General features: G+C 35.6%; 2 protein-coding genes across 3 annotated transcripts; one reads left to right on the top strand and one right to left on the bottom strand.

Moving 5' to 3' along the window:
- The first annotated feature begins 31,640 nt into the window (after positions 1–31,640).
- LOC141683522 (lipase-like) lies at positions 31,641–38,467 on the top strand. The gene is made up of 11 exons (XM_074488258.1): positions 31,641–31,795; positions 31,934–32,004; positions 32,475–32,554; positions 33,237–33,302; positions 33,443–33,490; positions 33,590–33,657; positions 34,728–34,800; positions 34,883–35,044; positions 36,576–36,770; positions 37,581–37,669; positions 37,924–38,467. The coding sequence occupies exons 2-11, from the start codon at positions 31,938–31,940 to the stop codon at positions 38,135–38,137; spliced, it is 1,062 nt and encodes a 353-aa protein (XP_074344359.1). The 5' UTR covers positions 31,641–31,795; positions 31,934–31,937; the 3' UTR covers positions 38,138–38,467.
- An 80-nt stretch (positions 38,468–38,547) lies between these two features.
- LOC141683521 (uncharacterized) lies at positions 38,548–40,299 on the bottom strand. 2 transcript variants are annotated; one of them, XM_074488256.1, is made up of 2 exons: positions 39,697–40,299; positions 38,548–39,458 (listed from the first exon to the last, which is right to left on the bottom strand). In XM_074488256.1, exons 1-2 carry the CDS (start codon positions 40,265–40,267, stop codon positions 38,704–38,706), a joined length of 1,326 nt encoding a protein of 441 aa, XP_074344357.1. In that variant the 5' UTR covers positions 40,268–40,299; the 3' UTR covers positions 38,548–38,703. The 2 variants fall into 2 exon arrangements, with proteins under 2 accessions (XP_074344357.1, XP_074344358.1); XM_074488257.1 differs by having other exon boundaries at positions 38,548–39,455.
- Between the last annotated feature and the right edge of the window lie 31,790 nt (positions 40,300–72,089).

Here is a 72,089-nt window from a genome sequence, read left to right as displayed (position 1 = left end):
CTCGTAGCACTAAATGTTTTTAGATAATCCATGCTGACATTAGTGGACCGTACTCTACAGGTATACGTGATCATAAATATTTTATTACTTTTATTGATGACTACTCACGTTACGGCTATATTTACCTTTTGCAGGAAAAATCTAAAGCACTTGATATGTTTAAAATTTATAAAGCATAAGTTGAAAAACAACTTAATTTAGTTATTAAGGTTGTTAGGCCTGATAGAGGAGGAGAGTATTATGGAAACTTCCCTGAATTTGGAGATCATCTAGGTCCTTTTGCCTTATTTTTGCGAACATCATTCCTCGGTGCACAATGGCGGGTACACCCCAACAGAATGATGTTGGTGAGAGGTGAAATTGAACACCCGTGGATATGGTACGAAGAATGATATGTCACAATACTTTACCATAATTTGTGTTTGTGTTGAAACTTTTAAAACAACTATGCATATTCTTAATCGGTTTCCAAGTAAGTTTGTGCTTAAAACACCTGATGAAATATGGACTAAGAGGGAACTTTTAATATCCCGGATTTTTAGAAATTATTATTAGTATTATTTGAATGATTTTATGTGATTATTTCAAATTGAAGGAATAAAATTATGGAAATTTATTCCTGGTTGATGAGTTCATGTCGTTAAATGACTCTATGTGCTAATTGTTAGCTCAGTACTAATCCCTGTTGGTATTGTGAGAGTATTTGACTACTTTTACTATTATCAAAATTTTATTTAAAAGCCAATCGTTTTATCAATATCGTCCAGTTGAGTTCGTTTTAAAAATTTTGGGGATCGAGTGATGATTTTATCCACGTTTAAAAGTATATTTGGTATTTTATGAGGTTTCACCTTGATCGTGGATGAGTTGTGGAAATATTCAAAAATAGTATTTAACGACTATTTTGTTACGTGTTAAATGAATAATTATGTGTTTTTTATTATTTAAAATGATGCTAGCCATACCCGTAAGGGTTGGCTCGGTTGGTTAAAGAGGGGATAAATATCCTCTTAGTCACATGTTCGAATCCCACTGGAGGGAAAATTTATAATTATGCCTCCTGAGCCAGAGTCTGTCGCTTATTTCAGGCTAGCTATTTAAAATTACATGAACGAAAGCATCGATTTACGATTTATTAGGTATCATTTTTCTATAAGTATAAATAGCCAAAATTTGACTTTTCTTTTTACAAAAATCCTAAAATTTTAAATAATTACAAAGTTTTAGCAGATAAGATTTTGTTGGTGATGATCCGTTCTTGACCTTCATCGATTGATTTGGAAGCTAAAGACCTCCGTTTTTGACATTTTAATAACCGATTTGAAGCTTTTGAAGAGCCCAATCTTTTGAAATCAATATCTTCCTCTGAGGTTGGTTGCTTTGTGATTTTTTTCCCGTTTAAAGCTCGATTTGGGTTCTGTGTTTCTCAGTTTTTTGTTATTGTTAATGGTATGAATAATGAATAGTTGTGTTATGTTCTTTACAGTCGAATTATGATATCAATATATTCGTTGTGTTGCTAAAATGATAATGTCGATTTCAAAGTTTTACCGTTCTTATTTTTGTTTTTTTTTCGGTTTATAGATGTTATGGTTGTGGGTTTTGATTATATAGTTCTATTTTATGTAACCCAATCTTGGAATTGGTATATATATCGATAATTCTGGTTTAGAAATTAGCGATTGGTGTCTTCGCTTGAAAAACTCGAAGCTTTCGCCGATTTTTGTGGAGAATTGACTGAGATTTCTTACCAGGGAGTTGGTTGTTGATATTGTTATTGATAATGAAATGTTGGGATGTTGTTTGTGTAATTGGGTCTGAAAACCCGATAAACGGGGTGTTGTTGGCCGGGGAAGTAAACTCGCTAGAGTCCTTCAGAACCAACCGGATTCTGGGTTCAATCCAGTTTTCGGCCGGCTTCGACCCGACCTAGCCAAGGTTCTTAAAGACCCATTTTATCACAAGTCTGACCCAAGTTTGATGTGTCAAACCCTAATCCCGCAAATCCAATTCTATTTGTGAGATTTATTTATAAAAATAAATCAAAATTCATTTCTATATTCCAAAATTCATTTTTTTAATTTAAAATAATTTGGTTAATTATTTTTAAATAATTAACTAAATTAATTAAATTATAGAAAATTATTCTCTTTTATTATTTTTAAAAACCATAATTTGATTTAATTATTTATAATTTATTTTCATTAATTATTTGTGATTTAATTAATTATTTAATAATTTCATTTAATTAATTAATTTTATTTATAATTAGTTAAATAAAATGTAATTGTTTAGAATTAAGCCAAATAATATTTTAGAATTAGTTTGATATTTTAAAAATATATAAAGGTTTTGAATAATTAATTAATATTATTATTAATTGAATTATTCTTATTTTATTCATATTGAATAAAACGTTCATCAGTTTAATACGAAACGAACGCGTCTAGACTTAGAAAAATATTACGCTTCTATTAAAATACTTTTGAGATATAAATCCTTTTGTATCGAAAGGTCACTTATTTTGTAAACATTTATGAGTCGCGTATTAATCGAAAAGTCATATTTCGACTCGATTTCATATTTAAACATAATGAACTGAATATTTTGACGATCTGAATTAGTTATTACATGAATATGTGAGTACATGTTATGTGAGTTATGTGCCTACGTGTTTTATGATTGGTGTGTGATTGTTATGTGTATGCGTGGGTTGTCGTTTGGGTAGCCGATCAGACTGTGGTCAAGCATTTTGACGAGTAATTATCGCTTAAAAGATTAAAGTGTTATCTTTTAATTATAGATGCGAGTCATTCAAGACGATCAAGACAAGACTTTCGTATCAAGAGTAAAGTTGAATAGTGCAGCATATCCGGATAACAACCGCATGAGCGACATATCAGAGAATTAGCGAAATAAAAGATGGTGATGTAATGAGAATTCAGAATGTGATAGTTGTATCTTTACGAGTGTGCATGAATGCTAGAAACCCAAAGGCAAGGTTTCCTACACTATTCTAATTCCAAAATAGTTAAATGTTTTACATATCAAAATGATTAATTCTTATTATGCAAGTACCCTCTTTTATTCTAAACTAAGAATAGATAAATATTTACATACTCGAAAATTAAATTATTGTATAAAGGTTTTGTGAGACATTTTATACGAATAATCATTGAACTATTGAAATCAGGTTATTCTGGTAATTATTATGCTAGAATATAATTTCCTTTCCCGGTAGATAGTGAATAACTATATTATCCAAATCTACATTGTACAGTGAATCGTTATTATGTAATTAGCGAATAACTGATTGTTAGGAATATGTTGTAGGGTTCATGATAACTTTACAAAATACTCCAAGTAGATAAGCTAAATGATTTTGTAAGCATCAAAGTGATGGAGTAGCTTATGTTTAAATAAGTCTGTAGCACTTTCTAGTACATTATAATGTCTTAGAAGTTTTAGAGGTTGTTATAAATTCCAAGTCATGTTGACTAATAGCAAGATATGCAGAATAGGCTTGCTAATTGTAAATAGATGATGCATTATAATTCTGCATAAGTGAAAGAGTATCAAGTGCTAAGGAAGCTCTATCAACGGATAATCTGCAAAGCCCCAAGGGATGACTCAAGCCACTTTCAACAGATGATTCATAACAGACTTAACGGATAATGCTGAAGTCTAAAAGAACAATCAAATATGAATAGCATTTGAATGCGACTTCACAGTAACATGGGTTGATTGTACACAAATGGAATGTGGCAGCCTCTAATCAGTATTATGAAGATCAAGAAGTATTTCCATTTTCATATAAAATAGGGACGTTCAAAGATGTTATATCTTTATGGATTAAATGGGAAAGAGAAATGGGACAACACGTGATTAGACCTAGATAATAGATGTACGTTTTATCTTATCACGTATGTAACTTGGTGAGATATAAACCAAGAGTAGCAAGAGTTAAATAATTAATCAATTGACACAGTAAAAAATAAGCAAGAACAAGAGAGCATTTGTAAGCCGTATCTTTAGCACTCTCAAGTTAAGTTTGTAAGAACTCTTGTAAGCAGCTGTGTGCGTTTGCATCACAGAGATCTTCTACATTTATATATATCTATGGTTGAAAAATCAATCCACCGGAAAGTTTTTAAATATTCGTGTTTACTTACTTTGTGTTTGTAAGACTGGAAACCTATGACTATTTTTCTTAGAAACTCTCAAGATTATAAGGAGTTTACTTTGGAAAGACTTTATGGCATTCTGAAAACTTATGAGCTTGAGTTGGAACAAGATGAACAGTTAGATAAAGGAAGGAAGAAGGGAGGATCTATTACATTGGTAGTTGAATAAGAGAGAGTGAAAGAGATAAAGGTTGAAGTTGTGGAATCTGCATCAAACTCAAGGGTTTGTGAAGGCCAGGGAAATGGGCTAATGGCTGAGGATGAAGACCATCTTACTGAGGATGAAATGGAGGGCATGGATGAATATCTGGCTTTTCTATCAAGGAGATTTGCCAAGCTCAAATTCAAAAAGAATTTTGGAGTAACCAAGCTAAATAGAAACATGATGGATAAATCAAAATTTAAGTGTTTCAAATATGGCTTGAGTGGTCACTTTGCCAATGAATGCAGAAAACCCAATTCTGAGAAAAAGAAGTTTGAGCCAGTTGACTATAAGAAGAAATACTTTGAATTGCTCAAACAGAAGGAAAGGGCTTTCCTTACTCAAGAAAATGACTGGGTAGCAGATGGAGAAGATGAAGATGAAGAACCAAACTATGTCAACCTAGCCCTAATGGCCAAATCAGATGAAGCAGAAGTCAGTTCTTCAAGTAATCAAGTAATCACTACTAATCTAGCACATCTTTCTAAAGATGAGTGTAATGAAGCTATAAATGACATGTCTACTGAATTATATCATTTACGTGTTACAATTAAATCACTCACTAAAGAAAACATAAGAATTAAAGATAACAATCTATTCTTAAGTGAGATAAATATTGTGTTAGAAACTCAATTTGTTGGGTTTGAGAAACTGGAGATATAGTGTAAGATTGCAAAAGATGAATTGACTAAATCTTTAAAGAAAAATGATATTTTAAGAAAACAGCTTAAACGAGAGCAAGAGGTAATCAAGACTTGGAAATCATCAAGAGATGTACATGCCCAAATTTCTAAGGTTCAAGGAATAGAGTCATTCTGTGAAGAATCCCGGAAAAAGAGCAAGGAAAAACTGGATCTTGAGTTAGTAGAAGGTGTATCAACGGATGAGGAGTCAACGGATGATGAAGTTTATCCGTCGACAACCAAAAAGGATATATGTCGAAAGACAGGGAACCACATTTGTCGATAGAAAAGAAGCCTATTAGCAAAGCCAAGCTAGATAAACTTAATGAAAAATATGGATCAGTTTCCAAAAACTTTGTTACAGGAGAATCAAATCAAGCCAAACAGAATAAAAGAGTAAATGTGGGGCATCTGTCAATGAAGCAATTAAGTGACAGATTGGAGAAAATTGAGGTCAAGGCAGATTCTAAAAAAAAACAGGAATGGGAAAGTAGGAATTAACAAATATAACAACTACACACCTGATAAATATGTACCTAGAAAAATCTGTGTTAAGTATGGTAGTGTTAATCATTTGTCTGTTAAATGCAAATCTGCTATGCCTGCATCCATGTCTGGCCCTCCCTAATTTCCCAACATGCCCACAATGCCTATGAATGTTATGCCTGCACAAAATTTGAATGCATAATTTGCTAACATGCCATTTGCACAAAATCCTTACTATGTTGCATTCAATATGCATCAAATGCCATTTAGCATGCCATACTGGAATAATATGTTTGCAAATAATATGTCATTTTATGTTAACCAACATGCGCATGATAATTCTGCAATTAAAAATGGTTTTCAAAGCCCTAATCTAATGGCCAAGGTTGAATCTCAATCACCTAAGCCAAATGAGTACAAGCCTAAGAAACCTAAAAATAAGGCTAACAAGGCAGGGCCCAAGGAAACTTGGGTACCAAATTCAATAAGAAGGAATTTATTTTTATGAGACTTTTGCTCATGTAGCAAGACTTGAAGCCATCAGAATCTTTCTAGCTTATGCAGCCCATGCCAATTTTAAAGTCTATCAAATGGATGTCAAAAGTGCATTTCTGAATGAAGATTTGGAGGAGGAAGTCTATGTAAGTCAGCCCCTGGTTTTGAAGACCCCAACTTTCCAGATTATGTCTACTATCTTTTGAAAACACTTTATGAATCAAAGCAAGCACCTATAGCCTGGTATGATATTTTGTCAAAGTTTCTTTTATAAAATCATTTCATAAAATGCACTGTTGACAAAACTCTTTTCTTTAGAAATGTTAATGGCTCTAGTATAGTTGTTCAGATTTATGTAGATGATATTATATTTGGCTCTACATATGAGAAATTTTGTAAAAAGTTTGCCAAACTGATGCAAAGTAAGTATGAAATGAGCATGATGGGAAAACTAACTTACTTTCTTGGTTTACAAGTTAAGCAAGTTAGTGATGGAATATTCATTAGTCAAACCAAATATATTCATGATCTTTTAAAGAAGTTTGACTCTATGGATTGTACATCTGCAAAAACTCACATGGCCACTGCTACTAAGCTTGAATTGAACACTACCGAAAAGTCTGTGGACATTTCAAGTTATAGAGGCATTGTTGGCTCACTGTTGTATTCAACAGCCAGTAGGACATATATAATATTTGCTACTTGTCTTTGTGCTAGATTTCAGGCTGATCCTAGAGTATCTCATTTAATAGCTATTAAGAGAATTTTCAGATATCTCAAGGAAACATCAAAAGTTGGCATTTGGTATCCTAGAGATTCTAGTTTTGATCTAATTGTTTATTCAGATGCAGATTATGCAGGTTGTAAAATAGACAGAAAAATTACAACAGGATCCTGTCAATTTATAGGAAACAAGCTTGTGTCCTGGTTCAGTAAGAAACAAAACTCAGTTTCCACTTCTACAGCTGAAGCAGAATATATTGTTGCTGGTAGCTGTTATGCACAGATCTTGTGGATGAAAAATCAACTGTTGTATTATGGTCCACATGTGGACAAGATTCGAATTTTTTGAGACAACACAAATGTCATTGCCATCACTGAAAATCCTGTGCAACACTCAAGGACAAAACACATAGACATCAAGTACCACTTCATCTGAGAACATGCCATGAATGGTATAGTGGAACTTCATTTTGATCAAAGTGAGCAGCAACTTGCAAACATCTTTACCAGGCCACTTGATGAGTGTAATATCAGGGATATATCATGTAATTATTTTTGCTAATAAATAATTATTATGTATGTTCGGTATTTATTCTGTGAATTATTTGTTAAGTATTAAATGTGTTTGGATGTTGAAAATAATATTAATTGAGTATTTTAATTTTCATATGTCCAAAATAAAAATATAGATAATTGTCATATCTTCCTATTTATTTTTATGTTGATTTATGATTTTATAGGAAATATATGGATTTTATAAAATCTTTTTTTCCGAGTATTTAAAAACTATTTTCTACAATCGGGAACCAACCGATGTCATCCGTTTTTATGTTTTTATAACCCGAAACTCTTTCGAGAACTCCTACCTAACCTAATTACAATATTCCAAGTATTTTCCATGTTTCGACTTTTTCGATCCGGCGTACGGTTTGTCCTGCGCGGGTCCCGGCGCAACATTTTCGATACATTATTCATTTCGGTAAATCAATAAAACTCGTATTTTCGATAAACGGGATCTTTTTATTAAACTATCACAATTATCGCCTCGTAATACGTGTAACCATGCGCTGAGACCAAGGCCGCAGTACAAATTGTACTAGTTTGGATAATTATCCCGAAAACCGGTACCGTTTGGATCAGTTTTTATAATTAAATGTACCATTTTATATCTGGAATGATCCAACGAGATACTAATTTTCCGTAATCATAAATAACCTTTACCGTATTTTATTTCTTACCGAAAATCATTTGCAAACAGTAATTATATAAATTTCCAGAGAAAATTCATATATTCATAAATCTTTCTGAGAATCAAACCAACAAATCAAGGTGTTAGTGATTTCTTTTTGGAAAGCTCAAGTAACAAAATCGAAGGTCTCGGAGTGCTCTATCAGTTTCTTCAAGTTTCAGAACGGTAGAAATCAAGGTTTATTTTCTATATTTTTATTTATTTTCGAATTAATTTGATTAAAAATATGAATTTTTGTTCGGATGATTGTTTGAATGATTTGATGATTGCATGTTATAGAGCTTGTTTTCCTGATGATTTTGATATATTATATGATTGATTTGGAGTTCAATAACATGTTCAAAATTGAGTTTAATTTTCGAATTTTGAAATTAGGGTTTATGACCCGTATGAATGTTCTTAATTGAAATTTAGGGCTTTTTGATCTAGGGGTTATTAGCTGTTGTATTATAGTGGGTTGTGTTCCTTATAAAATTTGCAATCGATTGGTATATAGCTCGTCAACAGAGGATGTCTGAATCGAAGGGAGTTGTGTTTTGAAGTTTACGTCGAGTTCGCCGGAAACCGGCGAACTTCTCGGCCGAATTCCGGCCAACTCAGGGATGGGTTGAGTGATTTGATGGCATGGTTGTGTTCCAGGTATTGTGTAGATGTGATCTGGAGGTGGTGTTGGCCTGAGCATCCCTGGATCGATTTCTCCGGCGAAATAGAGTGTTTTCCGGCGACCCCCATGTAAAATTACAGTTTAGTACCTGGACTTTTGGGGACGATGCAGTTTGGTCCCTGAAGTTTCCAGAATTTGCAAAAATAGGATTCCTGTTTTAAAAATGTTTAAAAATCATATTTTCTATTTATTTTAATTATAAAAATCCGTTTTTAATTTCTGAAAATTCCAAAAATTATTATTTTAATTCTAAAAATTATTTTTAATTCAAAAATAAATCTGAATTAATTAGTTAATTAATTAATTTCAGTTAATATTTAATTGATTAATTGGTCAATTAATTCGAAAATTAATTGATTAATTGATTTAATTAATTATTAATTAATTATTAATTAATTATTTAATTAGATTTAATTATTTAAAAATGATTTAAAAATTTTGAAAAATAATTTCGAGCTATAAAATATTATTTTAAATTGTTTTCAAGGCTCGATAATTATTATAAAAGTGTTTTGAAGCCAGATTTGGCCAACCGAACCCTGTTTATTACTCTGAAATTGATCCAACGACCCGTTTTAATTCCGAAAAATGTTTTAAAAATCATTTTAAATACCCGGAAGTCTGTTTTTGACCCGAGACTTCTTTATAAATGATATATCATTGATTGTTTGATGTGTTATGTGCTATATGTGACTTGTTGGTTGACTGTCGGTCTATATTGATGTGGATCTCTCCACAAATAAAGAAAGAAGAAGAAGAAAAGGGATAAGAGAAGAAGAGGATATTTCAAAAGAACACGATCAATCCAGAAACGTGAACTTTGAATCTCAAATCTCAAAACAAAAGTTTTATATCATCCATTGTCTCCAAAAGATTACATGAGAGGAGTATTTATAGGCTTAGACAATAATCCAAACCCTATAGGATTCCAAGAGAAATCCAATATCAGCTTGAATTAGCCAATATATGAATCCTTCCAGGAAACAAATTTAAAAATCAAACCCGAATAGAAAAAAAGACAAAAACCAAATCCAAATAGGAAAATAAAATCCTAAGTGCTTAAAACAAGAAAAACCCTTTCAAGTGAAAGGTAAAAACTTGCAAGCAAAATTCTAATTAATAATTATATAATAATCAGCTACTTGTCCAACTTCATGCATCGCTCCTTTATTCCTTGTTGTCCAAGTAAGCTTCATAACCAATGTTTGCATCCTCTCCAATTGAACATCACCACAAGTACGCATAACCAAATCCAAATTAACATATTCATTCCTTGATCCTCATCATATATGTTCAGTGTTACTTGTTTATAGCGTAACATTCAATCCGTTAATCGGATTTGGGTGAAACGAAGGGTAGATAGAAGTATGTTTCGAATAGAATCGTATAAGTTGAGTATTGATAGATGCTTATGATATATGAGTAGAAGAGGCAAGGCGTAGGAAAGGGAAACAGATAGTCGAGGAGTCGATGGTTGTGATTGGAAGTTAGTGCAGTATAGCAAGCTAGTACCAGGCAAGTGTTCTGAACTTTCTCGAGATATATTGTAGTTGATTGATAGTCCTGTTTTATATTGCAAGTGCTTTGAAGCACTGAACCTTAAACCTTGATTCTAGTTATTGATCTTGAGTCGTAAACCTTATTCTTTCTAAACCATTGATTTTTGTACACCCAGATACGAACCACAAATATACGAGACTACTCCACAAATATATACAAACTAAATACCAAACACTGAATCGAATTACTTACATACTCAAACCATTGTACCTTATGATTTGAAAGACCAAATCCTGGTAACCCTGAAACATTGATTCCTTGGTTATCCAATTCTTTCATTACCTAATAGCCAAGCTTTGAAATTGCCATATTGACCCTTTGTGAAGGTTGAAACCATTTCATTATCGAATATCCAATATTGTTTATGATTTTGTTTATTGCTTTACATTGTTTATTCTGTTATTATGTTAGAATTGGATTATTTTATAAAATTGTGGACCAGATTCATGGTCAGACCATATAAATGGTCAAGTTAGTCCAATGTGTGCCTTGGATCCAGTAGTTAGAGCAGTGCTGTTTGCTTTGCTCGGGGTTAGTGCGTGACTGATCAACAACCTAACCTTGGTTTTTAAAATGAAAATATAATATCCAATTCTAAATCATAATTCATTGTTCATTTGATATCATAACCCTTTTCACTTGATGATCATTATTCTCAGTCTTGTCATTGAGACTTGCTGAGCTAGTTAGCTCATTTGTGCGATGTTGTTTATGTTCATTTCCAGTTAAGAAGGAACTAGTTGGTAGCGAGGATCCCCAGTCCAGCGTGAGAGCTAGGGGTTCAGGTTGATCGAGTTAAGCTAGTAGGCATCTTTTGGAATAATTTAAGTTTGTAAAAGTTTGTAATAATGCTTAATACTCAGTTCTGAGTTTGAATAATTGGGATTTGGACGGTTTATAATATAAGTGTGTGTGTGGATTGTGTGCATACTTTAACCTGTTACGGTCCGTGGTAGTTGGTAAATAGGGTCACTGCATATTAATATTATCCTTATTATTGTTATAAGCAGGTTATAAATAAGGTGTATGTGTGTGGACCCCAAACTTCTGAACCGGGTTTGGAGGGCGCCACAATGAGTCCACCTTTACAAGGTTGGTAAGTGAGGTAGGCATGCTCAATTATTTCTAAAGTTATTTTGATGTCTAAGCAATTTGGAGCGCAACCAGAAATAAGTTTGACTTTATTCAAGATACAAATCAGGATTTACAAGTTATCAAATCCTGACATTGGCATCAGGACTTGCCATCTTTCAGATCCTGACACCGAAATCGGGATTTTCTAAAGGTCAATCCTGATAGCATTCAACAGACAAGGATCATCCTTTGAAAGTCAAAATATTTCTGGGTACCTTATTATCCAACGGATAATAATACTTCATGTATCCGTAGAGCTGGTTCAATCTTAACCGTTAATTCCAAACCCTAGCCGTCGACTTTACTTACAGCGTGTATATATTTGTCGATGGATTAACTTTGAAATTTTTACAGTATGCTTTATTTTTAAACGGTTATTTTTGGCAAATTTCATTGGATACTTTATTTTATTTTTAATTATTTATTCCTCCTTTTCAGAGTTAGTATAAAAGCCCAATTCATTTCTATATTTCACTTTTATCTCTCTCTGAATTTCTTAGCAACTTTTACTCCCCTCATCTCTAAAAACTCCTTTTTCCCTGTAACTGCTCTCTACTCACAACAATGGCACCCGTAATCAATATTATGTCTCAGCCTGGGTTTGTTTATGTAAAGAACAACTTCGTGGCATTGGTGGACAAGAAGATTACTGCCTCTGAAGACTATCACAAGATGATGGACTTCATTCGTAATTGTAAACTAAGTTATGCTATGCTTGAGTCTCCAGTAATCTATTGTGAAGTTGTGGAGCAAATCTGGATCACGCGGTATACAACTCGAAAGACAAAATCATTGTTTTTTCTCTGAAAGGTAATGATTACTGTATTAATTGTGATGGAATACAAGCACACTTTCACTTGCCTGAAAACAACACTATTGTTCCACACATAGACACGGATGTGAGCACCATTCTTAAGTCTATGGGTTATTCTCTCAGTTCCACTAAGTTAGGTGAGGTTAGGAGAACGGGCCTTATAAAAGAATGGAGCTTTCTTAATTATTCTTTTATCAAAGTATTTTATGGCAAAATTAGCAATTTTAATGCAATTACTTATTCCATGGTTAACGTGCTATACATGCTTTTGAATGACAAGTACTTTAACTTAAGTAACTCTGTCATGATGGAATTAGGGTATAAATTATGAGATATTAAGAAAAGGTCAAAGACCACATATTATGCTAGATTCTTTATGATGCTTGCTAACTTTATTTCTGAGAACCTTGTAATTGAGAACTCAAACAACAAGCTTGAATGTTGGGTTCAAGAAAAGAGAGTACTTGCAGATCTGAGCAGGAATAACCTCAACAATGGAGTGCCCCTCAACTATCTTCCAATCTTTGAGGCACAACAGGTAAATAAGGTAACTACTTCTGCTCCAATCTCTTCTCAGCCCATTACTTCTTTGACTTAAACTGTGGCAAAGGGCATCTATGATAGTGACGAAACAGATGCCTACTCAAGCTACAAAAACTAAATTTAAATCCAAGTCTAAGAAGCCAACCTCTATTATCTCCCAAAAAATAACAATTGTAACAACTACTACCTCACTTGAGGGGAGTGCTCGGGGTAGTCAGATGGGTGAAGGAAGGGGTGAACATCAAAGAAACCCCATGGATAAGGAGGGTGAGATATGTGTAACCCAAACCAACCACACTACAGTCTCCCAAAAGACTGCAGTGCTTAATAAGGAAATTAGCTTATTGCTAGTTGCATCCTCCCAAAAAGATGTGACTATTGAAACAAGCTTTCAACCAAAAGCACATGCCAAAAGGGGAAGGGACACAGACAAAACCCAAACTTATACCAGAAAAAAGAAATCTAAACCAATGGGGGAGTCATAGGATACACACATAGTGCCAACTGAAGTCCAAAACTCAGTTACGGCACCATCTCAAGTTCAAATTGATGTGTCTCCAACAAATATGGAGTCAGAGCCAAAATCTCTCATTATCGAAACACCTCATACATAAAACTCTCCAATTATCTCTCTGGATGTGGACATGATAAACACATCAGTTCTTGATTCTCCGTCTCTTACTTTCATGGAGGAGCCAAAATCTAGTGCAACTGAGCATCATCCTATTGATGATTTGTTGGCTCGGTTGCCCATTCTTTCTCAAACTGTTGAAGAATCTGTGCACCTAAAGTTAAAATCAATCTCCATAGATTCAACAATAGTTTCAACTCCTATCTCTATTATTTCTACATCTTCGACGGATATTCCTCATCCGTTGATCAATGATTGTCCTTCAACGGATAAGCTCGACAACAGTCATTCGTTGATACTATTAGCTGCTACTTCGACGGATATCATTCATCCGTTGATAGTCTCTGCAGCTCCTTATATATCTAAAATTGTTACTAGTGCAGATGATTTAGTAGTTGTTCAATCACTCTTAGGCTTGAGGGAAAAGAGTGATATGAGTGAGATGTTGGCTTGCTCCCAGGAAAAATTAAATGAAAGAGTGAACATATGCATGCTATTTCCTCCAGCATGGCAAAAGTGAGTGAGAGGAGTCCCACCTTAGATGGTAAAGGTGAGGGTGTGAGGGTGGTGAGCCAAGAGGAGCCCTTGATGCAAGAAAATAAAGATAATGAGAGAAAAACAGGTACAAAATAATGGGAATATCCCATTGTTAGTGAGTTCAGGGATGTCAATGATGCAGAAAAGAAGCAATTATTTTAGCAAGAATATCAAGTTGTTTTAGATTCTATCTCCTTTGATACCAAGGTATTTACTCATCTTGTTTAGCATATCAAATTATAGTTGAACAAGGCAATGAGGATGCTGAGAAGACATTAAACTTGGTGCACACAACAACTTATATGCTAAGAGCCAAAGATGCAATCAACTCTCTTACACCTATAATTGGTGATGATCTTGAGTTAGATTCTAGTGACTTTCTTGGAGATGCTTCTAATGAGGAAGATGATGGCATGAATATAGGGGGAGATGCAAAACCTGGTTCAACCACAAGCACTCCAGTCTGAATGTTTACCAAGGGCTGCACTGATCATCATTTTAAATTTAATCTATTCAAGCTCATCCATCAAACTCAATCAACTCTTCAAGCAACCACATCTGCCAATACCAAATGGCTTCTCCAAGGCCAACTTAAATCTCTACAACTGCACAAGATTCAATCTCTCAAACAGAGTCAAGATGTGGATGACATCAAGACCAACATTGAGCAAGTCAAGAAGGATATCAATGACAGAATGAAGTATAAAATTCCTGAATCAACAATGAAAGACATTCACCAGAAAATCAGGAAGGACTATGACTTGAGTAGCAAAATTGATTCTTTGGACTCTAGGCTGACAGCAATGGAGAATTCTATTACCAAGGTGCTTGTCAACCAAGTCCATCAGACACTCCTTCTTAAAAATTGGTGGCTGCTCAAACTCCAACCCATGCATTACTTGATGATAACAAAAAGGGGGAGAATGATGCAATTGTCCAAGTTATTGAGGGGGAGAATGATGTGCACATTCAAGTCAGCAAAGTAACTGTTCCAGCCATTACTTTCTCTAAGCCACCAATATTGGACAATATTGACTTGATCAACATTGCAGCAGCTGAACTCAAGCTGAAATAAAAAATGAAGAAACTTGATGAGAAAATTGAAAAGGTATTTGGTTTAATTGAAAATCAAGACAAATCAGTGAAACATTTCACTCAGTTGAAACCAATCACCATAAAAGACATGCAACTAGGAGGAGGAGAAAATGGTGAAGCCTTTATGAAGAATGAGTTCAACAACTTTGTGGTGCTGAAACCCAAACAAGCAAATGCCATTATATCAGCAAAGCATCCGATTTTGGTTGATTATTCTCCTCCTAGGGCAGATGAAGAAAAATTGATGGGTACTTCAACTAAAAGCTTCGAGACCACCAAAGATTGTTAGGTCACACACACACTGTAGAGGGGGTGAATACGGTGTATAGTACACTCAAATCGAACTTTAAGATCTTAAGTAACAGAAAACAAACTTTATTGAAACAATAAACTCTGTTACAGTATGGAACTGTTACCTCTCAGTGATGAACAAATATCACGAGAGCTGCTAGGGTTATAAAGAATAATAACTTCGATAATGATAACACTTATAGTGTTAACCCTATGCCTGTGTTTATATACTACACAGTTACAAGATAATCGCTAATTGATATGGAATATAATTCTGCTTCCTAAAATATATCAATCAGATATCTTTTCTTCCAAGTATTCCATTCTTCACGGAATTCCTTCTTCATGCATATCTCTTATTATGTTTATCTCGATCTTCTTTCCTTTAATCAGCTACTGTCCTTATCTGATTGTCCTTCAGCACTTAAGTTCTGATATCTATCTTCTGATGATTATCTCCTGATAATATAAGTACTGATATCCTTAAGTCCTGACTTCCAGTATAAGTACTGATCAACAGTTAAGTACTGATTTATCCTGTTCACGTAAGATCTGAAAGCTAAACATAAAACATATTAGCCATGACATTATCAAATATATCTAACAATCTCCCCCAACTTGTAAATTAACAAAATATACAAGTTTAACAGATATTTGATGATGTCAAAAACATTAAGTACAAATGCATGAGAAATAAACTAGATAACTATAACTTACAGTCCTTAAAGTTTTTACCAATTTCAACTTCTGATAACAACTTCAATCTGTATAAATATCATAATTTAAGCAGTTGTAGATCTTCGACTTGGCTTCTTCATTTTCTGATCTCTCTGATGTCGGGAGTTGTTCTGAGATAGTTCTTCAACAAACATTTCTCAGCATATCTTAGTTCATCAATCATTCTCCTTTTAACACATTTAAACTCTGCAGTATCTTTACCAGTTTGAAAGATTGCAGCTCTGAGATCATTAATCTTTGCTTTTCTTAACTCCTGATCTAGTCTTATGATATAAGCTTTGTCAGATTCAAGATTGAATTCAAGTTCCTTAATACCAAGATACGTTCTGATCTGTGCAGTATTAGGCTTCATATCAACAATATCACCATTGTGATCTCTGTACTTTGGAACATATATGCTGTCAGACTTAACAGAATAAAGCCTTTTCTGTCTCTGAATCTGTTCTTTTAAGTAGTTTGCAGCAGTCTCTGTTATTCTGTCATCCACTTGAAGTAAGAAAAGTACATGCTCCAATTCTTCAAAATACTTCAAAGGAATGGCATTTTGTCTTATATGATAAACCCTACCATCTGTCATGAAATACAACATGATGTATTCTTTCAAGTAGGTATGGTAAACCATCTGTACAGATTCCAGTTGATTCAATCTCTCAGGAGTTGCTCCAATACCTGGTTCACTCAAGGAAGTTGGATCATTGGTAGTGTTGTGTACTCTTCTTTCATCAGCACTTCCCAATCCAGTTTTATCTCTAGCTTCCTTTCCAGTAACTACTCTTGCTTCAAAACCACTTGCAGTAGTCTTCAAAGATTGAGTCTGTTTTGCTTTAGTGAATCCTGGTAGGAGTGTTTGAGTTCTATTTTCTGATATCAAGTTAACTTGAGCACTGTCAGAGGTTACTTGCTTCTTCTGAATATCAGAACTTACAATTTCTTGACTCTGAACAACTTGAGCCATGTCAGAGGTTGTTTTAAGAACTTTTCTTGTAGTCAGAGCAAGATCATCTTTTCCATCAGTAATTTCTTCTTCCTCAGGAGGTACATAAGGCTTGATAGGTTCACCAACCTTTTCTTTACCCTTGGATCTTGGATCTATCTGTGGTTGTGATCTAGCCAAAGTTGCTTCAGTATGTATCCTTTCTTTGATCACAATGTCTTTAGGTTTTGGAAGTAACTTTTTACCAGAAGCTTCAGATTTAGATGTGACTTTCTCTTATTTAAGTCTGGCTTCTTCTTCCTTTAAACTTTCCAAGTCCATCCCTGTATTTTCTTGAAGAAATAACTGTCTTGACATTTCCTCATCAAGATCTAGAAGTTCATCAGAACTTATCCTTTTACCAGCAGCAGAACTTATTCTTTTCCCAGTATCAGAACTTGTTCTGTGACTAACTTGTCTTGATGTAAACCTTCTACCTTGACTATGACCACTAGCCATTCCAGAGGTTCCTTGGTCATCTTTTCCATCATCCTTTCCTTGCAGTGTCTTGTTGGTTTTGCATTTGGACTTAATTACCTTCTCCCCCTTTTTGGCATCAGCAGGTAATAAGAGAGAGATAAGTAGTTCCACTGAGGTCTGGATTTCAGTAAGTTGCGATTGCTGAGAAGCTTGATTTTTCAGAATTTGATCAATCTGAGCTTGTTGCTTCTCTTGAGTTTTCTCAATATAAGCAACCCTGTCAATGGTAGGTTGGAAGAACTTTTTCTTATCAATTTTCCAAACTTGTTCCTGTTTGATAAAGTTCTCCTGAATCTTGTGTAGCTCTGCATGAGTATTGGAATGAAGACCTTGTAGATGTTTAGTACTCAATGCAGTGACTCTAAGCTGGGTTTTAAAATCATCAGAATTTAACATTTCATCAGCTTTAGTCTAGTGCTCAACAAGATGTAAAGCATTTGGAACACATGAAACTGAGTTCCATTCCTTAGTCCACTCCTGACCTGCAGGAGTTTCACTCCAAGGTACTGGTGCATCCCTGATAACAAACTCCTTTACCAGTTCAGACTTAGGAAGAGTCGGTGGAGGAGTATGTCCTGAAGGACCTGCTTCATCAGCATCTACAGTTGTAGCAGCTTCACCAGTATCTCCAACATTTGCAGCATCAGAACTTAAAGAATCAGTATCTTCTGATAAGACAACAGTGTGAGTAGCAATGGAGGCTTCAGCATCCTCTAATTGCTGATCTGATACTAAGTTCTGATCAACAGCCATATCCTGATGCTCACCTAAAATCTGATCATCAGCATCTTGATGCAGAGAAGGTGTTGTTGATAACTCTGGAGTTTGAACATCATCAATAATAGGTGTTGTAGAAGTATTATTTGCTGTTGGAGCTTCTAAGAAAAGTATTTCAGGCACAACCAGGTTCTGAATATCAATTTCAGCACTTGTGCCTGGATCAACAAGAGACACAGATGGTGAGTTAGCCTTGTCAGATACAGCTTCCTGAGATGGAGTTGATGGAGAAGAAGTGACTGAAGCAAATTCCTTGTCTTGTGAGAACAGAGATTCCTGATCCCCTTCCTTAGCTGCTTCCTCCTCATCATCTGAAACTGGCCTTTGTGCCCTCTGTTTCTTGTACTTCCTTGTTGATTTGGATTCCTTGGGAGTTTCAGGAACTATCATGCGTCTAAGCCTTTTGAGAAGCCTAGAACCCCCAATTGCAGAATCCTTCTGAGAAGTTGCGTTCTCAGCTTCAACCACAACAGGTTCTGAAGAAGGAATCTGTTCCTCAGAATCTGATTCATCTCTCAAAGTAAATCTCCTCCTCTTTTGAGGTGTTTGAGGAACAGACTTTGTTCTCTTTGGCTTAGAGGATGTAGGCTTCACAGTAGGTGCTGAAGAAGAAGGTTGAGCAGTCTGTGAAGTGGAGAGATAGGATTTGAGATAAGTTCTGAGGGTAGGTTGAGTAGAATGAGAGGTAGGTACTGAGGTTGATGGATTTTGGTTATGGTGAGTTGGTTGAACATTTGAGTAAACAGATTTGTAAGTAGCAGGATCAGCATTTACCAGAATCTGTTTCATAGACTGAGGAATCTGTAATTGTCTCACCATTGATTTCTTTGTGTCAGCATTTATCGGGTCGTTAAAGTACCTTTTTGCAACCTTAAAAGGTGGGGTTTGAGTGCTGACTAACTGGGGTTCAGCAATACAATACGTATAAATAAGTTGACAGAATCTAGCAAAATAAACAACATCTCGATCCTCTGTCATCCTATCCCCAATAAAACCAATTATTCCAGTTGCAAAATCAAAATGAGTTTGATGGATAATAGCATACCCTATGTGCTGACTCAGAATTGGGATAGCATCAAAATTTGAACATTTGTTCCCAAAAGCTTTGGTGATGCAATCAAAGAAGAAACTCCATTCTCTTCTGATATTAGCCCGTTTCAACTGTCCAAGTTTCGTCAGACTCTTTTCATATCCCAATTCAGCCATTAACTCCCGAAGGGCTGAGTCCTCTGGAACTGAGAAAGTACAATCCTCGGGAAGATGTAAAGCCCTGCGTACTGTACCAGGAGTGACTACAAAAGATGAATCACCCACTTGGAAGATAATACTGGGAGTTCCACGGTTACCACCATCATCAAAAATGCCAGTCCTCCAGAACCTCAGAACTTGTTGACTTGAAAATAATTCAGGCTGAGTTAAGGCGTACCCAACCTCACTATGTGCAAGAAGATCTTGCACAAAGTGCAATTCAGATGGATCTTCAACATGATCAAGAATTGCAGCATAGTTGTTTGGAACAAACTTTGCTCCATCAATGATTAAATCCTTTGGTGCCATGAAAAAATTGAGAATTAAGAATGCCTGATAGTTGTTTGATATAATGTCTGTAGGAAAACAACGGAAAAAGTAAAGTGAAGGAGAGTAAAAGTAAGAAGAGAGATAAAAGATGAAAAAATTAAAAAGATTACAGAAATCTTCTCTCTGCTGTACTTATACAAAAAAATATTACCGTTGGACACCTGTCAGACATGCAGTAATAACGGATATTTACTGGGCTCGAGAAAACAGGAATGATTACTTACCCAGTTGCCTTGTTTCAAGGAAAAACCGTTCCTTTAATCAAGAGAAACAATTTTAATTCAAAATTTAAACCGTTAGCACTGATTGAATTATTTTTCACTGCAACATTAATATTCTGAAAATAAATCATGTTAAAAATGACCGAGATAATTTCGATGAATAAGTGCTGACAGAGAATCAGAACTTAAATAAAAGCACAATTTAAATGGTCATCAGAATATCAATCAGGATTTATCAACACAAGATAAAATAACTCAGAGACAAAATCTTGAAGTAAAAACAATTTTCATTAATATATCAAGTCAATACATTTATGAAATGGAAATGACATCAGTACTTATACAAGATTTTCCCTAAGCTTCTAATCCTAACGTCAACAGCTTTAGTCCTAGCTAAGAAGCCTGACAAAGCTGATGATGAAGAAGAACAGGAAGAAGACGAGATTAAGTCATCTTCCTCTTCCTATCTTCGACGAACAAGATGGCGAGTCATATGATTCGCTCTTGCTGACAGATATGACGAAGGTGAAGGTCTCTTCGAACGGCCACCAGATCACGTTTGATAACCTCTGGAAATTGAATCCAGAGATTGTGAGGGATGTTTGTGATAAGGTAGGGAGTTGGAATTCCATTCAAAAAGACATGCACAGTCTCATCACCGTAATTATAGAACCAGCCAAATTCAGCCATTTGTGATAGAAAAAGAAAAACAAGACTGAATTTGTGATAAAAGTGTGATGAGAAGACTAATGTGAAGTGGTTGCTTATATAGGCAAGAGAATGCCAAGAGACGCAAAGATATTTAATGCTGACAGGTAGAATTAATTCTACCTCGTCTCCCTAGACTTTGAAAAAGAATAACAGTCATTGGAAAGAGGAAGCATGGTCTAGACCGCACAAAACACAAGAAACAGTGGTCTGTTCAAGTATAAATACCATTAATCCTAATCACAGTGACTATTAATCTTTCACTTCAACATATTCGAGTACAAACTGAGACTGTTATCAAATTTTATTCAAAGATAAGCCAAGTAAAGGATTAGACTGAGAAATCAGAACTTAGACCTATACCAGAACTTAACAGTCATCAGAACATAATTTCTTAACTCGAAAAAGGAATGCCTATCTTAGTAAATACTCATACAAGTTCTGAGTTATGGACGTCAGTACTTAATCATCAGAACGTGTAACTTAGAACTTGTCCTCAGAATTTGTGCAATAATGACACATTGACTGTTTTATCTAAAATAACATAGACCACCACAGAAATTTTCATCATTCAGATGGAGTGATTAGTGTGTGCATTAAGCTAAAAACAGACAAAGAGTAAAGTCTGATTCACTGCAGTACATCTTAGAAATAAGGCATAACTAAAATTTTGCTAAAGATCTGTCATTATCCTGAAACCGACTGAAGAATGAGTTTATGCTTGAGTCCACCTCAACTATTTTGTGCTAATTTTATGCATCTTTTGAAATTCTATTTTACAGTGGCTTCTCAGTGTAAGTGAGTCACGACTGTTTATCAGAATTTATGCTATTTTTAAAGTATTTCTCCAGTAATCATAGAGTGTGAAAAGTCACCAAGAAAATATTTTGCTTTTCTGATGCATATTTACTTAATACCAGCAATGCACTTGGGTCGTCCCTTCCACATTTTTACTCTAGATCTCAAAGGAGTACCTGATTTTAATCTTTGATCTTTTTGCTTTTGCTTTTGATAAGAGAGGTCTATCAGCACTTAGTACATTCAGCAGTTTTACTAGTATCAGAACTTAACAGATGAGTAGCATTATTCTAATTTGTGACTTAGTAATAAGATATACAAAGTGAACTTAACTAAGCTCAATTATCAGAATTTGCTAGTGTCATAAGTTTTCCACTGAAATAATTACTTTTTCCATGGAATCATTTGTTTATTGAAGACTACTAGGTCAGTATCTAGCACAGTTATCCTCATAGGATTGAATAGGTACTAGAACAAATATATCACTTATCAGAGTTTAGAAATATATATCAGACAACAGTCAGTACTTAAAGACATTTATCAATTAAGCACAGAATACACAATGAGATGAATTCTGTAAATACTGAGCATAAAGTCTGATAACACAGAACAAGTCTAAGCAGATTTAGAGAAGGAACCTAAAACCATTCCAAGTTCATTTACCAATCTTGTAAAAGTAGCTTCACATAATGGTTTTGTGAAGATATCTGCCAACTGTTGATCTGTGGGAACAAAATGCAATTCCACTGTACCTTCATCCACATGTTCCCTGATGAAGTGGTACCTGATGCTGATGTGCTTTGTCATTGAGTGTTGAACTGGATTACCTGTCATAGCAATAGCACTTTGATTATCACAGTAAATAGGGATTTTGAAATATGTTAACCCATAATCCAGTAACTGATTCTTCATCCAAAGAATCTGTGCACAACAACTTCCTGCAGCAATATACTCTGCTTCTGCAGTTGATATGGAAATTGACTTTTGTTTCTTGCTGTACCAAGAAACCAATCTGCCTCCAAGAAATTGGCAGCTTCCACTTGTGCTTTTCCTGTCAATTTTGCAACCTGCAAAATCTGCATCTGAGTAACCTATTAGTTTAAAATCTGATTCTCTAGGATACCATAATCCCAGAGCAGCTGTTCCTTTAAGATACTTAAAGATTCTTTTTACAGCTGTTAAGTGAGGTTCTCTTGGATCTGCTTGAAATCTTGTACAAAGACAGGTAGCATACATGATATCAGGTCTACTAGCAGTTAGATAGAGTAGAGAGCCAATCATACCTCTGTAGTCAGTAATATCTACTGATTTACCGGTATCCTTATCCAGTTTTGTTACAGTGGCCATTGGAGTGGATGCACTTGAACAATCTTGCATTCCAAATTTCTTTAGCAAGTTTCTGGTGTACTTGGTTTGACAAATAAAAGTGCCTTCCTCATTCTGCTTGACTTGAAGGCCCAGAAAATAGCTAAGTTCCCCAATCATACTCATCTGATATCTTGACTGCATAAGTTTGGCAAACTTCTTGCAAAGTTTGTCATTTGTAGATCCAAAAATGATATCATCAACATAAATCTGGACCAGAAGTAAGTCCTTTCCATGGTTGAGGTAGAACAGTGTTTTGTCTATTGTCCCTATGTTGAATCCACTTTCCAGAAGAAACTGAGCTAAAGTCTCATACCATGCTCTAGGAGCTTGCTTAAGTCCATAAAGTGCTTTGTCAAGTCTGTAGACATAATCTGGATGTTTGGTATCTATAAAACCTGGAGGTTGTTCAACATATACCTCCTCCTCCAATTCTCCATTGAGAAAAGCACTTTTCACATCCATTTGAAAGACAGTAAACTTTTTGTGAGCAACATAAGCCAAAAATATCCTTATGGCTTCTAACCTAGCAACTGGTGCAAATGTTTCATCATAATCAATTCCCTCCTGTTGAGAATATCCTTTTGCAACCAGCCTTGCCTTATTCCTTGTAATTATGCCATCACTGTCAGTTTTGTTTCTGAATACCCACTTTGTACCAACAACAGATCTATTCTTTGGTCTTGGTACTAGGGTCCAGACTTTGTTTCTTTCAAATTCATTCAACTCTTCCTGCATTGCTTGCACCCAATCAACATCTTGAAGAGCTTCTTCCACTTTCTTTGGCTCATTCTGAGAGAGAAAAGAATTGTAAAGACACTCATTTGAAGTACCTGTTCTAGTTCTGACACCTGCATCAGGATTTCCAATTATCAAATCAGGTGTATGTGATTTTGTCCACTTCCTTGAAGATGGAAGGTTTTCTCTAGAACTGGATGCTCCCCATGATCCATGCTATCTTCATTTTCATTTTCTGATGCTCCCCCTGAAACTATGCTTTCTGAGTTGGATTCTTCAGTATTTAGATTTTCAGTACTATCAGAACTTGGCTTATCAGAACTTGACGAATCAGAACTTGAAGAGCCAGATGCATGTTCGAATGTTTCTTGAGATGTGGTAGGATTTTGAGTATGCTCCCCCTGCATAGGAACATCTTCATTTAACGTAGTCACCACAGTTTCAATAACATCAGAGTTTAATCCATCAGAGTTTGCAGTATCAGGACTTAGACTGTCATAATTTTCAGTATCAGAATATGAGTCTTCATTTTCAAAAGACCAGTGATCATGGTCAAAGAAATCTTTAAGACCAGTGATCTTCTTGTCATCAAAAGAGACATTGATAGATTCCATGACCACTTTTGTTCTCAAATTATAGACTCTGAAGGCTTTTGTGGAAAGTGGATATCCAACAAAGATTCCTTCATCAGCTTTTAGATCAAACTTTGATAGCTGTTCAGGATGAGTCTTGAGAACAAAACACTTGCATCCAAATACATGAAAATATTTTAGATTTGGCTTCTTTTTCTTCACCATCTCATATGGTGTTTTTCCATGCTTGTTAATGAGTGTTGCATTTTGAGTAAAACAAGCAGTCTGCACAGCTTCAGCCCAGAAATAGGTTGGAAGCTTTGCTTCTTCAAGCATTGTACGTGCAGCTTCAACGAGAGTTCTATTCTTCCTTTCAACAACTCCATTTTGCTGTGGAGTTCCAGGAGCAGAAAATTCCTGCTTTATTCCATGGCTTTTGCAGAACTCTTCCATTATCAAATTCTTGAACTCAGTGCCATTATCACTCCTTAAAATTTTCACAGAATCTTTGACCATTTTATCCAGCTGTTTGACATGATCAATCAAGATAGATGCAGTTTCACTTTTTGTGTGTAAGAAATACACCCATGTGTATCTGGTGAACTCATCCACTATGACCAACGCATACTTCTTCTTTGCAATAGACATGACATTTACTGGACCAAATAGATCAACATGTATAAGATGATAAGGCTCAAGAATTGATGATTCAGTCTTGCTCTTGAATGAAGATTTTCTTTGTTTGGCTTTCTGACATGAATCACAAAGACCATCAGAAGCAAATACTGTGTTTAGCAATCCTCTCACAAGATCTTTCTTGACCAGTTCATTTATATTGTTGAAATTTAAATGAGAGAGTTTCTTATGCCAATTCCAGCTTTCTTCAATTGATGCTCTACTTAACAGACAGATTGCAGAGCCATCAATACTTGTTGAAAGCTTAGCTTCATAAATGTTACCACGTCTGTATCCTTTCAGAACAACTTTGCCTTTAGATTTACTCACAACTTCACAGTGTTCTTCAAAGAAATCAACATGATAACCTCTGTCACAGATTTGACTTATACTCAGTAGGTTGTGTTTAAGTCCTGAGACCAGAGCTACTTCTTTAATGATGACATTCCCAAGATTGATATTGCCATATCCCAATGTTTTTCCAATGTTGTCATCTTCATAAGAAACACTTGGGCTAGCCTTCTCCACAAAGTCTGATACCAGGGCCTTATTTCCAGTCATATGACCTGAACATCCACTGTCCAGAACTAGAATATTTTTCCTGTTGCCCTGCAATCACAAAGACCACTAATTATTAGTTTTAAGGACCCAGACTTGCTTGGATCCTTTGGCCTTATTAAGTTTGTTAACATTTGCAGCGGATTTAGCATCAGAGTTTATGTTAACATTTTTCTTATCAGAATTTACATTATCAGACTTTGAATCAGAATTTACACTAGAAGGAACAATGGAAACTTTCTTCAAAGAAGGTTTTATTTGATAATAATCATAGTACAAACTATGATATTCCTTACAAGTATAAATGGAATGCCATAAACTACCACAATGAAAACAAGGATTTTGTGGTTTGTATCTAACTGACTGACTCTTAACTCCTGATTTTGAAGGTAAGGAGTTAATATTCTTATTTTTCCTGCAAAAAGAAGCCAGATGGTTAGAACTTCCACAGTTATGACATGTTTTCCTAGGAGCATCAGGAACAGGTTTATAATCATTGCTTTTATTCACACCTTCCTTTCCATTCCTATTTTTCCTAGGTGATTTTACCTTGTTTGCATTCTTGACATCTTTCAGCTTATACTTAAGCTGCTTCTTTGTCATTAAGCCTATGTTTACTTCAGCTGTCTTTTCCTGTTTTAGTTTGTCAGAAGTTAATTCCTCTTTAACTTCTGATTTCTCATTATCAGACTTTATAGTTACAAACTTAACAGGTTTTAACTTTGGCTTTTGCTTAACAACAGGCTTAATTTCTTCAGTTCCTTTGTCATTCTTATTCTCTCCATAACCTAAGCCCTCTTTCCAATTTTCACTACTTGGCAAATTTTGAGTTGTTCTGCCAGAGTTAATCCAAGTCCTGATTATTTCTCTTTCCTTTTCTAACTCATTTTTTAGAGATTCATTCATTTTTAGCACTTCATCCCTAACATAAAAAGCATCATCTCTATCCTTCTGAGTTTGATGGAATATAACTAACTCTTTTTCTAAGAAATCATTTCTTTTCTTAAAAGCAAGATTTTTAGAATTTAATCTTTCACATGTTAAGGTTTGATCTCTATAACTAACAAACATGGTTTTAAGATATCTTCTCAACTCATTAATATCATCAGTATGAAAAGCATAAGTAGTCTGAGGTACCTTTGTTTCAGCAGCTTCAGAATTGCTCTCAGCACTTTCTTTATCAGCATTTGCCATCAATGCATAGTTCTCCTCACTTTCAGAGTCTGAAGTGTCTGTCCAGCTTTTCTGCTTTGTGACAAGAGCCCTGCCTCTGTCACCCTTTACCTTCTTGCAGTCAGGAGATATGTGGCCTTTCTCACCACAGTTATAGCATTTAACATTGGTGTAATCTCCTCTGTAGACTTTCCTCCTCTGCCTTCAGATCTTCTGAAATTCTTCTTATCAGAACTTATGCTTTTTCTGGAAAACTTCTTTCCCTTCCTAAACTTCCTGTATGCAATCTTGGTGATTCCTTTCACCATAAGAGCACACAGCTTCATCATCTCCTCATCAGCATCGGTCTCAGGCAAGCTTTCAGAATATGAGTCATCATCACTCTCAGAACTTGATGACTCAGTATCAGACTTTATGAAAAGAGCTTTACCCTTGTCTTTCTTTGAGGAAGCTGCCTTGGGGAATTCTTCTTCAGCCTTAAGAGCGACTGTCCTTGACTTTCCTCCTTTCCTCTTGCTTCTTTGTTCCATCTCCAGCTCATGAGTCTTGAGCATTCCATAGATTTCGTCAAGAGTTGTTTCATCAAGATTGTAGTTGTCTCTTATTGTCGTTGCCTTCAAATCCCAGCATTCAGGAAGAGCTAACAGGAACTTAAGGTTTGAATCTTCAAGATCATACTCTTTATCAACCAATGACAAATCATTCAAAAGTTTGACAAATCTATCATATAAATCATTCAATGACTCATTAGTCTTTGAGTCAAAGTGTTCATACTCTTGAGTGAGTATTGTCTTCCTGTTCTTCTTAATTGTGTCAGTTCCCTGACACCTTGTTTCCAGAGCATCCCATATCTCCTTAGCAGTCTTGCAGTTGATTACCCTGTTTGACATTACATTATCAATGGCACTATGCAGTAAGTATCGTACCTTAGCATCCTTAGCAATTGATGCTATGTCTTCAGCAGTATAATCACTCTTCTCCTTTGGTACGGTCATTGCCGCTTCACCTGCAACTGCAACAGCGAGTTTGGTTGGTTTGTGAGGACCTTCCTTGATTCTATCCAGGTATTCTGGATCTGTTGCTTCCAGGAACATGGTCATCCTTACCTTCCATATGGGATATTCAGATGGTCTCAGTATGGGGACTCTGATGGTCTCATACCGACTCTGAATTAGTGTCTTTGATGGTTCCTCAGTTGTGGTAGGCTTAGTTGGAGTTTCTGTGTCCGACATGATTGTGTTTGGATCTTTAACTATATGTAAGTTAACAGATATGCTCTGATACCAATTGTTAGGTCACACACACACTGTAGAGGGGGTGAATACAGTGTATAGTACACTCAAATCGAACTTTAAGATCTTAAGTAACAGAAAACAAACTTTATTGAAACAATAAACTCTGTTACAGTATGGAACTGTTACCTCTCAGTGATGAACAAATATCACGAGAGCTGCTAGGGTTATAAAGAATAATAACTTCGATAATGATAACACTTATAGTGTAAACCCTATGCCTGTGTTTATATACTACACAGTTACAAGATAATCGCTAATTGATATGGAATATAATTCTGCTTCCTAAAATATATCAATCAGATATCTTTTCTTCCAAGTATTCCATTCTTCACGGAATTCCTTCTTCATGCATATCTCTTCTTATGTTTATCTCGATCTTCTTTCCTTTAATCAGCTACTGTCCTTATCTGATTGTCCTTCAGCACTTAAGTTCTGATATCTATCTTCTGATGATTATCTTCTGATAATATAAGTACTGATATCCTTAAGTCCTGACTTCCAGTATAAGTACTGATCAACAGTTAAGTACTGATTTATCCTGTTCACGTAAGATCTGAAAGCTAAACATAAAACATATTAGCCATGACATTATCAAATATATCTAACAAAGATGTCAATCTTACAGAAAGAATAACAAGAATCTATAGACATGGCAAGATAATTTGTGTGATGTCTAGACACCCTCAGTTTGGTGAAGCTAAAGTTGAAGAAAATGTAAAACTGGAAGCTCAGAAAAGAAGATTGAAGCAGGCCACTAAAGGAGGAAAAAGAAAACTGGAGATGCCTGCTACTTCAAATATAACCGAGAAAACTTTAGCTGATGATCCAAAGAAAAAAGAAGCACACCAAGAGTGGGTAAAAGGAATCAGAAGGAAGGCCAATTAGTCCCACTGAAAGGGAAACTGATCAAGTTCAATCTACAACTTCAAGTCAACCAACTGAGTCCACTAAGAAACCTGTTGAAACCAAGTTTTATCTCGACACAACTTTCATGGTGAGCATATCATACCCAAGGATGAACCTATAGATTGGGATTACCTGATTTAAACATTCCAGTACCCACCACAAAGAAGAACAAAAGAAAGAGAAAGATTATGAGAGTCAAGTCAAATCTACCTCAACACAAAGTGATGTCCAAGCTCAAGTCCAAATTCAACAAAGATGATCAATTATTCATATGTGACATCAAGGAATTCTCATACCTTAATCTCTACCTCGATGAGCTTGATTAAGTAAGGGCAATTGCTGCTAACACCAAGCTACCAAAAATATTAGTGTTTAGATACAAGGGAGGCAGCAAGATCACTTGGCCTCTATACAGAATCCTCAATGAAAGCCACATTGTACTAAAAAAGGTGTTCTCCACTATGAAGAAGTATTTTGGTTTCACAAAAACAGCCAAAACTGAAGTTCTCAACAGGACCAACCAAATTAGAGAAAGCTGGAGAGATCCAAATGCACTTCCTAGAATGTTAACTATCCCACATACTGGTGATACATTACATTTTAGACCTTACTCGATGATGGAGTTTATAGATGAAAGGGGAGTCAAAAGATTTTTCAGACTTGAAGATCAGCTGCAAATATCAAACAATGAAACTCTCATATAAATGCAGGATAAACTGGATCCCAATGATGGTAATGGAGTTGAATTTCATAGACAACTCTAACATCAAATTGAGGAGAATGACAAGAAGCTGGGGAAAAGGTCCAGAGTTTCAAGGAGAAATAATGATCAACTCGGGCTAAAGGAACATCTTGAAATGACATGTAACCATACTCGACTTTCTTTTATTTGAAGCATTTTGCAACCTATCTTCTGCTTACTGTGTTAATCTTATTTAGGGTATTTCGGTATCATCAAGTTAACCTGAATTTATGTCTACAATTCTATTAGACACAAATTGGGGGAGATTGTTAGGAATATGTTGTAGGCTTGATGATAACTCTACAAAACACTCTAAGTAGATAAGTTAAATGATTTTGTAACCATCAAAGTGATGGAGTAACTTACGTTTAAATAAGTCCGTAGCATGTTCATGTACACTACAATGTCTTAGAAGTTTTAGAGGTTGTTAGAAATTCCAAGCTATGTTGACTACTAGCAAGATATACAGAATAAGCTTGCTAATTGTAAATAAATAATGCATTGTAATTCTGCATAAGTGAAAGAGTATCAAGTCCTAAGGAAGCTCTATCAACGAATAATCTGCAAAGCCCTCAACGGATGACTCAAGCCACCTTCAATGGATGATTCATAACAAACTCAACGGATAATGCTGAAGTCTAAAAGAACATTCAAATCTGAATAGCAGTTGAAAGTGACTTGACAGTCACATGGGTTGATTGTACACAAATGAAATGTGGCAGCCTGTAATCAGGATTATGAAGATCAAGAAGCATTTCCTTTTTCATGCAAAACATGGACGTTCAAAGATGCTATATCTATCTGGATTGCATGAGAAAGATAAATGGAACAACACGTGATTAGACCTAGATAATAGACGTATGTTTTGTCTTATCACGTATGTAACTTGGTGAGATATAGACCAAGAGTAGCAAGAGTTAAATAATTAATCAATTGACACAGTAAAAAATAAGCAAGAACATGAGAGCATTTGTAAGCTGTATCTTTAACACTCTCAAGTTAAGTTTGTAAGAACTCTTGTAAGCAGCTGTATGCGTTTGCATCACAGAGATCTTCTACATTTATGTATATCTCTGGTGGAAAAATCAATCCACCAGAAAGTTTTAAAACATTCGTGTTTACTTACTTTGTGTTTGAATACTTGAATATTTCTTATCCGCAACTAGTTCATTCAAACACTGTTATATATATATATATACACACACACATTTTCATAAGAAGTTTTCAAAAATCCAAAAAAAACCAGATTTCCATTCAACCCCCTTTCCGTAATTCTGTTGTTAGATTATTCATGAATAACACTGATTGTTCTAGTTATATCGCCATTAGTTATTGCGATTACTACCAAGTTATCCGTAATAAAATCTGATCCAAATACGACGTATTAAAGTATTAGAGAATAAATCTCGTGGTTAGCAAGAGGATCGATTATATCTTTTTCTGATAATGTTGTATGAGTATATTAACATTATCATCGATTTTTATTGACCATGTAATTAATGATTTTTATTATGATAATACAATAAATTTGAGATAAGTCTTGTATGAATAATGTCACGGATTAAAGTTTTACACAATGTTTTATGTATTATTGTATGTTCATAATTTTTTTTTACGAGAGTAGGTCATGACCCTGCGAGCGGGCAAATTACTCGGGGGCTAATTTAATTATTAGCACCGCCCCCAAATTATCTGAGACGGCCCTTGTTGACGCAAATAAAACGAATTAAGTTTCAGAAACTATAATAAGTATCCCAGTTTATCACGTCGGAGCCCATGCCAGACTTTCCTTATCCTAGTTTAGATTTTAGAAGCCATAGCACGGATTAGATTCATTATACACATCCAAACAACTCCTTGGTCGTACTTTTCCAATGTTCTTATCCAATCTTTAACTTCCACGTGCCTTTTTTCAACCCCACGCTACATTCTTTGCATATTCCATAAACACCCCTCTTAATTGCAAAAACACCTTCAAATCTCCTGTAGATATCACAATAAATAAGGGCAATTTAGTCAATTAGTTAAATTTAAACAAGGCCTAATTGTAAAACAGTATATATAGACACGTACTCTATTTCCTTCTCACCAAGCTTCATCTACACGTTGCTGTATACGCCACTTGTGATTTAACAACGTCGGCGCCGTTAAATATCTCGCCGGAAAGTTGATCGGACCGTAACCGGATTCATCAATTGGCTCTCTCGGTACTTAAATTTAGTTTTTTATCATTGTATTTCTCGTAATTGTTGATTATTAAAACCCTAATTATGAACTTATGCAATTAAGTGTATATTTTTGCTATATGTGTATGTATTTTAACGTCTTAATTGCAACTAGTGCAGATTAATGGAAACAAGGAGGTGCTTGAGAGGCGTGATCTTAATTTGTTTAATTTCACTTTGTGTTGCCAGAGGTAATTTTAATTATGTTAATTTGTTTGATTTTACCTTTATTATTTTTGTGCTGTTGGAATGCTTTAAATTTGTTAGGCAACTTGCACATTGCGTTTTTGTGTTGGTAATTGTAAGTTGCGATTCAAGTTAGTTGTACAAGGAAGTATGGCTGAAATATTGTGCTCCATTATTCCATATTCGGTTTTATAACTTTAGTGGCTTTTAAGAAAGTGATGAAAGTTGATGTACATGTTTAAGTTAAATTTACAATTCTTTCGAAACCTTATGTCCCTTAGATAAGAGTAAGGATCTAAGTGTTAATAATGCTCTCAATTATAGAATGGTAGGGTACCTGCTGGCACTCAATTATAAGTAGACACTTGGACATGAATGAGAATAACTACTGTAGAAACATTACAGTTATTTAGGCTTCATCTTTTATTCCCAAACCATATGTTGCATCCTGATTTCAGTTTTTGAATGGTTGCAGAACTTGATGTCAAGAGCAAGCATGCTTTACCAATTTACAATCACACTCTCGCGACAATACTTGTGGAGTATTCTTCTGCGGTCAGTGACATTCCTATTTTATAATTTTAAAATCACTCAAGGTTTATGTGGGGCCAAATGTCATTGTTATCCGATTTATAATTATTAAGCTTCTCTAGTGGTCTATACTTTATGTATATAAAACAAGTATGCAAGTCCTGCAGCATATCTGATCAATTCGGTTAAACATGTATCTCTCTCAAGCAACTTACCCAAAATAAATGACTCTTTCTCAGCTTTTTTGGTTGTCGAATATGTAGATTTTTCTTTCTTGTTTGCTATATAAGCCATCTCTCATGTTGGTAATATGATATTACTGATTATTTTCTATACCACTGCTTTAGAATTTTAAGAGTTTCTTTTACCCCATCTTATTTGGGTAAAAACCATATAAACATAGAAGATGTGGATGTAAGAGGGACGAGGGGGAGGGTACCAATATGCTGCTGCTGGTTGAAAAGACTGTTTTATAGGAATTATGGCACTTTTCCCTGAAGAAAGAAAGAATGGAGGGGGACGGAACTCATAAATATGGTCTATCACCCTAGGAAATTATTATTTTATAAGTAATGATGTGGTGAAACTTCTTAAATAGCTACTTATCTGTGTAGAAAATTAAGAAAATTAGCTATTTATCGGTGTATAAGATAAGACAATTAGGTCACCGATTCATGGATAATCAACCACAACACTGCTCTTGCAGGTGTACATGTCAGACTTGACAGAACTATTTACTTGGACATGCGAAAGATGTAATGGCCTGACAAAGGTATCCTGATTACTGACTTGACAAATATGCACGGACAAGTTAAAAAGTATCTATGATAAATTAATGTTAATATTTACATTGATTATATCTTATTATGTTAAAGGAATTACAATTAGTATCCGTTTTTTATTGTAAAACAGGGATTTGAAATGATAGAGCTGATTGTCGATGTCCAGGCCTGCTTGCAGGTGCATATCCATACCATAGTGTCTTAAGGGAGAAAAACATAAGCATTCAGTTTTTGTCAGTATCTATTGAAGTCCCACTCATATAAATGTAAATTTCAGGCATTCGTTGGGGTGGCAAAGGATCTCAATGCTATTGTAATTGCATTTCGAGGCACTCAGGAAAGCAGGTTGGAATTTTTGGTAATATTTTTTATCATTTATTTGCAGCATTGTTATCAAAGGCAAACTGTTCAGATTTTTCATGAGCTGGCAATTTGACTGCATTGGTCACTGTGTACAAATATGTGATGTAACAAGACGCGTGTTTGGTTCGACATGTTATTACTTGTCTTGCTCCTTGTCCGTTTTATGTCTGTATCATGGAATATATAGATATGGGATGATTGAAGGAAAATAAACCAAACAATAATTTTGTTTCGGTAGATTGATAGTGAATCACTTATCCCAGTGATAAGTGTTAATTGTATGAAAGGTCCTACAAAATTAGATGTTAACAGGAGAAGAATAATACATTTAACAAACATTAAACTACAAAAAACATATGCACATTATAACTTAAGTCATTTCCGCAGTTTCTCTTAAATAATATGAATGGTAGTCCCTCTGTTTAATTTGTAAATGTTTTCATCTGACTTAGGAAATATCAAGTGTTGCAATATCTTTGACATTATTCCGGAACAGTGATAACTCGAGAATTTTTAATAGGTTGAAAATAAGAGGATATGTTTCTATTTTCCTAAGACTAGAAATGAAAGCAAGTAATCTTGATGAATGATGATGGTTTTTCTTATTACGTTTTAATGAAAAGAAAGAAGTTTACTTTTTTTTTTTATTCTTTCTTTTAGCTCAAAATAATAGTTAATGCCCAATGGCTTCTAGATAGTGAACAACAGTCAAATAGGAGCATTTTGAGCGATTATATTTGGTTCTTCATCCAAGAAAGCCTATGTATGACACCGTTACCAGAGAAGATGGTATCCTTTCGCCCTTAGATAAGCGAGACAAACATAAAAGATGGTTATGAAACAATTTAGGATAAGCACATGCCTACCAATTAGCATAGATGGTGCAGGGTGATATTTCTAAACAATATGTGCAATTTTGCATGCTCATGAAGTTAGATTGTAGCATGTATGTGCTAATTGTCAAATAAGTTATATGTTTTAGTGGTATTTCATGGTACCTTTACCCTCTGAACAATAAGCATTTTAAGCTGTTGTCTATAAATTGTGTCCAGTATTCAGAATTGGATTGAAGATCTATATTGGAAGCAGCTAGACTGTAATTATCCTGGCACCTCTGATGCAATGGTACGTGTGGCAGTGAACTTTGTGTTAGCAATACTTTTTAGTCGAGTAGTGTTATCTTTCTTATATTCCTCGCATGCTTCAGGTGCATCATGGATTTTATTCTGCTTACCACAACACAACTGTGCGCCCAGGAATTATAAATGCTGTCAAAAGTGCAAAGGAGTTATATGGAGACCTTCAGATCATGGTCACAGGTCATTCAATGGGAGGGGCCATGGCTGCTTTTTGTGGATTAGATCTCAGGGTACTTATATCTGATCCTTATTTGTTTTTTGCAACATATATTCTAACTTCGTGGCTTTGGAATTATTTTCCAGATACTAACATTTGGATGTCAAGGTTAGCACTAAAATTAATATAGTTACATTTTACTACTTCGGTGGTTGCTTCAAAGGCCCTTTGATAGGCACTTGACACCTCTTTAAGAAGATAGCCTTATACCGTTTAAAGTCTATGTTTGGGAAGAAAATCATAAAATCTGAATTATGTTATGACCTCTGGATGCATCCTGAGTCTAATGAGTTGCTGGATGTATCAAGATTCTTTAGAGGCTATTTTGGCATATAGTATAAAATGTTCATCAAGTTAACTTAGGATGTTTAGAAAAATGAACAAAAGGTGTTTTAAGATATCGAAAAATTTGGTGGAAGAGTTATATGGTTATCACGAAGATGACTAGTTATCAAGTTGAGATCTATAAAAAAAGTCGATCAATGATTTATGGGTTCAGATGCTGATAGGTTTTACCCAGAACCCTGCTCGAAAAATTGGATCTGAAAGTAAATTTCAGTTGTTCAGAATTTTCATTCAGACTTTTTGTTGAACACATCTTCAAATAACAAGTTCATAAAGACCCAGTGTACAATTTAGAGGACTTATTCATCTTATGATTTAGTTTATCAAAAAGTCTCGGAAGATTACCAGAAACAGTTAATAAGCGGTTCAGGCAGTGTACTACTATTTCATAATGAGATTTTTGTTATGCTTATTTGATTTGAGGTCTGATAGGTAGCCCTTCCTATCTGTTCATTGTTTCATTGCATGTTAAGTGTGAAAGATGCAGGCAGTGGGAGCAGTGTTCTTGTTTTAGATATTTCTTTTAAGTGACTATGCTAGATATTACACGGAATTCTGTTATCAGAGAAGTCGAATGAATAGAGGTTCCAACTCCTCTTTAGAACACGAAACCATTATGCAAGCTGTTCAGACCTCTTTCTATGCATGTTCTCGACACTTATTCGCCTCAAGTTATTACATATACGTCTTACCAAACAACATTTATAGAAGAAAACAAGAGAAAGAGAATAATGTCCTTGGCAAATAGTATGCTGCTTTAGTGCATCTAATGGTCAAAACAAAACAATGCTAATTTTTACCCTGTGATTTGCTAAACAATCTAATATAGAAATATGCGTGCGTACGCGCGCGCACACTCATACACACACTTAACAGTAATATACAATAACAATATTATGCTGTTTGTTTTGTTATTTCCTAATATTGAGACCAGCAGAATCCATTATCTACATTTCTGCCCCTGAATCTTGACATTTGTGCCCTGGCACAGCTTAAATTCTGCACATTCTGCTTATTATTATTTTTAATCGTCAATCGTGTTTTGACGTATGTCTTCATTCTATATTTATAAGTTGAATTTTCTCTTGCATGGAATCTTTATCTCGAGATGCTCGTGTCTCCAATTGATCAAATGTATCGGAAATAGTTTTTTGCCAGTGTTGATGTGTTGCTGAAGGACTATTTTACTTATTTTGCAGATAAATTTTGGAATTCAGAATGTTCAGGTTATGACATTCGGACAACCTCGTATAGGCAATGCTGCTTTTGCTTCGTACTACAGCGAACTTGTCCCTCACACCACCCGGGTTACAAATGGGCATGATATGGTGCCTCATTTGCCTCCTTATTTTTATTTATTTCCTGGAAAAACTTACCACCATTTTCCAACAGAGGTAATAGCTGATGTTTTTTTTTCATTTTCTGGTTCTGTAAAACTAAGAGTTATGTCATACTTAACTTTTTTGCACCCTTCCCTTATAGCTTGGTGATGGCCTCGTATGATGTCATATAATGAATATAACTACCTTCAGTTGGTTAATGATGTGCTAGGACATTGTATGTCATATGATATCAGCAGGGCTTTCTATTGATTGGGTTGATCACTTCATTTTATAGTGTAATCTTGTACTGGAGCTCTCTTAAGGCTATGGGCGCTTTCACAAGCCACACGAGGCCATTTTGTGTCCAATCTATGAATTTTATGTTTATTCTAGCTCATAAGCTCACATATAAAGTTTAATATAAATAAGCTCCATAATCATACATGACATATATTTTATAAATGATTCAATAACTTTAACTTTTTTTTTTGCTTTCATAATATATACATTTAAAACAATAGTTTTGTTGATAGCAATTGTAATCTTGTTGCTCTCATTTGTAATTCGTAGTTTTCTATTGCTAATTTTGGGTTGATCTCAATTTACCTTATGTGTACTGTTGCGAGATTAGTGTTTGCTTAGACTTAACTCACAAACTCTTGACCTATGCAGAGACGTGCTTGGGTAGTTGCTAGTTGGTTCACTTCATACATTGAAATCTAGAATCAACTATTAATTGAGCAGGCAGTATGGTTGATTTGAGCCCAGATTATGCATCTCAAAATTGAGAAGCTAATGCTGCTGTACATGGAGGCCCTTCATAAATTAAAATGTTTCTATTCTTAAATCCAAATTTTAATCCATGGTTTTTACATAATGTAGGTTTGGCTCCATAACCTTGGCTTTGGAACTCTAGTTTACCAAGTCGAAACAGTTTGTGATAGTTCTGGTGAAGACCCAACCTGTAGCAGGTAAATTCTGTAACATTACACTTACTTTTTGGATTGTAAAATGTAATGCTAATTCATGTGGGATCCTGTATTTGAATACGTAACTAACAAAAACTAAAATATTACTGGATCTAGTCCAATTCCGATGATCAAGTGCTGCTGTGTGGTACTAGTACTTGTGTTCTGTTGTATGATCTTAAATGTTAGTATTTCTTGAAACAAAATTCCTTAATATTTTAAGCAGCTGCAGACCTCAGACCGATAATCTTTTTCAGGTCAGTTTCGGGGAGTAGTATTGCAGACCATCTAACATACTACGGAATTGAGATGGGATGTGATGCCGAGGTAGCTTGCAAAATGGTGATGCATCCTGCCCTAGCGGCCTTTAGCAAGACAGATGAAGTTGGAAATTTTATCCTTTCTAGAGATCCTGTAACCTCCGTATTACAAATCAATAGGGAGATGGATGCTCTGAGCACCACAAGATAGTGATTACCAGCAAAGGTCTATCAGTATCCTATGCAGCATTGGCATGTGGAGAATGCACATAGAAGTTGTCACCAGAGGGCAGCATATTGATTACACAAACAAATAAGTCTTTAACCTTTGTATCTTGTACATATAGATAGGTATAATACCTGTAAATAAAAAGGAATTATACTTCTTTTTCTCAAGACTGTCAAGTTCTATAGCTGTGAATATATTTTTTATTGTACAACTAAAACAGTTCCATGTTTGTTTAGATTTTGTAAGCGGAAATGAGACAATTTACTCAGTATATTACATTCTATAACAACGATAATGACCAGATAATGTTAATTGTTGCTCTCACTCTCTTTTATGTACTTGGTTTCTTATAGGAAGGTATGTTATCGACTATTTCATAGCTGATTTGGACGTATCTTTAAATTAAATTTCCATTGAGGTACGTTGTATCAACTCTATGGAGTTGAATTACAATTTTCACTTGCACTTGCGATATGAAGAAATTGTGGAAACAGGTCGGGTTTAAATCTAATTAATTCTTTAGTACACAATTCTTTGCTATTGTATTGTCATTGCTTCTCAAAGGCATCAGTTTTTTCTTGGGCATCTGGATCTTCTTTGGATATTTGATGCTCATTAGCATTACTGGAACTTTTAGTATCTTCCTCCGTACTAGCCGCATCCTCCTGTGTTTGAGCCTCTGCCACACTTTCTAATTTCTTCATAGCTGTGCTAGTGGCCTCGGCCGCTGTCACAAAATTATCTTCTACTTTGCCAGACTCTGCTTTTTGATCTAAAACTTCTTCAGCTTTATCAGCAACTGATGCTTGATTCTCTTGTTTAGTTTCATGAGAAGTTTCAACTTCTTTTACAGGAATATCTTCAGCTTTGCCAGTAACTTCATGAATTTCTTTCACCCCATTTTGTAATGTAGCATCAGTAGCCTTGGTTTCTGTTTCTAGAATTTCTTCAGATTTATCAGTTTGTTCTGCCGGATTTTGATGGGTTGCATCAGTAGCGGCAACTTGTGTCTCTAGGAATTCTTCAGATTTATCAGCTTCTTTGTCAGGATTTTCAACGGATGAAATTTCATCAGTTTCTTTCACCGGATTTTTAATGGTTACCAGTTTTTCCAGAAATTCAACAGCTTCCTCGGCATCTTTTATTTTCTTTTCAACCTCTGCTTCTTCTAGGCGATTCTCGGGATTTGCAACGGCAGCCTCAGCCTCTTTTATTTTTTTATCAACCTCGGCTTCTTGCAGATAATTATCGAGATTTGCATCAGCAGTTGTGGTAAGATTTTCTTTAGGAGTAGTCTCCTCTGCTTCAAGCAAAAGACAAGCTTATAAATTAACAACAAAAAATAAAAATAAAGCTTAGGTTACATGACTGAGATGGCAATAATTATAAAACAAAATTCATGAAATCATTGTATTCTTCAAACAATATGTCTGTTCTGGCCCTTTCATCCACACATGGTTTTTTTTTCTAATAATCCAAGACAATTCAAGGAAAATGAGAGTAAATAATATTACTAAATAATACTACCATATGTCGAGTACCTATTTTTGTGTCCTTGGTTTCTTCAACTGGTTCTTTTCTCTCTTCTTCAGCGTTGTCTGTTTTTGTGTTGTCAAATGCACCTGCAACCTCCTTCGGAGTACTATATACCGACGCTCCAGATACGCCATCGGTGTTGATGGCCTCGATGCGTTCACCATCTTTGGTTGATATGGAAGGTAAGTCTACCTTAGGAATCAAGATACTTTCTTTTCCATTTTGATCTTTCTTCTCCTTTGTAATTGTTTCATCACCAACCTTAACATTCTCTTTTATCAATTCCTTATTACCTTGTACAACTTGATCATTAGTGTCTTTTAACTTTCCACCCTTCTTTTCATTTTCTGCACCCTTATCATCACCTGATTTTTTATTTTCATTCAACACATTGTTAGCCTTTGAATCTCCTACATTGTTCTCCTTCAAACTTTTTTGCTTCTGCATAGGGGATCTCCCGCTGCTTGACTTTTGAAACGTTTGAACATTGTTCTTGTCGTTGTCATCCTGACCGCGTTTTGTTGATTTGATGATTGTGTTATCTGTGGCAATATGTTTTGATTCCTTGCATCCCATTATTCAATTGTTGAAAGGTTGAGGCCAGGGAAGAGAGAATATATTATTATTATGAAATGTCTTGTTGGAGATGAGGAGCCTATATTTGGTTAGAGATTTGAAGGCCAAGATTTTGTGTGTGTTGGCATGCAAAACAGCAAAATAGAGGGTGTACAAGTTCTTTTCTTAGCAGCACAGGACAGCATGATTTAAGCATGAAAATCAGCCCCCGTGTTTGCATGCAATTTAAGCATGAAAATCAGCCCCTGTGTTCTGCAAGGCATCTGAATTAAACGAAAAAATAATATAAAATTACAAATTTGAGCTTGTGCTCAATGCGAAGCCAAACTCGGTCGCAAAGAATTGCAGATCTGTAGAATAGATAAGAATCCAATATAATTATTAAACAAATTATTTTAAAAGTAATGTTAAATATATCTAAATAACTCTCAAAATAATTTTCAAATACACATTACATATTTTAATTAGTGAAACTTGTATTAACATAGGTAAATTCTTCTATAAATACAAAAAAAATCAATCAAAAATCAATATCTAATGTCATGGGAAAATTTTGGATTTTTTTTTGAGGAACTTTAGAATTGACTTTGTGGGGGTAGTACTTGAATGACTCTCGCGCCGGACTCATTATTGAGAACCACATGTAAATACCGTAATTTTTTTGATAGTTCCAAATATTATTTTTGTAGGCAAAAAACATAATTTTAAAAATTTATATATTTTTAGTGCCCGGTATTTAGAAGTTACGCAATAGAAGAATTTCAAATACTTGGATATCGATTGTTTCGTCAATTTTATAGTTATATACATAACTTACATTTCATGTAATCTAAGTGACAACTAATGTTTTCATGGTAAATGAAATATTTGAATTTATTTTGTTATTATATAAGATTATGTAGTCAATTTTGATAACCGGTTAATGAATTCTTATAATTAATTAATGATTTTCAATTTTTGTATCGTGTATCCAAGAAATATATTATTAAGTCAGGTTTCAAAATACTCATTCTCATTAATGATAATTGATAATAAACCCTGAACAAAAATTCTTAGAGCCAAATCATAAAAAATGTAAAAAAAAAACAGATAAATTTTTGTCAAAAAAATTCATTTCAAAGCTGGGCGTTTATGAACTCACTGTGTAACATATTCTATGACATGCTCAAGTTCTATTGTGAAGAAAATAGAAGGGGGAATATATGAACATACAGGTTTTTGGCTTCCAAATTTATGTTTTAAAATAATTCAAGAAACTGACCCAAATTTTATGCAACTCACCCGGCCACTCACATTCAAGCAGTGGATTCACTCCCCTCCTGTTCTGGTTCTGGAAATAAAAATTTCTGATATTTTATTACCAATAGATAACTACTTGCAGGCTGTGCAAGTATTCAATGCCCAGTTGTCTGACATATTACCCTTTAAAATAAAAAAAAATATCAATTGACCTGTTTTTTTTTTACTTATTTTCTATCTTATCTTTTGACATCACATACAATGCTACAATCCATATCGTATCAGCGCTCCATAATATTGACCCATGTTTATAAATGTTTTCCATTTGATTGATCACACTCAAGTGGCTTGTTCAATTTGCCGTACAAGTAATCAAAGAAATGAAATAGAGTTCTTTAAAAGAATTCCAAATATTTAAGGCGCAAATATTGATCATCAATGTTTTTTATTATATGTATAAATTTTTATGAGATAGTATAATAATACTGATTGGATATATATAATCGAGTCCCGCCAAATGAACCAGTTCTGCTAGGATTTAATCTCGGTTCGGCATAATCTTGATTCAACCTAGCCCTGGTTCAATGCAGTCCAGGAGCGGTCCAATCTCCTAGCCCATAAAAAATATCAATGTGGCGTGACAAGTGAAACAAACACAAGTCATGCAGCTATTGATGGTTAATAATTAGCATAATAAAGTCACGTGCCACCAGACACTCCTGACACAATCATTACATGGACACCCCTAAAGAATTCACGAGCGTCAGGCGTCCTCCACTCCTAAACAACTAAGGAAAATGGTCTAGGGGCTACTTTCTCCTACACACTTATACACACATACATAACCTCCTTTCTTTATCAATTTTTATCGCCCAAAAGCAAGTTCTTACTCTCACTCCAGAGTCGTCGTGAGGCTCAAACCCCCCTCCCGTGTTATTTTGCAGATACTCAACGACATCTACTTGATAAGAGTTATCATTTGACACTTGAAGAAGGGGTAGCTCCGTCCTTTGGTCTCAGTGTCACTGGATTCATCTTCAAACAAGCTTTTTAAAAAGAACACTGATGCCTGAACAAGTTCCAGAAAAGGGTAGTCTCGCCAACAGATGCCCGTACTATCATTACTTTGAACCAGGACAAGAACACCGATGTCTCTGTTGTAGCTAAACATATGGAAACCTAACCAGCAACGAGTTGACGGTGGCAATCTAGATCTACTGGAAGCGCCATATCCGGACACACGAAGAAGCAGACCCAGGCTGAGGACTCCGAGGAGTCTGGACACTTCCCCCGGTCCCAAGTCTCTATTTTTGATATGATGGGGAAAAGAAAGAAGGAAAACACCTCTGAGAGCCTCAAATAAAAAAAAGGAGAATGAAGCAGCAAAGCTAAAGAAGGTGGAGGAAAAAATGAGAACAGATCCGGAAAGAAGAAGGAGATAAACTTGAACTCAAGATCTAAAAGAGAATGCAATTGGAGGAAGAAAGACTACTGGGTAAGTACAAATCAAAGCGAACCCGGAAAGATCCTACTCCGGAGACAATTTATGATGAAGATGACCAACAAAATCTTATGGACATGATTCATGAACTTAAGAAAATGGCGGGTAAGGACTCTGGACTGGAGATTGAAGCAATCCCCTGGTTGAAAACCCGTAAGAATTACAACTTTGACTCCTTTGATGGGAAGGAAGATTCAGAAGAACTTCTCAACTATTTTGAGCAAATAGCCTAGATTTACTACTAGAATGACTTGACCAAGTCCCGTTTCTTTGCATCCATGCTCAAGGGAGGGGCTTAGGGATAGTTCAGTAGAATCCTTTCCCGAAGCATCCACATCTGGAAGGAATTCGAGAGTCCTTCCTTAGGAGTTTACGAGCTAACAAGACTCATGAGCTGCACATGTGTCATTTGAAGACAATCCAACAATATGATAACGAGGCTCTCTCAGCTTACATGAGGCGCTTCCAAGAAGCAAGTAACAAAATCTCAAATTTGGATGAGAGGGAAGCACTAAGTATCTTCCAGAGGAACCTGGATACAGAGCAGAATGAAATATATGTGTTAGAACTGATAAACAAGGAACAACAAAGCCTGGCAGAGGTTTACGTCATGACTGTCAGATTCATCGAGGAGATAGATGTGCTCCAGACTATGAGGATGACCCGGAATGGGAGTTCGGGTAGCAAAAGTAATGATGACTGACCGAAAGGTGTTACCATCAGGATAAGAAGTTCAAACACAATCAGCAAACAAATTTTGTTCAGAATACACCCATCTCCTAAAGGTATGGCTCAAGAACCGAATCTAAAAGCGATCTTGGTTCCATAAGGCATGTAGGGGATCTCAAACATGAGTCAAAATAGACTCCGTTGAACCGAACCAGCGCCAAATGATAAGTTCTATCCACGATCTAGTCCTTTGGACGCCGTACCGGAACTCTGAAAGTGTTTATCCTAAATCCAATCATGTATGATGAGTTAGGAAGAACTTTCTTGTATTCTTATTTGATTTCATTAATATTAATAAAAGACTTGTTTTGGTTTTACTATGGGCTTTATCTATTTAAAGTTTTTTGAATAAGATGTTCCACAGTTTAGAGTAAAGCTTCTAGAATTATAATGAGATTGTAATAGTGAGATCTAGAAGATGATAACTTTAGACTTAAACAATTCCTGATCATAGGATAACTAATTGGAAGTTAGTGAATCCGCAAAGATTGGTACATACTATGCTTGCTCCCTTCAGGAGGATGTCTGTTCTCATAGACATTTGTGTGGTGACACTATAACTAGTATGTACGTGCTTATTAGGGATTAAGTTCACCGAACATGATTCGATAAGTTGGACAACTAATGGAGATTACTTACATGTCAATAGTTATTCACTGAGTGATAATTGTACAAGTGTCCTTAGACTTGAGATCATTAAAGTTATCTTGTATATAATGAACTGTGCTTTGGTTTAGTCCTTAGTCTCAAGGACACCCATTAGGTCTATTCTGGGCATAGGGATTTGTGTATGGAGATAGTTAACGTCAATAGATGATCTACCTTCTAGTATAGGAACAGAATATCCTATGTTATTCTTAGTATGCGAGTTCTGAAATCTCTGGCCAGAGTGTATGAAATTAGAAAGGAGTTTCTAATTTGCATTAATATGAACTTTGCATTATGAATAAGAAATCATATGATTAAATTTAATAGGCCTGACACGAGATCCATGCCTTGTATTTAATCAGTATATTGTAAGGGTAGAAGGAAATTATTGTACGGTAACTAGTTACTGATAGGTTCTTGGTATTCTAAGCAGTGAATTCATATTATCCGGATAGTCGCAATATGTTGAGAATCATCACTCACGATGTAGAATAAATATAATTAATCAGTTAATTATATTTAATGAATTTCAGAATTCATATAAATAATAAATAGAAGATTTATTATTATTTATTTTTACTACCGGCTTAATATTGAACCTACAGGGTCACATTATAAAAAGATTAATTTATTGATGAAGGTATCTTGAGAGAACAAGTTGTTTTCTAAAGAGTTTAGAAAAATAATAATGATTAAAATAATTTTAATTATTATTTAAACATTTTATAAGATAAAGTGTGGGATTTATATAATAATATATATTGATATATTAATTATATGAAAACCTATTGAGCCCAATATAAAGAATGAGATGAGAAGGGTTTTGGTATGCACTTGTGTTTTTGTGAAAACTTAGTTGCCACCCTCTCCTTCTTCTTCATCTCTCTCTCTCTCTCTCAAAAGAAAAGGGCACCACATTTATAAAACTTCATCTTTATAAACGCTTCATCGAAGGATTATTTTTGGTGGATACCAGTAAAATGCTTCACACTCCGAGGAGCAACTGCTAGCATCCATTGTCAAAAGCTTCGATTTTCAAGTTATGATTACAATTCCTCCGCTCCCTTGATTTTATATATTTTTCTAAATGTGCGATACATGGTTTTACGGAATAATTGTTATATCATGCTTCCGCTCGTCCGTAAATTCATCCATTGGTATCAGAGCCAGGTTCTGCATATAGAGATTCATATAAAAAAATTCAGATTTTTTTTATGCATGTATGGATTTATTATGATTTTTGCAAATTTATTTAGATTTAATTATGAATTAATTCGAAATAATTTTTGCATTGGATTTTGACCATTGATCCAGGTTCTACAAGTGTTGTAGATCATCTAGGTATTGTTATTCATAATTTTGTGATATGTAGATTATTTGTTATGAATTTTTTTAATTTTTTTAATTAAAATTCATAAAATAATTATGCATGTGAATAAATATGAATTTAATATTTGCTTCCATCCATTGGCTGACCTTGTAATTGTTGCTATAGTAAATGAATTCGTCAGTTTTTATTTTGGGACATAAATGCAATAACAGTTACAAAAAAGGCCAATAATGATAATAATAATAGTTATTATTAATACTACAATAAATGAATTCGTTAGTTTTTGTTTTGGGATTTATATAATAGTTTTGAACTGTTTATATTCCCAGAAGTGTTTTAAAGCTTGTTTTAATTGTTTTTAAATACTATAATAAATCCATACATCAATATATATCAATGTGTGACATGATATTACTTGCATACTTACTTGTTTATTTATTTATTTTTATGTATGAGATATATGCCTATGTTTACCATGCGATGATTGATTTAGGTGAACTTAAATCAAAATAAAGCGTACTCTAGAAAATCTAGAATAAGAATCGTTTCTTGCCTTAACAATAATATTATGAATACAATCATGAGATCTTGTGTTTGTGAAACACGTAATTAAATATGAATTTTCAATATTTAGAGAAAGGATGATTCTGTCAAAAGCGGATTTCGATCTGTAAGAAAGGGGTATTAAGTGACGCCTCTTGACAATGCTCCCCCCGATCTGGGAATCATCCAATAATCGATTATTGATTTGAAATATTTAATTTAAAAGGAAGAATCTCTTTATAATATGATTATGATTGTAACATAATATAATCCCTTTAAAATTAAATAATATAAAGTACTAATTGGCCAATGACACAACGGGCTTCTGTCGGTCATAGCCTTCCAACATGGTAGAAAGTAGTTCTTATTTTTGAATCATTTTCATTTCGTGCTACTGCCGAGGGCTTTGATTTTGAAATAAGAAATACTTGTCTATTGCATAGAGATGTGTATAATGAATTAGAATCTAATGGTCGTTACGTGCTACAGCCGTGGGCCGTTAGAGACTGATTCAATTGTATGAAATGTTGGGTTAGACTTGACTTAGAATATTGAGTTTGTCGTGCTACAGCCATGACTCAAATTATTCAAGAGGCTAAATTTTTATTAGGGAATAACATAAGATGTAATTGACAAGAGTTGTCTACCTATTGAACATCACATGGCGTTTCGTGCTATAGCCGAGGTTGTGTGATGGAATGTAGGATCCCTATTCCCACTAGCATTATGAATGCTTAATTTTTCACTTAGGGGTTGTATAAATTAGATAAAATAGTAGGAGCCACTTATGAATAAAGACCCGATTCATATAGTGTTTTGAAATGTAATTGAATATTTGCTAAGTGTTGTTATGTGTTTATCATTTACAGATTTACTATATACGTTATGTCTTCTGCACTATCACTCCGGAGCATACTAGATGCTCACAAATTGACTGGTCCTAATTTTACTGACTGGCTTCGAAACTTGAGAATTGTTCTGAGGGTTGAGAAGCTGGAATATGTGTTTGACTCACCTAAGCCTGCTGAACCTGCTGACGATGCACATAATGATGAACATGTTGTGTATCGTAAGTGGATAGATAATGCAAATATTGCTCAATGTATCATGCTAGCTTCCATGAACATTGAGCTACAGAAGCAGCAGAGCATATGGATGCTCACACTATCCTAACACATCTATAAGAGTTGTATGATGTGGCAGGGAGGACAGCTCGATTTGAGATACCGAAGGAGCTGTTCGGCTGTAGGATGTCTGAGGGATCATCTGTGAATGACCATGTACTTAAGATGATCAATTTGATTGAACGTCTTGGACAACTTGGTTTTACCATGGATGGGGAGCCGACTCAAGACTTGGTCTTGCAATCACTTTCGGGTTCATTTTCGCAGTTTGTTGTGTACTTTCACATGCATAAGCTGGACGTCAGCATGGCTGAACTCCATAACATGTTGAAGACTGCAGAATCGAATTTTCCCTCTAAGAAGAATTCTGTTCTTCTAATTGGTGAAGGTTCTAATCCTAAGAAAAGGAAGATGAACCTTCCCAAGAAAAAGAAGAAAGTATGTGAGAAAAAGCCGATTCCACCAAAAGCTGAAGACCCCAATAGCAAAGCTGTTTGATTCCACTGTAACAAGGTGGGGCACTGGAAGAGGAACTGCAAGGTTTACCTTGCAGAATTGAAGAAGAAGAAGGGTAGTGAGACTGTCACTTCTGATTCAGGTATGTTCATGATTGAAGTGAATATGTCACTATGTTAAATTTCTACTCAGGTATTAGATACCGCCTGTGGTTCTCACATTTGCAATTCGTTGCAGGGACTAAGGAGAAGTAGGAATCTCGAGAAAGAGGAGGTGATTCTACGTATGGGAAATGGAGCAAGAGTTGTTGCTGAAGCTGTAGGATCATTTGATTTACATATGCCTACGGGAAAGACAATTATTTTAAATAATTGTTATTTTGTTCCCTCGATTGTGAGGAATATTATTTCTATTCCCATGTTAGACTTGGATGGATTTTTGTTTGTTATTCAGAATAATAAATGTTCAATTCTTAGAGATAACGTTCTTTATGGTAGTGGTATTTTAAATAATGGTCTGTATGTATGTGACATTGAGCATAATTTACTACAAATTGAACATACTTATAAAAGGAAAATGGATGATGGAAATCTTACCTATTTATGGCACTACAGACTTGGTCATATTAGTGAAAATAGACCGCGAACATTGCATAAGGAAGGTTACTTGACCCCTTTGATTTTGAATCATTACCTACATGCGAGTCTTGTCTATTGGGTAAAATGACTAAATCTCCATTTAGTGGAGATGGATAGAGGGATGCAGATTTGCTAGGATTGGTACACACAGATGTATGTGGACCAATATCTACGCAAGCCATGGGTGGATTTTTATACTTCATTACTTTTATAGATGATCGATCTAGATTCGAATATGTGTATTTGATGAAACACAAGTCTGAAGCCTTTGAAAAGTTCAAAGAATATAAGAATGAAGTGGAGAAATAAACCAAACATAGTATAAAACCCTTCGATCAGATCGAGGTGGTGAATACTTGAATGGAGAGTTTCTAGAGTATCTCAAAGAAAATGGTATAGTCTCTCAGTGGACTCCTCCATATACTCCAAAGTTGAATGGGGTATCTGAAATGAGAAATCGAACTTTGTTAGACATGGTTCGGTCCATGATGAGCTATGCAGATCTTCTAGTATTCCTTTGGGGTTATGCATTGGAAACCTCAGCATATTTACTGAATAAGGTGCCTTCCAAATCTGTTTCTCAAACTCCATATGAGATATGGAAAGAAAGGAAACCGAGTCTTAAACACGTTAAGATTTGGGGATGTCTAGCTTATGTCAAGAAAGTTGACACTGATAAGCTGGAATCTCGATCCATAAAATGTAGATTTGTGGATATCCTAAAGAGACTTTGGGGTATTACTTTTACACCGATCATCGGGTATTTTTCTCCAGACATGCTACCTTTTAGGAAAAATAGTTTATCCTTGAAGGAAACAGTGGGAGAAAAATAGAACTTAATGAAGTTCAACAAACGCAAACTACTACTGTTCAAGAGGAAACACCTGTTCAGACTGAACAACCTTCTGTGGAACAGCCCATTCGTAGGTCAGGGAGAGTGTCTTTCCAACCTGAGAGGTATTATGGCCTTGTCATTGAGAATGACAATGAGTTGTCATTCATTGATGATGACGGCCCTATGACCTATAATGAGGCTATGAGTAATATTGACTCAGAGAAATGGCAGAGTGCCATGGAATCCGAAATGGAATCTATGTATGCCAACCAAGTATGGACTTTGGTTGAAGCACCAAAGGATGTAAATCCTATTGGGTGCAAATGGGTATACAAAAGAAAGATTGGAGCAGATGGCCAGGTGGAGACCTATAAGGCCAGGCTCGTGGCAAAAGGATTCAGACAAAGGCAAGGGATTGACTTTGATGAAACTTTTTTGCCTGTAGCCCTATTGAAATCAATTCGGATTTTGCTTGCGATTGCTGCTTACTACGACTATGAGATCTGGTAAATGGATGTCAAAATGGCCTTTCTCAATGGGAAACTTGAAGAGGAAGTGTATATGACACAACCAGAGGGTTTTATTTCCAAAGGGAATGAACACCTAGTGTGTAAGCTGCTATGAACCATATATGGATTAAAGCAAGCTTCTCGTAGATGGAACATCCATTTTGATGAGACAATCAAAGAGTTTGGTTTTATCAAAAACGTAGATGAATCATGTGTCTACAAGAAGGTTAGTGGGAGCGCGGCAACATTTCTTGTACTGTATGTGGATGACATACTTCTTATAGGAAATGATATACCGATGTACAATCAGTCAAAGTGTGGCTATCGAAGAACTTCACTATGAAGGACTTGGGAGAAACATCCTACATTCTCGGTATAAAGATCTATAGAGATAGATCTAGAAGAATGATAGGTCTTACCCAGGGTACATACATCGAGAAAGTGCTTAAAAGGTTTAGCATGGAAAATTCCAAGAGAGGTCTCATACCGATGAGCCATGGAGTATCCCTTTTCAAAAGGATATCTCCTTAGACACCTGAGGAAAGAGAGCGTATGAGTAAGATTCCCTATGCTTCAGCAATATGATCTATCATTTATGCGATGTTATGTACTAGGCCTAATGTTGCTTACTCAATTAGTGTGACAAGCAGATATCAGTCCGATCCAGGAGAAGACCACTGAAAAGCAGTGAAGAACATCCTTAAGTACTTGTGAAGGACTAAGGATATTTTTCTTGTTTTTGGTGGATCTGAGTTGAAAATAGAGGGTTATAATGACTCTAGTTTTCAATCAGAAAGTGATGATAGCAAATCCATGTCAGGGTATGTGTTTACTCTGAATGGTGGTGTGATTAGTTGGAAGAGTTCCAAACAGTCTACAACGGCTGACTCCACAGCGGAAACAGAGTATATAGCTGCAAGTGAGGCTGCAAAAGAAGCCGTTTAGATGAGAAAATTTATTTCTGAGTTGGGAGTTGTTCCTAGCATTGAGGAGCCTATTGTGTTATATTGTGATAACAACGTAGCAATAGCACAAGCCAAGGAACCTAGGTCTCATAAAAATTCCAAACATGTTTTGCGACGCTTTCAATTGATTAGGGAAATCATTGAAAGAGGAGATGTCAAGATTGGGAGAGTTGACACACAAAACAACGTAGCAGACCCACTCATAAAGTCATTGTCTTAGATTCACTTTGATCGTCATAAAGTGAAGATGGGTATTAGATACCAGCGTGATTGGCTTTAGTTCAAGTGGGATATTGAAAGTGTTTCTCCCAAATCCAATCATGTATGATGAGTTAGGAAGAACTTTCTTGTATTCTTAATTTATTTCATTAATATTAATAAAAGGCTTGTTTTGGTTTTATTATGGGCTTTATCTATTTAAAGTGTTTTGAATAAGATGTTCCATAGTTTAGAGTAAAGCTTATAGAATTATAATGAGAGTGTAATAGTGAGATCTAGAAGATGATAACTTTAGACTTAAACAGTTCCTGATCATAGAATAACTAATCAGAAGTTAGTGAATCCAAAAAGATTGGTACATACTATGCTTGCTCCCTTCAGGAGGATGTCTGTTCTCATAGGCATTTGTGTGGTGACACTATAACTAGTATGTACGTGCTTATTAGGGAATAAGTTCACTGAACATGACTCGATAAGTTGGACAACTAATGGAGATTACTCACGTGTCAATAGTTATTCACTGAGTGATAGTTGTACAAGTGTCCTTAGACTTGAGATCATTAAAGTTATCTTGTATATAATGAATTGTGCTTTGGTTTAGTCCTTAGTCTCAAGGACATCCATAAGGAATATTCTGGGCATATGGATTTGTGTATGGAGATAGTTAATGTCAACAGAGGATCTACCTCTTCCAGTATAGGAAGAGAATATCCTATGTTATTCTTAGTATGCGAGTTCTGGAATCTCTGGCCAGAGTGTATTAAATTAGAAAGGAGTTTCTAATTTGTATTAATATGAACTTTGCATTATGAATAAGAAATCATATAATTAAATTTGATAGGCCTGACACGAGATCCATGCCTTGTATTTAATCGGGATATTGTAAGGATAGAATGAATTTATTGTACGGTAACTAGTCACTGACAGACTCTTGGTATTCTAAGCAGTGAATTCATATTATCCGGATAGTCGCAATATGTTGAGAATCATCACTCACGTTGTAGAATAAATATAATTAATCAGTTAATTATATTTAATGAATTTTAGAATTCATATAAATAATAAATAGAAGGTTTATTATTATTTATTTCTACTACCGACTTAATATTAAACCTACAGGGTCACACCATAACAAGATTAATTTATTAATGAAGGTATCTTAGCAAGTTGTTTTCTAAAGAGTTTAGAAAAATAATAATGATTAAAATAGTTTTAATTATTATTTAAACATTTTATAAGATAAAGTGTGGGATTTATATAATAATATATATTGATATATTAATTATATGACAACCTAGTGAGCCCTATATAAAGAATGAGATGAGAAGGGTTTTGATATGCACTTGTATTTTTGTGAAAACTTAGTTGCCACCCTCTCCTTCTTCTTCATCTCTCTCTCTCTCAAAAGAAAAGGGAACCACATTTATAAAGCTTCATCTTTATAAACGCTTCATCGAAGGATTATTTAGGTGGATACCAGTAGAGTGCTTCACACTCTGAGGAGCAACTGCTAGCATCCATTGTCATAAAGTTTCGATTTTCAAGGTATGATTATGATTCCTCCGCTCCCTTGATTTTATATGTTTTTCCATATGTGCGATACATGGTTTTACGGAATAATTTTATATCATGCTTCCACTTGTCCGTAAATTCCTTTAAACTTATCTTGCAGTGTAGCTGCCATTGGGTGCCTGCAAAACAACACCCAGAGGGGGGGGGGGTTGAGCCCGTGATGCCTCCGACGTGAGAGTAATAACTCGCCTTTGTTGATAAAGATGGATAAAGAAAGGAGGACGTGTATAAGAGTTGGGTTTCGGGGCATAAAAATACAGTGGAAATAAAATTAAAATGATAAAATTTGAATAAAATCGAAACCCACCGCAGGATCCATGCGAAAAATATTTGAGCGTGGCTCCACCCATTTTATAGTCTAGCTCACACAAGAGGCCAATAATATATATCCAAAATTAGGAGGGTTAAATCATTTCTAAATCATTCATATTTCTCACATGATTCCTAATCTACCAAAATTCCACTTTTATCATTACCCGGTCAAAGACAACTTTTGATGTAATCAAAGTATATTAATCATCGTATAGAAATATAATAATTTCAAGTCGAAGAAACATTACATCGTTATCACTGTGAGAATTACTTATGACACAATAGACATGTAAAATCTCATATTGGGTGTATCCACCACCATGTATATTTACATATGCCCGCATTTTTGACTTTAATATCACTATACCTATGATCAATGAGATGTTATCATCAGTCAACAAACACACTAGTCCTAATGCATTATTATTGCCCCTTAATAATAATACTCGGCTAGGGATATTTGAGAATATCGATACTATTCACATAATCTCATTTCTAAGTCACGTACTTAGAGATATAGAATGCTTATCATTTTTCAAGGACATTTATTAATCTAATATTTATATCACAGTAAATTAAGACTTAATAAATTATTAAAATAATAATCGATATAACATAAATATTAATAATCTAACTGCCATAAACGAAACATAATAATGTTGTCTTTAGGATAGAAACACTAACAATCTACCACTTACACTAGAGTTAATTACCAATGTATCTAATACCCATGGAACTAATATGACCGTCGTGCTTCTGCATTATTATCATTGTTAGGAATATATGTGCATTAGTTTGATGATATGTTTAACAAAACACTTAAGTAGAAATTCAGTGTCTGTAGCCTCAACGGATAAGACCACTTTGGCTATCCGTTGATGGTGTAGCTTTACTTAGAAATAAGTCTAGTGTTGTAGCATATTTCAGTCTCTGTATTTAAGATGTAATTCTTAGAAGTTGAGAGAAACTATGAGTCATGTTGACTACTAGAAGATATGCAGATAGGAAGGCCAATTGTAAATATTTCATGCCTTGTAATTTTGTATAAATGAAGTGGTATCAACGGATGACTTAAAGACCTTCAACGGATGAGAAGCTAAGCTTCAACGGATGTCTCTAAAGCTTCAACGGATAACATCCTTCAACGGATGAGTGCATCAACGGATGAAAGCTTCAACGGATGTTCTGTTGATTAACCGTTGATAAGTGGTAGTTGTACCTACAAACAGAGGCACGTGGGTGAACAGAGATAACTGAAATGTGGCAGCCTAATTTCAGGAACATCAGAAAAAGCAGCCGTTCTACTCTAGTATAAAGAGACTTTAAGTCAATAAAGTACTGGAGTGAACTGGAGAAGAAACAAGTGGAGATCTTACTTTATTATTTTATATATCCTTGTCTTCACTTGTAAACTTGGTAATATATAAATCAAGTAGTAGCTAGTAATTAGAAAAGAATTTTTCCAGAGCTGTTTAGAAAAATCTTGAGAGAAAAATTATCTAGTTTGTACTAGGATTCAGCTGTGATCAAATTCTTAGATCACAGAATTTCTGAAATAACATCTCTGGTGGAGTGGAACAACAAATCCACCAGAAAAGTTTTTAAAGGTTTATTGTGTTCTTTACATTTGTGTTTGAATATATATCTGTCTGTATCAGCTTAAAGCAATTCACACACTTGTTCATCTTGAACACACAGTCTTTATAAACTGCTCAAAACTTGAAAAAGTTTTGAGATTTACATTCAACCCCCCTTCTGTAAATCTCATTGTTAGTTCTCTAGAAATAACAATTGGTATCAGAGCAGGCTCTTGATAAACAAAGAGTTTAAAGATCTTGGAATCTAACAAAGATGAGTAAGAAGGATATTGGAGTAAAAATCCCAGTTCTTGACAGAGACAGTTATCACCACTGGAAGGTGAAAATGCACCTTCATCTACTCTCCCAAGATGAAGGTTATGTAAACTGTATTGAGAATGGTCCTCACATTCCCCACAAAGTAGCCACAGTTGCTACGGCCATAATTGCTGTTGGTCAATCCATTCCAAAACCTAGAGCAGAATGGACAATGGAAGACACAGAAGAAGTCCACAAGGATAAGAAGGCTATGAATATTTTGTTTAATGGTCTTGACAAGGATATGTTTGATAATGTGATAAATTGCTCAACTGCCAAAGAGGTTTGGGACACAGTTCAGCTGCTGTGTGAAGGTACAGAACAAGTAAAAGAGAACAAGATGCAGCTTCTCATTCAACAGTATGAGTATTTTCATTTTGAAGAAAATGAATCTTTAAATGACACATTTAACAGATTCCAAAAGCTGTTGAATGGATTGAAGCTGTATGGTAGAGTGTACCAGGTGAAGGATTCAAATCTTAAATTCTTAAGATCCCTGCCAAAGGAATGGAAACCCATGACTGTCTCCTTAAGAAACTCTCAGGATTATAAGGACTTCACTCTTGAAAGATTATATGGAATCTTGAAGACTTATGAACTAGAGTTGGAACAGGATGAGGTATTGGAGAAGGGGAGAAAGAAAGGAAGTTCAGTTGCATTGGTAGCTGAAAATGAGAGGGAATGCAGACAAGAAACTGTGAGATCTACATCAAACTCCAAAGATGGTACAAGATATCAGGAATCAAGCAAAGGAAAAGAGCAAGTTGCTGAGAATGAAGACAACTCCAGTCAAGATGACTCTGATAGTGTTGATGAGCATCTTGCATTTCTGTCCAGGAGATTTGCAAAGATGAAGTTTAAGAAAAACACTAGAGCCACTAAACCTCATAAGAACATGGTGGACAAATCAAAGTTCAAGTGTTTCAATTGTGGTATAAGTGGACACTTTGCAAGTGAGTGCAGAAAGCCAACTTCTGAAAAGAAGAAATTTGACCAAGTAGATTACAAGAAGAAATATTTTGATCTGCTCAAGCAAAAGGAAAGGGCTTTCATTACTTAAGAAAAAGATTGGGCAGCTGATGGAGAGGAAGAGAATGAAGATGTGGAGTATGTCAACTTAGCTCTCATGGCTGATTCTGAGGAAAATGAAGTTAGTTCATCAAGCAATCAGGTAACAACTCAGGTAATCACTACTGATGTAACACAACTTACTAAAGAAGAGTGCAATGATGCTTTTAATGACATGTCTACTGAATTGTATCATTTGCGTGTGTCTCTTAAATCTCTTGCTAAAGAAAATAGTAGGATTAAAGAGAACAATCTGTTTTTAAGTAATAGAAATGCTATGTTAGAAGATAAGTTGATTGACCTAGAGAAAACCAAGCTGCATTGTATATCTGTTGAGAATGAACTAGCTGAATCTATTAAGAAAGTAGAAATACTTTCTAATCAATTAAAGAGAGAGCAAGAGGTGATTAAAGCCTGGAAAACATCTAGGGATGTTAGTGCTCAAATTGCCAAGGTCCAAGGAATTGAATCATTCTGTGAAACTGCCTGGGATAAAAACAAAAAGAAACTGGAATTAATTGATGGGCTGTCAACGGATGTGGAATCAACGGATGATGAAGGTTATCCGTTGAAGGAAGAAAATGAGCATCCGTTGAAGGTTCCTCAATTAAAACAGGCAGATGTTTCTAATAGTGAAAATCTAAAGAAACTCAACAAAAAGTTTGGTTCAACTTCCAAGAACTTTGTTAAAGAAGAAGCAAGCACATCCAAAGATGTCAGTAAGGTGAATATAGGGCACATGACCTTAGAACAGTTAAATAATAGGCTCAAGATGGTTGAGAATAAAAAGGAAACTAAAAGAAAATCTAACAGAAATGGGAAGGTAGGTGTTAACAAACATAACAATTACACACCTGATAGGTATGCTCCTAGAAAAAGCTGTGTGCATTGTAGTAGTGTTAATCATCTATCTGCTAATTGCAAATCTATTAAGAAAACCCCCATAACTGTACCCTCTTCCATGCCTAACATATCTGCATCATCTCTACATGCTATGCCTACTATGTCTCAACAGAATCCTTATGCACATTTTGCAAACATGCCATATTTTAACAATCCTTATCTTGCTGCATTTAGTATGCCTCAAATGCCATACAATATGCCTATGTGGAATAAGATGTATGCACAATCCATGCCTTATCATATTCCAAATGTGCTAAATGATTCTGTGACTAACCCTACACCTCAACCAACTACATCCAAGACCAAGGTTGACTCAAAGTTACCTAAGTCTAGAGATGCAGGAGGAATGAAGTCTAGGAGAAAGGCTAACAAGAATGGACCCAAGGAAACTTGGGTACCAAAATCAAATTGATTGATTTTATGGTGTGCAGGGAAATAGAAGAAATCTATGGTACTTGGACAGTGGCTGTTCAAGACACATGACAGGAGATTTCTCCCTGCTCACAGAGTTTAAGGAAAGAGCTGGCCCTAGCATAACCTTTGGAGATGACAGCAAAGGGTTTACTATGGGATATGGCTTGATTTCAACAAGGAATGTCATCATTGATGAAGTTGCATTAGTTGATGGTCTCAAACATAACTTACTGAGCATCAGTCAACTATGTGATAAAGGGAATACAGTTTCCTTCAATTCTGAAGCCTGTGTTGTCACTAGTAAGAAAGACAACAAAGTGGTTCTAACTGGAGTTAGAAAAGGAAATGTGTACTTAGCTGACTTCAACTCTGCAAATGCAGAATCTATTACTTGTCTCTTCAGCAAAGCAAGTTCAGTTGAGAATTGGCTATGGCACAAGAAGCTATCCCATTTGAATTTCAAGACAATGAATGATCTAGTCAAAAAGGACCTAGTAAGAGGAATTCCTCTTGTTGAATTCTCAAGGGATGGTTTGTGTGATGCTTGTCAGAAAGGCAAACAAAGAAAAGCATCATTCAAAAAGAAGCTTGAAACAACAATTGATGAACCATTACAGCTGCTACATATGGATTTGTTTGGACCAGTCAATGTATTGTCAATTGCAAGAAAAAGATATTGCTTAGTGATTGTAGATGATTTCTCAAAGTTTTCATGGGTCTATTTTCTTGGATCAAAGAATGAAGCAAGTGAAATCATTATCAATCACATCAGGCAAGTCAATAATCATCCTGACCTGAAGGTTAGGAATATCAGGAGTGACAATGGAACTGAGTTCAAGAATTTATCAATGAGGCTGTTCTGTGAAGAAAATGGAATCATGCATGAGTTCTCAGCTCCAAGAACACCTCAGCAAAATGGGGTAGTTGAAAGAAAGAACAAATCTTTAATTGAGGCTGCCAGAACAATGCTTGAAGAATCAAAGTTACCAACATATTTCTGGGCTGAAGCTGTTAATTGTGCCTGTTTCACTCAAAATATCTCTTTGATCAATCAAGCTAAAGGCATGACTCCTTATCAGTTGTTCAAGAGAAGAAAACCAACTCTAAACTTTCTTCATGTCTTTGGATGTAAATGCTTTATACTAAGGAATCAATCTGACCATAAAGGGAAGTTTGATGCAAAGGCTGATGAAGGGATATTTGTTGGTTATTCAGCTGGAAAATCTTATAGGGTCTACAATCTAAGAACCAATATTGTTATGGAATCTGTGCATGTTGTGTTTGATGATAAAAAGATTGATGGACTAACAGATGAGGGACAATATGAGAGACTCAAATTTGACAACATTGAGATATATTGTGATGATAGTGAAGAGGAGACTGATGGAGATAACACTTCAAAAGGGATTCAAAACATGCCCTTGGATAATGCACAAAATACTGCATCCGTTGAAAGTCAGAATTCTGCATCCGTTGATAGAGGCAATGCAGTATCCGTTGAAAGACATGGTGTATCATCCGTTGAAGTACTAAATGAAGCATCCGTTGATCATAGTTTATCAACGGATAATCGATTTACATCGTCAGTTGATAGAACTCCAAGTTCCCTGCAAAGGACCAACAACTCAGGGGGAGTTTCAACTAGTCAACACTCTGTCTCACATCATGACAATACTGAGGCCACCTCATCTAGAGCACATCTTCCACTTCAAAGGAAATGGACCAAGAATCATCCCTTTGAACTGATCATTGGTGATGCATCATCTAAAGTGCAAACAAGAAGAGCTACTCAAGATGAATGTTTGTATAGTAGTTTTCTATCTCAGGAGGAACCTAAGAAAGTGGAAGAAGCCTTATTGGATCCAGATTGGATATTAGCTATGCAGGAAGAGCTAAACCAATTTGAGAGAAACCAAGTTTGGAAGCTGGTACCCAAACCAAAGAACAAGAGTCCTATTGACACAAAATGGGTATTCAGAAACAAGATGGATGAAAATGGCATTATCATAAGGAATAAAGCCAGATTGGTTGCTAAAGGCTATTCTCAGCAAGAGGGAATAGATTTTGATGAGACATATGCTCCTGTTGCAAGACTTGAAGCCATCAGAATTTTTCTAGCCTATGCAGCTCATGCCAATTTCAAAGTCTATCAAATGGATGTCAAGAGTGCATTTCTAAATGGGAAATTAGAGGAAGAAGTCTATGTAAGTCAACCTCCAGGATTTGAAGATCCAAATTTTCCAGACTATGTATATTATCTGTTGAAAGCACTCTATGGACTGAAGCAAGCACCTAGAGCCTGGTATGAAACCTTATCAAAATTTCTTTTGGAGAATCACTTCACTAGAGGTACTGTTGATAAAACTCTCTTCTTTAGGAATGTTAATGGCTCTAGTATACTTGTTCAAATTTATGTAGACGACATAATATTTGGTTCTAAAGATGATAAACTTTGTAAAAAGTTTGCTAAGCTAATGCAAAGTAATTATGAAATGAGCCTTATGGGAGAACTAACCTATTTTCTTGGTTTACAAATTAAACAAGTTAGTAATGGAATTTTCATTAGTCAAACTAAATATATTCATGATCTTTTAAAGAAGTTTGACTTAATGGAATGTTCATCTGCAAAAACTCCCATGGCCACTGCCACCAAACTTGAATTAAATAAGACTGAAAGGTCTGTGGACATTACAAGTTATAGAGGCATGGTTGGCTCACTTTTATATTTAACTGCTAGCAGACCAGATATAATGTTTGCTACATGTCTGTGTGCTAGATTTCAAGCTGATCCTAGGGAGTCTCACTTAATAGCTATCAAAAGGATTTTCAGATATCTCAAGGGTACACCAAATTTAGGTATTTGGTATCCTAGAGAATCTGGCTTTGATCTAATTGGTTATTCAGATGCAGACTATGCAGGTTGCAAAATAGACAGGAAAAGTACAACAGGCTCCTGCCAATTCCTGGGAAATAAGCTTGTATCATGGTTTAGCAAAAAGCAAAATTCAGTCTCTACTTCTACAGCTGAGGCTGAATACATTGCTGCTGGAAGTTGCTGCTCTCAAGTGTTATGGATGAGAAATCAACTCCTTGACTATGGACTTCATGTTGATAGAATTCCTATCTTTTGTGACAACACAAGTGCCATAGCCATAACAGAGAATCCTGTACAGCACTCAAGAACCAAGCACATTGATATCAAGTACCACTTCATTAGGGAGCATGTCATGAATGGTACAGTGGAACTACATTTTGTTCCAAGTGAACAACAAATTGCAGACATATTTACCAAGCCACTTGATGAATCAACATTCACAAGATTAGTAAGTGAGCTAGGTATGCTTAATTACTCTTAAAATTCATGTCCTTATTGCAATTTGAATTGAAGCCTGAAATATATTAGTTGCTAGAACAAATTTGACTTTTAACAAAGCTTATACCATCAACGGATGTTTCCTATCCGTTGAAAGTCAAAATTGCTCCATCAACGGATATTCATTATCCGTTGAAAGACAAATACATTTCTGGAATTTTTATCCGTCAACGGATAAAACTGAAGTACCTTTCAACGGATGACAATTTGCCTTATCCGTTGAAATGTCACATCAGTCGATTCAGGTGTTTCACAGCCGTTGATTCTAATTTCTTAACCGTTGATACTCATACATACATCTGTATGTATTGGTTTTAAAGGTAGTTGTTAGAATACTTACAGTTTATTCTTAAACGGCTGAAATTCACTAACATATACTTATTGATTAATCTTTTACTAATTTTTTTTTTTTGAAAGCATATAAGCCCTTCTGATTTTTCATTTTTACTTTACGCTTTCTTAAAATTTCAAGCATTTACCATTTTCTCTCTGCAAAACCTTCAAGTTATTCTCTGCAATTTCTACTCACAACAATGGCACCAGTCGTGAAAATTATGTCTCAATCTGGGTTCATCTATGAAAAGAACAATTTCATAGCTTTGGTAGAAAAGAATGAAGCCCATTCAAACTATCACAAAATGATGGACTTCATCAAAAACTGTAAACTTAGCTATGCAATGCTGGAAGCCCCAACGATTTACTGTGAAGTAGTTGAGGAGATTTGGACAACTGCTGAGTTCAACTCCATAGATATGACTATCTCCTTCAATCTCAAAGGTAAAAATCACTGTATTAACTGTGATGATTTACAAGCATGTTTTAAATTACCTGAGAACAATGCCATGACACCACACACTGATAATTGATGTATCCAGCATGTTAGATTCTATAGGTTATTCTCTTAACTCTGCTAGTTTAGGGAGTATTAGAAGAAAAGGCCTTAGGAAAGAATGGAGTTTTCTTGGGGATGCCTTTATAAAGGTTTTCTCTGGGAAAATCAGTAATTTTGATGCCATAACTTCATCTCTTGTTAATATGCTCTATATGCTTGTTTCTGATAGGTATTTTAACCTTAGCAACTATGTGATGCTAGAATTGGGTACTAGATTAGGTAACAAAGCTAATAGACCTAATAACATCTATTATGCTAGATTCTTTATGTTATTGGCTAACCATGTTGCTGAAGGTTTGGTCATAATCAATGAGAATAATAAACTCAAGTGCTGGGCACAAGAGAAAAGAGTTCTTGCAGATTTATTGAGAATGGATCTCAACAGCAGTGTGCCATTGGTATACTTACCAATCATGAATGCACCTCAGGTAGGTGAGGTAATTGCTTCTACAACTCCTACTTCTTCCAACCCCTCTATTTCTTTATCTTCTAGTGTGGCCATGAAATCTGTGACAATGCCCCAACAGATTTCTACCAAGGTCACCAAAACTAAACTTTCAAAATCAAAGACAAAGAAAACCACCTCTGTTGTTTCTCAAAAGACAACAGTTGTAACACCAACCATTAACCCTGAGGGGAGTGAACAGGGTGTGAGTGGTGAGGGGAGGGGTGAACATCAAAGAAACCCCCAGGATAAGGAAGGAGAGTTAAGTGCTTCCCAAGCTAGCCAAGCCACAGTTTCTCAAAAAGCTGTGGTGGTTGAAAAGGTATCTAGCACATCCCTAGTTGCATCCTCCCAAAAGGATGTTACTATTGAAAATAGTTCCCAACCAGGAACACAGAACAAACGAGGGAGGGACACTGAAGCCAAACACTCACCAACAAAAGCTTTTATTAGAAGAAAGAAGGCTAGAACCCAATCTTCTACACAGGGTGCACACACTGCACAGATACATCCATCTGTATCTATGCCTTCTCAAACTCAGTTTGATGTGGCTCCAATAAATGTGGAGTCACAGCCCCATTCTCTCACAATAATCACACATCAATCACCAAACACTTCATCACCATCTCTGGATGTGGATATGTTATTCCCATCAATTCCTGATTCTCCCTCTTTACAACTCAGGGAGGAGCCCCACTCAAATACAGGTGATCATCATCTCTTAGAAGATTTGTTGGATCACCCGCAAATTCTTTCAGATATAATTGAAGGATCTGTGTCACCACATCTCAAATCAATCTACACAGATTCAACAGTTATATCACTTTCAATTTCAACTTCTTTTCCTTCTTCAACGGATATCACTCATCCGTTGACAAGTGGTTGCTCTTCAACAGATAAGCTTAACAGCAGTTATCCGTTGATAACATCAGTTTCACCTTTAACGGATATTCCACATCCGTTGATAGTCTCTCCACACATAACTGAATCAATTCCAAGTGTAGAAGAAATGAATACTGTGCAATCACTCTTAGGATTGAGGGAAGGGAGTGAAAATTTGAGTGAGAGGCTGGGTTGCTCCCAGGCAAAAGGAGAGATTGAGAGCTCAAAAATGCATGCTATTTCTTCCAGCATGGCAAAAGTAAGTGAGAGGAGTACCACCTTAGTAGGTGAAGGTGAGGGAGTGAGTTGTGTGAGCCAGGGGGAGCCCCTGATGCAAGAAAATAGAGAAAAAGAGAGAAAGGCAGGTACAGTAGATATAAGGGTGGAACCAGCCATTGCTAGTGAGTCAATGATTGTGGATGATGCTGAAAAGGAAAGACAATTTCAGCAACATTACAAAGCTGTAATTGATAACATTTCCTTGGATGCTGACACTTTTACTCATCCTGTGTCAGCCTATCAAATGTTGGCTGCTCAGGGCAATGAGGAGGCAGAAAAGACACTACATCTAGTACACACAACAGAATCTCTTCAAAGGGATAAAGCTACTATTAACAAGATGCCTTCTACAGCTGGTGAGCCATCTGAGGAATTTGGAGTAAATTCTGATGATGATGACTCTGTTTCTTTTGATGGAAGCATGAACTTAGGGGGAGATGAAGGCCCTAGTTCAATTCCAAATCTACCTGAATGGGCTTTGACAAAGGAGTATAGATCAGGGGAATTCAATGTCTCCTTAGTCAAACAAATCAACACTATTCAACAGGCCATTCAGAACACTTCACATGCAAGTATCAAGGCTATCCTTCAAGCTCACCTGGACTCACTGCATCTCATGAAGTTGCAGCAAGTAAAGCAGAATCTGAGTATGGATGATCTCAGGAAGGATATTGCTGACTTGAAATCCTACAGTTCTGAAAAATTGGATTCAGTCATGCCCTATGGTACATTGCAGGACTTGGTTTTGAGATTGAAAAAGGAATCAGTTACTGAGAAAAGGCTGGCCAAATTGGAAGACAGAGTTCAAGTTATTGAAGATTCTGTGGCCACCATTCTTCACAACCAACAATCTCAAACCAGTCTCCTAATGCAGCTGGCAAAAACACAAGGCTTGACCCCTCTCCTTGATGATAACAAAAAGGGGGAGAGTAAAAGGGAAGGGGAAGGAGAGCCATCTACAAAAATCAAAATATCTAAAGTGCTAGTTCCTGCCATCACTACTTCTCCAATCATTCAAATCAAAGGAAAGCCTGATGGAATTGATTTGATTCAGCTAGCAGCAGCTGAAATTCAAGTGAAAGAGCAAAGGAGGAGAATTGATGAAAGGTTGCAACTGTTGTTTGGCTCTACACAAGATAAATCAACATCTGTGAAATATAGCACAAAGATTGAACCAATCAACATGGAGCTCAAGCCAGTAGGGAGACATAAGGATGGAGAAGCTTCTTCCAAAGAACTACAAGCTATAATTCTCAAGCCCAATAAAAGATCCAATAAGGACTCTACAAAGAATCCTTTAAAAGAAGTGGACTTTCCTCCTCCAAAAGCTGATGAGAACAAGCTTTTAGGTAGGAGTATTGCTTATCTCAAAGAGACCATGGATGAGGCTGTAAGGAGAAATAGGGCTATTATCTCTAGAGAGGGAAAGAGCATATGTGTGATGCAAGGACATCCCAAATTCTCAATAGCCAAGAAGGAAGAAGTCAAGCAACTAAAGGCTGACAAAAGAGCACAAGCAAAGCTTGAACAACAGCTAAAGTCAAGTCAAGTTGAAGAAGAGAAAGGAATTGAAGTCAGGGGTGAAGACAAGATTGCAAACCTAGATGAGGTTTTTGGGAGTATATTTGGTGAGAATATGGAAGAAAGAGAGGAATGGCAGAAGGGAAACAGAAGAAAGGCCAAGGCACATAGAAGGAGTGAAGATAATACTGAAGTAACCAAATCTATATCTAAACCACTACCTTCCATACCTGAACCTCTTGTTGCTGATCCCACTATAAACATTCATGGTGAACCAATCATTCCAAAAGAGGAACCTATTGATTGGGACACCATCAAATTGCCTACCTTTCTAACCACTCTTCCACTACCAAAGAAACAGAAAAGAAAACCCAAATCTACACCTCCCATAACCTCTAAGAAATTCACTCAAAAACAAAAGCCTAAGCCTAAGCCATCCATTTCTAAAGATGATTATGTTCACATCTGTGACATAAAAGAAATTTCAGACATTGAACTCTATCTGGATGAGCTGGAGGATGTAAGAGGAATAGCTGCTTACAGACAGCTACCAGAGAGATTAGTGTTCAGATACAAAGGAGCTGGGGAAAGAACATGGCCTCTCCACAGGATTCTGAATGAAGGCTACTCTACCTTGATTAGAGTCTTTTCAGCTATACAAAAGGATTCTGGCTTTACCAGAACTGCCAAGACTGAAATTCTCAACAAGATTGCCAATATAAGGAAAACTTGGAAGGAGCCCAATGCTTTACCCAGGACTTTACTCATTCAAGAAAGGGGAATTACAATTCACAAATCACCTCATTGGTTGATGGAATTTAGAGATGATAAAGGAGTCAGAAGATTTTTCAGACTTGAAGACCAACTCAAGATTGCCAGCAATGAAACTCTCAAGGAAATGCAATCTAAGTTGGATATCAGTGTTGAAGATGAAGCTGAATTCTTCAGACAACTCCAACTCCAAATTGAGGAAAATGACAAAGGGCTAGGAAAGAAAACCAGGGAACAAAGAAGAAAAAGATGATTTGCTCAGGCTAAAGGAGTATCCTTGGAAATACTGTAAATCTTCAATTTCCTCCTAGTACATACATTTTTGCAGCATTTTCAAATTTCTACTTAGTTTCAATTCATATATCTGTTAAGTGTTTTGTTATCATCAAGTTAACCCTGAATTTATGCCTACAATTCTTATAGACATAAATAGGGGGAGATTGTTAGGAATATATGTGCATTAGTTTGATGATATGTTTAACAAAACACTTAAGTAGAAATTCAGTGTCTGTAGCCTCAACGGATAAGACCACTTTGGCTATCCGTTGATGGTGTAGCTTTACTTAGAAATAAGTCTAGTGTTGTAGCATATTTCAGTCTCTGTATTTAAGATGTAATTCTTAGAAGTTGAGAGAAACTATGAGTCATGTTGACTACTAGAAGATATGCAGATAGGAAGGCCAATTGTAAATATTTCATGTAATAACCCCAATTTTTGGAAATTTTTGAAACCCTTATGAATAGTGTTTTTGCTGAATGAGAAAACTGTTCATGCCACGCTATGTAGGGGTTCTGTTATTGATCTTATGGGATATTATTAGTACTCTATGTGGTATATAAGTGTATGTAAAGATCGTCAGAATCCAATTCTGAACACTTGGATTTTTCCCGGAAATCCACTAGATACGGAAAGAATTGAGAAAAAGGTAACAGGATAAAAGTATTTAAATTAAAGGATTATAGGAGAGGATCATAAAAGGAATACAATATATTGAGAAAGGTTAAGGGAACCTAAGTAATAAGATCCCGGGTATGATCCCTCAAACGATAAACAAGAACGAAAGATAAGCGAACCGTAAAACAAATAAGTGACCAAGAGACAAGCTTGTACAAGAAGCCAGGGACTGTGACATCATCAAACCACAAGGTGTGGACAAGTGGGAGCATTATGACATGTGCAAGGTGACATAAGCATGACATGGGAAGGAAGGAGGTGTGGTGGCTTTGTAACCACACAAATTCAAGGGCAAGAAGGTAATTGACTAAAACAAGCACAAAAACCAAGCAACCAAGCCAAGTAAAATCATTTTCATCAAAAATCAAAAGCAACCAAGGCTTTGTTCTTCATTGCTCACGGCTTTTCACTATTCAAAAGGCAAGAGAAATTCAAAATCCAAGATCCAAGCTTCCTAAATTGGTAAGATAATTCCCTAATCATCTTCATGCTTAGTTAGGACTATATCATGAGTTTAAGCCATTAATTCCTTCTCAATCTTCTTCATTTAATCAAAGAAGAAGACAATGAATAGTGTTTTCAAGTTTTTTAACTTGAACTTTTCTTGGTTTTCTTGAAGATCCAAGCATTCTTAAGACTTCTCCAAGCTTCTTAAGGCTTCCTAGCTCCACCCACCACTTCAAGGAAGGTATACCATCTCCAAACCCTAGATTCCTATATAGTATAAGATGATTTTGATTAGTGGGTTGATATTGTAGCTTGTTGTTATGATTTAGAGTTTGGGATTTGGAATGGTAGTGAAATGGAATGGTAATTGTTGTGGTTTTGATTTAAAGGAACTTAATTATGATTAAAGTTAAGTTTAAGCATAAGTATGAATGATTAAATGGAATTGGTTGGGGTTGTTATGATGTGTTTTGGATGGATGTTGGTTGTATGGTTGAATTGAGGTTGAATTGTGATGGTTTTTGAATGGTTTAAATTTGGGAAATCGCGTAAACATAGCCGTCGTAACGTCCGATTTTCTTTAGACTGTTTTTGTGCATAACATTAGGACCCGAGAACCCCCTGCTAGATTATGACCATTGCCATGTCTAGATAGCTCGTGTTACGAGCTTCGTTTTGATATGTAGTTCGTTCGATTCCGATGCACGGTTTAGGAGAAACGACCGTTTCAAGTAACGGCGTTTCACGAACGAAACATTTCCCCTCGCCTTACTTTGAAACATAGGTTAAAGACCAAAAAGGACTAATTGAAGTATGAAACATTTATGGTAAGTGTGTTAGGCAGTTGGTAAGACACTCGCGAAGGAATCGCCTTAAAACTCGTAAAGGTTAAATTATTAAAAATGGTGGAGCCGAGGGTACCCGAGTGACTTAAGCGAATCAGTGAGCGCAAAACAAGCGTTAGAGTCTAAGTTAGTTAAAGTATAGGTTTACAAGTGATTTTGGTTTAATTCCAACTTACTTGTTGTTTATAGGTTATCAGAATCGTCCCGAGCCTTTCTCACCCCCAAGTCGCTCAGGCAAGTATTCTATCCGTTATACTGTTGTTGTGATGTATACACTTGTATATGCATTATCTTGCGATAGATGCATGTTGGTTATTTAGCAAATTCTTGCGATATATTGTAGCATGTGATATGGTATATATGCATGCCTGTTTCATATTCTTGGAATATATATCTGTTGGTTCAGTTGATAATACCTATGCTAGAGGATAGCGGTAACTTGCATATACCCTTAGTATAGGGACCCAAAGGTGAAAATATTTTCTAAAACCGGGAGTCGAGGATCCCGAGTACATTTTGTATATATGGATATGGATATATATATATATATATATATTTATATATATATATGGTTATAGTTTTTCCAAACTATTAATCGAATAAGGTTTATTCGATAACTTTAAACTTCATTTTATTATTGAATATTATTTCGAATATTATTCGAGGGCTTATGACTCTTTTATTTATTTATCTGAATATTATTTGAATATTCATTCGAGGGCTTATGACTCTTTTATATATTATTATTGAATATTATTTGAATATTCATTCGAAGGCTTATGACTCTTTTATATTATTTATGAATATTATTTGAATATTCATTTGAGGATGTATGACTCCTTTATTTTATTTAATGAATATTATTTATAATATTCATTCGAGGTATTATGACTCAGCTTATTTTATTTATTGAATATTATTTGAATATTCATTTGAGGATCTATGACTCCGATTATTTGCTGAGATATATTCTTTATTTTATTAAAGAATAAGGTGTCGATAATCAAACTTATTTTTGATTATTCAAATAAAGATAATACTTTCATATAAGTATTTCTTTGGTTATTTAATGTTTATTTCAAGTATAAATTTTAATACTTCTACTTCAATTATTTTTATAAAGATTATTCTTTATGGGAATATTATTTAAATAATAATATTCGGTCATTTTCTAAATATTCTGGGGACTGATTTACTTCATTAAATCAGCTTTACTCCAAACACTCTTTAAAGTGTTTTCGAGTCTTCAAAATGATTTTTAAAAGTCAGAGTGGATCCCAAAACTCATTTTTATATTTAAGATCTTCCTTTTTAAGGGGATTTAAATACTCGCTCAAAACCTGGGGAATCCGGCTCTGTGGTGTATTTTATATTCGCAACGAGGTTGCAGTTTTGGTAAATGAATTGATTACTTGCCCAACGTTCGGGAAGTAAGCCCATCTAATTGAGTCGGCATAAGCGACAGGCCGGGGTACGGTCTATTATTGTGTAAGTGGCTGGGTGGCAGTCCATCAACGCGTGAGGGGCCGGGGTACGGTCTAGCGCGAGGTCCTAATGCGGCCAGGGTGATGACCGGTGAGGAATTCATCCATCTACAGTAGAAAAGGTTACTTATTGGTATCTTTGCCTGATCAGCAAGATATCGGGTTTATGCCAAAATTCTTTTCCTTTCCAAAATTCATTGGATGTTTCAAACTCTGTTCATACTTTACATAACAGAGGTTTCAGGAAATGTTGAAAGGGGTATATATATGTGGTTATATATATATCGGGACTAAATAAAGTATCTCATAACTTTTTCATTCAATAATCTTTCAAAGATTGAATCTATTCAAGTCTTAACTTGTGGTCTCATCTATGGGATGTTTTTCTTAAAACCTACAATACTTTGAACGGTGGCAGTTCAAGTAGCTTTATATATGATATAAGTGTGGTGAAGTATTGGTAACTTCATTCCTTGTTTTTACTTATATCTAGTAAGTAATTATCTTGCATATGATAGAGATGCTATCAAGTATCCATTTAGATACTTATATTATTGTTATCACTATACATATTATCTTGCGAGCTGTAAGGCTCACTCTTGCTTTATTTCTTCATCACACAACAACAGTTAGGAGAGATGGCCAGACTCCAGCAGACCCAGCGCAAGCGCGTGGGAAGCGCCCCGCGTCTTCCCGATGATGTTGTAGCTGCTATAGCTGCAGAGGTAGATCCATTGTAGTGTAGACCATCTACTTTTGAGAATCAAATTATGTATAATTATAACTTGTGGCAGATAATGGCAATTAACTGTAAATTATCAAGTAATCATTTTGGGTTGTAATAATTTTAAATTGTGGATTCAAAGACTTGTACTTATTTCAATTTCATCTCTGAGACTATAACGGGTTGTGGTGTGTGTTAGTGTGGGGTCACAGTATGAGGTTATTTATTATTAATTAAGTGAAGTGATATTGTGGAAAGAAAGACCGTGACAACCCGGATCCCCGACCCCGGATCTGGGGGTGTTACAGAAATGGTATCAGAGCTAAGTGTTATAAACCTCAGAGATGATGGGACGTTAAGATAATAAGTTAACTAAGATAATAAGAACTCTTGCCAAGTTCATAGTCGGGCTACCTAACGTAGCACTAACAGTTAAAACCCTTATGAGAATCCTTATAAATGTAGCGATAGAAGCGTAGTTCGTTATCGTATAGAGTAGCGGGACTCCGAACCCTGAGGTTGAGGAGCAACAGCGCGATGATGTTTTATTACTAATTGGAGATCGGATTGTGGATCCGATAGAGTGTCCTAATGCAGGACCAGATGATGTTGATATTGAGGATGTAGCGGTTGAGGATGTTGTCCTAGAAGGGATAGTTGTTGAGGAGGATCCCATGGAGGATCCTGACAGGATTGGATAAAGGACCACTGATGAATTGATGACCATGGTTTGGTCGACTACCAGAGGTAGGATTGGCCGGTCACTACCGGAGGTTCGTTCAAGTTGTAAAGATAGTAGCCCCTTTAACGCGGCTTACTCGTAAGACTGAGAAGTTCGAATGGACAGAGAAATGCGAGAACAGCTTTCAAGAACTGAAGCAGAGGTTGGTGATGGCCCTTATGCTGGCGTTGCCGGATGGAAAAAGAGATTTTGTGAAGTATAGTGACGCTTCGCACAAGGGCTTAGGGTGCGTGCTTATGCAGCACGGTAAGGTAATCGCGTACATGTCAAGACAATTAAGGTAATATGAAATTCGATATCCCCGCTCATGAGCTTAGGCTCGTGGCAATAGTTTTACCCTAAGGATTGGAGGCACTACTTGTATGGAGAGAAGTGCAAGAATTACCTAAGCCATAAGTGCTCTAGTACATTTTCACGTAGAAAGAGCTCAACATATGCCAGAGGAGGCAGTTAGAGCTAATCAAGAATAATGATTGGGAGATTCTTTATCATTCGGGGAAAGCCAATATGGTGGCTGATGCCCTTAGTAAAAAGGAGAGACTCAAGATGATAATGTCTTTTGGAGAGTTTATAAGAGATTTTGAGAAAATGGAAATAGAAGTGAAGGTAACCGGAGCCGGTACCGAAAAGCTGTTTGAGATTGCAATACAGCCCAAATTATTGGAAAAGATCATATTGTGCCAGAAAAAGTTATGAATGAAGGCAGGGAGCCAACAATTAGATAAAAGATTAATATCGAGAAAGATGATAAGGGAATAATGAGGTATTCCTATAGAATTTGGGTTCCAAAAGTTCAAGAGCGTAAGGATGAGAACTTAGATGAGAGCCATAGTTTGAGGAATAAGATTTAGAGCAAACCCTGAACGTGATAGTCAGGGAGGTCGCCATCAAGATAGAAGGAACCCATGACATAATGGAGTGGAAAATGAGGATTTTAAATTAAAAGATGACCCCAATTATGGGGAGTAGGATGAAACATTTCATACTAAGGAAACAGAAAGTCGAGTAAGGAAAGGAGACCCGAGACGGTACTCCTATACGGCAATTCATGGACCTGTCTAAAAAGAACTTAGACTATTATCCCCAACCACCACCCTGAGGAGACAGTGCGGTGAGAAATTCTTTCAGGACCTTTAAATCGCTAAGCTCTCAGAGTTCCAAGGAACAAGCTGACCCAGTCGAGGCAAGAGCCTGGCTAAAGGAAATACAGTAATCATTTGAGATTCTAAATGATTGACGAATCACAAAAAACTATTTTTATCACTTACCCTCCTAAGAGAGAGACCACCCGCCGGTAAAAGGCCAAGGAAGGCACGGAGCAAGAGATTATAATAAACTGATTTAAGTTCAGTCAATTGTTTTCGGGAAAGTAATTCCCAAAGATAAGGAGATAGTGTAAAAGCTTTAGAGCCAGAACAAAGGCAGACGAGTATGATAAATTATGAATCTAAGTTGTAAAAGTTATCAAGATTCGTTCTGAGGACACGAATCCAGAATGACGAGATGTTTGAAATCAATGCTTATGTTGTGTTGGTTCATGAAATAATGATAAGAGAAAGGAA

Source organism: Apium graveolens, chromosome 9, assembly GCF_009905375.1.
Source record: "Apium graveolens cultivar Ventura chromosome 9, ASM990537v1, whole genome shotgun sequence".
NCBI lineage: Eukaryota > Viridiplantae > Streptophyta > Magnoliopsida > Apiales > Apiaceae > Apium > Apium graveolens.
Note: the sequence above shows the minus strand (reverse complement) of the source record. Positions and strands in the feature narration are given on the sequence as shown.

What these genes read in the sequence shown, in the direction of transcription:
- LOC141683521 (XM_074488256.1), bottom strand. Translation starts at nt 40,267, where the DNA reads ATGGGATGCAAGGAATCAAAACATATTGCCACAGATAACACAATCATC. An exon ending in AACCAAGGACACAAAAATAG is followed by an intron (nt 39,459 to 39,696) that starts GTACTCGACATA and finishes TTTTGCTTGAAG; the next exon opens with CAGAGGAGACTACTCCTAAA.
- LOC141683522 (XM_074488258.1), top strand. Translation starts at nt 31,938, where the DNA reads ATGGAAACAAGGAGGTGCTTGAGAGGCGTGATCTTAATTTGTTTAATT. An exon ending in TTCACTTTGTGTTGCCAGAG is followed by an intron (nt 32,005 to 32,474) that starts GTAATTTTAATT and finishes GAATGGTTGCAG; the next exon opens with AACTTGATGTCAAGAGCAAG. An exon ending in ACCACCATTTTCCAACAGAG is followed by an intron (nt 36,771 to 37,580) that starts GTAATAGCTGAT and finishes TACATAATGTAG; the next exon opens with GTTTGGCTCCATAACCTTGG.